Source organism: Pseudopodoces humilis, chromosome 1 (genome assembly GCF_049639895.1).
Source record: "Pseudopodoces humilis isolate 2021_Gansu_Grassland_sample_001 chromosome 1, ASM4963989v1, whole genome shotgun sequence".
In the NCBI taxonomy this organism is placed as follows: domain Eukaryota; kingdom Metazoa; phylum Chordata; class Aves; order Passeriformes; family Paridae; genus Pseudopodoces; species Pseudopodoces humilis.
This window is the reverse complement of record NC_142200.1, coordinates 3,531,064-3,602,632: the sequence shown is the minus strand read 5'-3', so window position 1 is coordinate 3,602,632 and position 71,569 is coordinate 3,531,064. Positions and strand designations below refer to the sequence as shown.

The 71,569-nt window shown below is 46.1% G+C and overlaps 1 protein-coding gene across 4 annotated transcripts; it reads right to left on the bottom strand.

Annotated features, from left to right (window-relative positions):
- Positions 1-29,373: 29,373 nt before the first annotated feature.
- GPR20 (G protein-coupled receptor 20) lies at positions 29,374-52,629 on the bottom strand. 4 transcript variants are annotated; one of them, XM_088061056.1, is made up of 3 exons: positions 39,901-40,013; positions 38,739-38,936; positions 29,374-30,588 (listed from the first exon to the last, which is right to left on the bottom strand). In XM_088061056.1, exon 3 carries the CDS (start codon positions 30,566-30,568, stop codon positions 29,507-29,509), a length of 1,062 nt encoding a protein of 353 aa, XP_087917182.1. In that variant the 5' UTR covers positions 30,569-30,588; positions 38,739-38,936; positions 39,901-40,013; the 3' UTR covers positions 29,374-29,506. The 4 variants fall into 4 exon arrangements, with proteins under 4 accessions (XP_087917182.1, XP_087917186.1, XP_087917196.1 ...); XM_088061060.1 differs by having other exon boundaries at positions 38,879-38,936; XM_088061070.1 differs by lacking the exons at positions 38,739-38,936; positions 39,901-40,013 and adding an exon at positions 52,552-52,629.
- Between the last annotated feature and the right edge of the window lie 18,940 nt (positions 52,630-71,569).

Below are 71,569 nucleotides of genomic sequence, written 5' to 3'. Positions count from 1 at the left end.
GACACCAAATCATCTTCAGCTATGTTTGCTCTGGCAGGTACCAAAACTGTTGTTAAAATTTGTGAAAAAATTCTCTTTGATTTTGTTTTTTTTTCCCTTCCCCTTTGGCAAACTGGATGTTTCTGGGGTGTATGTTGTAATGCTATTACAGTATAGGAGAGCATCTGTGTTAAAAGCCTGGTTTTCAGCCTCCTTTTGTTCATGGCTCCTCATGTTTTCCAGCAGAGGTGCAGCCCATTCATGGTTTCAGGCAGCTGAAATTGCTTCCTGCCTCTGCCTCTGCATGAGCCCCAGCAACCCAGCAAAAGGACTTTGATACCCACAGCCTTTGTTGGAGCCTTTGTCACATCCCATCTTCAGACTGTTCTTGACCAGAGACCTGGACCCACAATAACCAGTTTTGGCAGCTCAAGATGTATTTTAAGGCAGTAAAGTTCAAACCTTGAGGCTGTAAGTGCCATTAAAATGCACTTTTAAAAACACCCTTTAAAAAAAACCCTTTTGTGTGTACTTGGAATCATGTGCTCACACGAGTGTCAGATACAGTGTTGTACACAAATAATGATCCTCTTGCCACTCTCCTGACTGCAGTCGGATGCTGGCCTAATCTACCAAATGTTGACCTTTCCTAGGAAGACCAGCTCTGTGATTCCCACTCTTCTCCATACCCAGTAAAATAAAAAAGCAAGGCTTGCTACAAGTTAAAAGGAGATACCTGGTATCCTTTGGAAATCTGGTCAAAGTTCCTGCCCATAGGTACACAATACTCCAGGCTTATTTACTGCTTTTCAGCAGATGTTTGTGAATCATCAATCACCAGCCAAAGGTTTCCCTCCCCACTTCCTTCCTATCCAGTAACACAGCAATGGATCCACTAGTTCTGACCATTCCTCCTTTTACAGGTAGGGAAACTGAGGCAGGGACTTGGCAGAGCTGGAGGCAACAAATGTTGTGGGCAGGTTAAACTGAGAGCTCTCAGAACTGGTTCAGGCACTCTTGATCTTGCCTTGGGGCAGAGGGAAGGACAGGGTCACCTCCTCATGTCCTTCCCAATCCCACTCTCAGTGGTTTGAAATCCACCCAGTTACTTTGTAAACAAGGCTCTCCCATCAGTGACACACAGGTTTCTTACAATCTTCTTGTTTATGTCCTACCGATGTTCTTGTTCCCACAGTGTTTGCAGTGCTTGAGGCTCTGGGGCTGTGAGTGGAGGATTCAGGGAATGACATGCACAGAGATCCTTGAGCAAGGCACTCACCCACCAGGAATGTGAATACTCCCAATGCACAACAGTGGAGAAGGGAATTGCAGAGATGCTCTTGACTCTAAGGAAGGTACTGGGATGCCCACTGGCACATTTTGGGGCTCAGAGTGAGAGTCAGCATTGTGGGCAAAGATTGTGTCACCAGGAATGGCCAGGGATCCCTGGGTGTGAAACGGAGTCTTGCTGTGGGTGGAAAGAAGTTAATTTCTTCTTGGGTGGGGAGGGTGAAGAACTGGGTGTGGGTCAAGTAGGCACATAGTGTGAAGCAAAAGAATGGCATTACTTTGGAGATCTGCGGCTGTATGTAGAGTAAACAGTGTTTTGAAACCCCTTTGAAATAACTCAGCCTTCCCAGAGAGCTCAACCACAGCAGGGGAGGAGTCCCTGGGTCAGCCTCATGTGGGGCTGCAGGAGTAGGACGGGCAGGCTTGGAGACTCTCCAGTGTGACACCTCCCCAGGCACTGAGAGCACTGGGAACGTGCCTACCCCACCTTTGCCCTGCTGTAAATAATTAAACAGGGTGCTGAGTAACAGAGTCCGTCCCATGGCCCTGGGCCAGGAGGAGGAAATCACAAGCTCCATCCAACAACCATCACCAATGTTAATTCCTGGGATGGGGATCCAGACTGGATGTGTAGCCATAGCTCAAGGCTCAAAGTCACCAGCTTAATGAAGAACATAAGGAAAGACAGCTGAAATACAATTGATAGAGTCATATACATTGGAAAATACTCTAAAATCATTGAGTCCAACCATTAACCTAACACCTAACTCCACCACTAAATCATCTCCCCAAGTGCCATGTCTACATGTCCTTTGAATCCCTTTAGGGATGGTGACTCCATCACTTCCCTGAGTGGCCTGTTCCAATGCCTGACTATCCCTTCCAGAAGAATTTTTGCATAATATCTAATTGAAATTTCCCCTGATGCATCTTGAGGCCATTTCCTCTTGTCCTGTCACATGTTACGTGGGAGAAGAGACCCTGGCTACACCTGGCTACATCCTCCTTTCAGGGAGTTGTAGAGACTGAGATCACCCTTGAACCTCCTTTTCTCCAGACTGAGCACCTCCAGCTCCCTCAACTGTTCCTCAGGCTTATACTCTACACCCGTCTCCAGTTCTGTTGCCCTTCTCTGGGCGTGGGTTAACTGCTATTTATCTGTCTGACTCACAAATAAATACTGATCATGGGTCTTGTTGCCAAAAACCCTGTTCAGAAGCAGGAAGGTCAATCACCTCCTGGAGGGGGTCCAAAAACAATGCTCTGGCCTTGCTGTGCTGTTGCTCAGCACTGGACAGAGGCAGGGATGTGCCCCAGCCATGCTGCCTTGGCAGCCTCTCCACAGCCAGGTCTGTGCAGGGTAACCTGAGGTTTGCTGTCAGGACAGAGCCCCCCAGGTCTCCTGGCACACAGGAGATATGAGAGAAGGACAAATGGTACAACTAGTGTTATTCCAGAAGCAACAAAAAACTGCCTTAAGGAACCCTACCTGACATGAAGCCACACTGGTGAGCGCAATATTCACATCGCGCATCCATGCTTTGTTGCAGGGGTCTGTCGTTGCAGGATAATTCAGGTTGGAGTGGACACTGGAAGGTCTCTACTACAACCTGTGGCACATCTAGGGAAAGGACAAGTGTCGCCCTGAAAACTCAGCTTCTGAGCTTGCTAACATAGTTTTCTAAGGACTTTCCCAGGAGAGTAACTGTAAACATAGATATGTGTACATTCTGTTACACGTCTTGTGATGGGCATCTCTCATGGCCAGTGCAGTGAGAAAGTGTTATCCTGACCATCCAATCCCTGGCTGTGGTAAGAAGCCTATAAATCCTGGGAGGAAAAATAAACTCTGCTCTTTCTTTTCACCACACCTCGACCTGTGTGCGTGTCATCTATTCATCTTCAGCGGTAACAGACAAGGACTTCCATTTGTCATGTGTCACTCCTGGGGAGCAGAGGATGGCAGGCAGGACCAACGCTGGTTTCTGCAACATTCCTGATTGGAACAGTGAAGCACTGTTAACAATGTGGTCAGCATATGTAGCTGGGCTTGTCTTCTCATTCACAAATGTTATAAGCTTCCAGGATGGGTTGAAGTATGTAAATATATTCAAAATATAGATGTAGTTTTTGGCTCATCTTGAGACTTCCATGCAGATGTGAGATTCATATAGAAGCTCAGAACTGAGTTAATCAGGTTCTGAGCATTGTGGCCTTGCCACAAAGTAGAACCCTTGCGCTGTTACTGATATAATGGATACCTCTCAGCTGAACACAGAGCCCTGTGCTCCTCTTACTCTTGGGGAGTGGGATGTCAGAACATTCAGCTGTAGAGAAGCGAGCTGTAACATCTCCAGGTAACTGATGGGGAGCTGCACCATGAAGAGATTCAGTGGGTTTCAGTCAGACATACATCCAAGCATCTCAAATAACGTGTGGTGCTTATGTTTAGGCAAATGGGTTAGCTGTACTTTCACGCAGTTAAATTGCTAATTAGTCTGTGCTGACAGTGCTGATGAGCTCCTTGGAGGCTGTAATGTGAGATTGGGCATTAACACACAAGGACACACCTGCAATTAAGCATTGTAAGCTGCATCTGCCTCCTCTCTCCAGTGACTTTCCAAATACCTCCTTGGAGGTCATGCAGGAAGGTTGTGGTGGAGATGGGGAATAATTCTGGATCTCTTGACTCGACTTGCACACTTTCACCATGCCAGGGTGCTGACATGTCTCATGTCCCCACTTCTTCATCTCCCTCCAGCATCTCCCCAGGCAGCCTCTTGGCTTGTGCTTTGAGGCTCAGGCCACCATGGCTGGCTCAGAGAAAGCCTGGAACAGGGGTGTCCTTACCCATGACGAGCAGTCTGAGGTGCTACAGGGTTGCAGGTCAATGACAACAGCATATAATATCTGCAATAACTCTTATTCTTCTAATTGACAGAGGAATAACAATTACTATAATTAATATTAATAACAATGGAAGTAAAATTAAGTGTTAATATCTACTGTTAATTACCATTACTGTGAGAACTCATGAAGTTCAACAAGACAAGTGCACACTTCTGTACATCCTTGGGGCATTCCCAAACACAAATACAGACTGGGCATAGGATGGATTGAGAGCAGCCTTGGTGGTGGTACTAGTGGATGAGAAGCTGGACATGAGCTGTCAATGGGCACTAGCAGCCCAGAAATCTAATTGTGTCCTAGACAGCTACAAAAGCAGAGAGGGCAGCAGGCGGGGGACGGGATTTTGTCCTGTGCTCTGCTCTGGTGAGATTCCACCTGGAGTGCTGCATCCACCCCTGGTGTTCCCAACAATAGAAGGATATGGACCTGTTGCAGTGAGTCCAGAGGAGGCCATGAAGAAATGAAGATGCTCAGAGGACTGGAGTATCTCTCATATGGAGACAGACTGAGAGAGTTGGGGTTTTTCAGCCTGGAGAAGGGTGACCTTACAGCAGCCTGCCAGTATCCAAAGGGGCTAGAGAGCTGGAGAGGGATCTTTGACAAAGGCAGTGATAAAACAAGAGGGAATGGCTTTAAGATGAAAGATTATATATTAGGAAGAAATTCTTTACTGTGAGGGTGGTGAGGTCCTGCCACAGGTTGCCCAGGGAATCTATTCCCTGCTGCTCATTCCTGGAAATGTTCAAGGCCAGGCTGCATGGGGTTTTGAACAACATGGTCTGACCAAGGTGGTCAGGCATCAGAACAGGCTGCCCCTGAAGTTGTGAAGTCATCATACCTGGAAGTATTTAAAAGATGTGTAGATGTGGCACTTAGAGACATGGTTTAATGATGGACTTGGCAGTGCTGGGTTAATTCCTGTAAATGATTGCAGATGTCATTTTCAACCAAAATGATTCTGTGATTCAATGATTCTCTGTGCAGGGGTAGCAGGGATGTGGTAACAGGGACAACTTTACCCACAGTAGGGTGCAAGGCTTCTCTTGGTCTCCATTAGCAGATGCGTCCTGCAGGTGCAGGAGAGTCACTTCTGTGGCCATATCCCACCCTGACTGATGTTCTGTTACCAGTAATTCATATTCTGGGTACACTGGAAACTGAGCACTGAAGATCCATTTTTAATTGTTTGGGGATTGTGCCAACTCTGGGATTGTATCTGAAGCTCAGCAATGTTGCAGCTTGCAAGCTGCACTACTGACATCTGCCGCTTGCTGCTTTGTTTCCTGAATGGGCTTTGGACAGTGCTGCAGAAAGGGCTGGATGTGAAGGGAAATAGCCTCAATTCTCAACTCCCTGATGGAGCTTGAGCACTCAGTTCTGCCAGGCTGGTTGCTCACTCTGGATAATTTATTGCTACAGCATAAGGATGCCCTTGACCATGCTCCCACTCCACAAATTGCCCAGCAGTGCCATGTGCTGTGAAACTGGTGGACATGGAGCATGTTACAGACCTCCCCAGGATGTGGCAGAGAGAGCTTCTGCTCTGTGGAATGGTGCTGGAAGGGAGGAAGGCTGGGTTACTGTTGTCTTAGCCATCTCTGGGATAAAGTCACACCACATTCTGCCAGCAAAGAGAAACGTTCCTCTAGGGACAACTTGGTGTGAACATGCAAGCCTTGGCTCAGAGTGTTTCTTGGCTGATTACACCAGAGTGGTTAAAAGTTTACAGTTGTTCCTAGCAAAGAGATTTGAAGAGCAGTAGCCCGAATTTGTTGATCCTGCAGTATCTCCTACAGAACCTGGGACAGTGTTTGAAATGTCTCAGATGATGAAGTCTGTGTGTGTAGATCCTGTGTGGCAGCAGCTTGTCCCATCATGAAGGTGTTAGGCTGTCAGCAGGAGAAGGGATTTTGTGTGTGTTGGGGAATTATAATGGAAATGCTGGGAGTGGAAAGAATGGAAATTGGATGAGGATTGGTGTAGAAGCACTAGAAGGGACAAACAGCAGAGGGCTGCAAAAATGGCAGGTGTAGAAGGCCACTAGATGAGCAAATCAGCAAGACCCCAGCACAGCTACATGCAATGTCTCAGAACACCCAGACTGGGAAAGAAAAGCCAGTTAGTAAATCCTGGTGACTCACAAAGGTAGTTCAGGTTGGAGAGATCATTCACTGGCAGCTCCTTCAGGGATAAGTAGGTACATCCAAACCCAGCACATTGTCACCAGCCTGGGAGAAACCCAAGAAGTGTGCTGAGGGCTTGACAGTCATTGCCCCCAGTGCCTGGAGCAGAGAAATACTGAAGGGTGATGGATACTCATGGCTTAGGATGTGACAAGATCCCAAGAGGGTGCTGCAGTGGGAGTAAGCCTCATCCATTCATATTTCTGTAACCAGTGAAGAGCTGTCCTTGGATATAAAATTGGATGTGAAATTGCCTTTGCCTCTGAGTCATTCTTGAAATGTCTCCCCATTGCTATTTGTCAGATGCAATCACTCCACAAATAGCAAGTAGTGGCAGAAGCAGCAGCTGTGGCCCAGGGAATACACTGCAGACTTCAGAAAAATGGTGTCTGTAATGTGCCCAGCTGATGCAGAATTAATCAGGTTTGAAAAAAGATCACAGCTCCCGCACCCTGGGGGACTGTACCTAAAAATTCCTGCCTATGCGGATCTTCCCATCGTGCTCCTTGACACAACTTCTAAGAGAAATAAATGAGTTTATCTCCTACATTGCCTGCAAACCTTTCACATGGAAATAGTGGATTAAGGAGATTAAGATTTAGCTTCAACTTGGATAAAGAACAACAAAGAATGATTAACACTTGAAATGGCTCACAGTCATTAGATCTGAACTCCAGTCTCCCTGTATTTCCTCCAGTGAAGAAATTTTCTGTTGTGTTCACTGCTGTCACATCTGATCCCATAAGACAGCAGGAGTAAACCAAATTGTTCCCTAGGTTGGGATGGGCTGGCACTAAAACCCCCAAGGTCTGGGCCATGGAAGATGTAGAAGACATGAAAGAAAAAGAAGACTGGTGAGGTTTATGGGATGGATGGATGGAGGGAAGGCTGCTCTGGAAAAAGACCAGGAACCAGGGAGAACAGAGTCAAGGAAGTGGAGAGTAGAGTCCAAGTGTTGGATTCTTGGTTTCAGGTGAGTGAGAAGAAGAAGGTGGGAGGACATAGGTTTGGAGGGGATCAGAGTGATTGCTTGGAATTTTGCCATTCAGAGGAGATCCTACTCCTGCAGGATTCAAACTTTCCTACATAATCCAGGCTTCCTTCCTGAGCAGCCGGCTGCTTACAAATGGTGATGCTCAGTATCTTAACTGGATGCAGCATGTGAGGTGAGGAAAGGGCATGGGATCCCCATTCCAGGCCTTGCACATCCTCATACATTTAATAGTGTTCTGGAGACTGCAGAGCAGTGCAGACAAGCTTAAAGCCTTCCTTGTCTTGGCCTGATCATCAGGTTTCTTTATAGAATAACTTGGTCCCTTTTTGTGTTGCCCCATATGTTAGATGAGACACAGATATTTGCTCTGACAACAAGTCATTACCACAGCTGTAGCTGTCAAGAAAGCTGGTATTTTTTGCATCTGGATCAGGGAAAGTCAAAGCCTTTAGCATACTTCAAACTACAGAAATTAATGTGCTTTTAGGGAGTCTGGGATCAGACAGACAGATCAGTCCCATGAAGGGAATCTCTCTCTTTGACTAGTGAAATACTAAATTTAAAGTGAAGTGGCTTCAAATCCCTTCTCCCCCTGCCCAGGTCTGTCTGGACTGTGCCCTCTCTGCACTGCCAGTTTATCCTACCTGGGGTCAGGGATTTACCTCTTCTCCATAGGACAGTACAGCAGGGCCTTGCTGGCATCTGAGGTCTTCAAGTGTCACTGCAATGGCAGTTCTAGGGTCACCCCATGTTGTATTTTGTATTGGTGTGTGAGTTGTATTTTCAAACACATGGGGAAAAGGGATTCAGATTCTTCCTAGAAAAACAATTTGTGCTAATGGCTTTTATGATACAGCGACTTATCTGCAGGACCTGACCTTCAAAAAGGTCGATGGATATACCTCTTTCTCACTGTCAACCCAGCTGGAATCTGTCTACTCTTATACTCACTGTAGTTCTGTAATTTACAACTGTTTGTCAAAACCAAATAACATTTATAGACTATCAGAAATAATTCATGAGCTTTTAAGTCAGTGCAGAGTGGCAATCTCTGCATTTGCCACTCGGAACTAGAACCAGGTGAAAGCAGTGACAGACAGCATGGGAAGAAATGCAAAATGGTAGGACAAAGCAGAAAAATTAGATCTCTTGAGCAGAAGTAATTTTCCTGGTCCATTGCTGTCATGCTGTCTAGGCAGTGCAGATGTGTTTTCTCTTAGGGAAGAAATGCAGCTCCTCAAACACTTCCTTTTCATTACAAAGAAAGTAAAAAAGAGCCTCTGGGACTTTCAGGGTGTTTCATTTAGAGGAACAACATAGGACACAAGCCATGTCACTGCTCTCTTACATGGGTGTGCACTGACAGCTCCCACCTTCATGCAAGTATTAAAAGCCCTAAAGTAAGAGGATAAGTCTGAGGATGTTGGAAAAAAGAAAGGGAAAAATATTGAGTTAAAGCTGTGTACATGTAAATAGGAATCAGAGAAGTGAGGGGGAGTGACTTCTTGACCTCATAAGGAAGACATGGAGATCTCCAGGGTGAAAGCAAGGGAAAACTGTACATGCCCCAAGGGAGATTTGTAGTTGGCTCTCCTGGAGAAATAGCCACTGTAAATCTAAAGAAGGGAAGTTATCCATAACCTAGAAAATACAGGGAAATATTTTCCATGCCACTCTGGGAGACCAGGAAGTTATTTTTGGTTTCTGTAGCACAGTGAGTGTCGTTGGGAGCATGTGTAACAACAGAGTTTTCAGCGGCTCCCATTGTAACTGCTCCCATTGACCTTATCACTAATAAGTGCAGGATGTGAATTATAACTGCAAAGATGTAATCAGAGAGGCCTGGAGACAGCTCGTCTGCAAGGGACGAGCAGTTGCCATGACAGAGCCTCTCACACTGCTCCTTCTCAAGTGAAACATCAGGTAAAGCAAGGACTCTGCCGCTTCTGTTGATTTCCTTATAGTTTAGGGGATAAGCGCCTTCACTGTTTCCCTGGGTGTGGGAGACAAAGACATTTTCATGATCGTGAAGGACAGAATAAAGTCATGTTGTTGCACTCCTGGTGAATTACTTTGATATTATGTACAGCACTCAGGCTGGGAGGCTAAATGTTATTCTTATTATTGCTTATAAAGTCACGGCACAGGCAGGGATGCACCAGAGGCAAAGGATCCAGATCCTTCCTGATTTACAGCAGCTTAAACACCTTTGATGGTGCTATAGCCATTTATACCAGCTCAGAGTCTAGGACAAAGTTTCCATGAGGTGTAGTACCAGGGGTTTAGGAGGGAAAACCAGGCAGCCTCTGATCCAGCACCTTCCCTGTGCTGAGAAATGCAGTCAAATGAGTGAGGAGTGCCTGACAATGACATCCTTTCTTATAAACAGGCTGAGGCAAAAAGATTTGGAGTTATGCAATGTGTGCTTTATGTCTGCTAGAAGAGCAGTATGTCCATTCAGTCCCTCATTGCCCAAGGTGTGATGAGAATGCTCAGCCAGGAAGAGATGTTCCACAGGGTTTCTGAAGGGCTTGGAGGCACAGGTGTCTTCCAGATGCCTCTGCTTTGTCCTAATGGCATGGAAGCTGTTAGGGAAAGGAGTTTCTAGAAATTTCTGTGGGCATCTTCCTTCCTCCTGTTTTGTCTCTGCTGTAAAAGCATCTTTGAAACAACAGAAGCTGCCACTCTTATGGCTGTGGAGCCATAGGGCAGGCTAAAGGCTGGTGAGAACCTGCAGTCTCTGGAGAGTACTGAGAAAGATGGTCTGAAATTTAGCAGCAGTGATGGATGTAGATATTTTTCCAGGGCATAATGGTCTGAAAGGAAAGAAGAGGTAGAAAACATTCCTTGCAATGATTCATATGGGTACCTGGTTGACTCTGGGGGGATTTATCAGAAAATAGGAAAACAGGATTATAATTTGCAGGTGTTCATGTGTGCAGAAAGACTGTGGGAAAGTGGACAGATTGAAGTGGGATGGGGTCAGCAGGCAGTAATATTGTAACTGCCAAATATATCAATGCCAGCGTTTCTTGTTTTAAAAGCAAGGGAAATATTGTTGTTTTAAGAGGACAGATTGTTATTCGTTGACAGCATCTGATTCACGTCACAGCACCTAAATCCAAAAGAGAAGGTTTTCTGATGGAAATGAAAAATCAGCACAAAGGAAGTACTAAACAAACAGAAATGAGAGAGTCTGGGGATTTCAGACCTTGTGCACTTGGAACAAAAAATGCCTAGCCTCTCCTTTTGATCTGAGAAATGCTGTTGAACTAGGTAAACAAGTCCCAGGCATCTGTGTCTTTTACCAAGGCCCTACAATATTTCAGAAACATCAAAAGATCTTGGAGTTTATCTGACTGTGGTTTTGTAAGGAAAGAGACAAATAGGATTTTGTCTAACTGGTGTCTAAGCAGACATGTGCTGTAGCTCAGCCTGTGCTCTCCTTTGAGACAGATTTCTGCCACCTCCTCCAGCCATCATTCAGTTTGTATCATTTTTATGGACTGCTCAAATTTGCTGAGTGGGTGTTATCCCCAAAAGAGGAGAATGAAGGCTGGTATCTCTCAGCAGAACTTGTGTTCCATGTAGGCCACCTTCTACTTCTGGCCTGTGTCTGCACTCCTTTAGCCAGATCCCAGGGAGACTTGTCACTGGCTGAAGTTTTGTAGCACATCTGTGGTGATTGCTGTGGTGAAGCACAGGGTGTCGTGCTGAACAACATCCTGAAGATCTGGGAAGGCACAGGGCACACCGTTTTTCTTGTCTGCATCAAGTAATTTTCTCAGTGTGTCTTCTTACATCTCAGCAAGGTATTGTTGCCAGTTTTAGGGCAGCTATAGAGATGTGGCCATGATACACCCATAGCTTTATTTTACAAGAATGAAGATTTGTTGACATTGTTATAAGCAAACTGCATCACCAGCTCCTGCACCTGGTTGCAATGAACCAAACTCCCAGGTTCTCCAGAGCACCACTGACTCTTCCAACTGCCTGTGTCTCTCACTGGGGAACGCAGTGAGACTCAGTGGGTGAAACTAAATCTCTTAAGGCAGTCCCAGTGACCTCTGGCCATAGAATGCTGGGAATGATGGGTATGAAGGGGATGATTTGCAAGCATTCTAGTTCTTCACCTGTAGTAACCACGTGTCATATGTGAATACAATCTCTCTGCACAGTGAAGTCTTGTGCAGTGCGTGGAGGGGCTTGCATTGAATCATAAAATAATTTGGGTCAGAAGGGACTTCTAAAGGTCATGATTTAATGTAGGCTGAATCTGAGCTTTACAGCTCAATAGCAGGTTCTTATTTTTATTCCTATAGCCTTAGTAGTCTATAAATACCATGCCTATTTATTTTGACCATTTGGGCTTTAAAAGCCTGTCGGAAACACTCCTTGCCAATTTGCTGTGGAAATAAGAAGAAGGAAGGGAAGCTGATGGTAAGTGCTCATATATGCCTGTTGTCTGCATAAATGTTATGTGAAGTATGAGCTAAAACTCAAATGCAAATCCATGGTGCTTGATCCGGTGCCAAAGGAAAGCTTGAGTTCAATTGCTTCAAGGCACGTCTGTGTAGACAGAGGCAATTTGAGGTTAACTGAGATGAAGCCACTGCTAATTTCACATATTGGTTATAACCCTGGGCAGACTTGAACCTTGTCCCAGAACCAGAATGTCAGCTGAAACACTGTGGCTGCCTGTACTGCAGAAGAAGGGTGAAGTCTTGGAGCAGTTTGTCTCAGCTGGGGGTGGTTTTGGAGAAGTTTGTGTCTGGAGTGCACAAAGGCTTCCTTCAAATGATACATTTCCTTGATTTGAGGAAGACTAAGCTTTAATGGAGATACAGATCAGTTTGGACATTCATGAGAATGCAGTTTCTAATCTGTAGAGAATATGATGTACAAACAGAGGCATATTTTAAACTTTTAAAAATCCAGTACTTCATCTCATCTCACTGTGAGTTTTCCTCTGCATGCTTAATAACCCTCATGAAGACACCCATCATGTTCTCTGTCTTGGCAGGATCTACATGCAACACAGGCTGGAAGCTGGCAAATGTTGTCCCAGTTTTCAAGAAGAGCAAGAGGAATGACCCTAATAACAAAATCAGGAGGAGCTGTTGATTCCCTCAAAACCAGAGAGATTTTGGTGAAATAGAGGGCTGGAAAAACACCAATCATATGAAGTTCAACAACAGCAAGTTCTGCACATGGGATGGGAGAACCCTGGATGTATGGACAGCCTGGGACCAGTGCTGCAGAAAGGGACCTATGGGTCCTGATTGATGGAAAGCTGAATGTGAGTCAGCAGTGCTCTGGCAGCCCTAGGAAGGTTATCCCTGTCCTGGGGCCATCAGGTACAGCATCACCAGCCGGGCAAGGGAGGGGATTGTCCTACTCTGCTCAGTACTGGGGCAGCCTCACCTTGAATAATGTGTGCACTTTTTTTTTAGGCACCACAATTCAAGAAAGATATTAAGCTGTTAGAGAGCATCCAAAGGATGGTGAAGCATCTGTAGGGGAAGTATTAACTAGGACTAGTTGAAGTCACTTGGCTTATTCAGCTTGGAGAAGAGGAGACTGGGGATAGTCCTCATCACAAACTACAGCTTTCTCAAAAGGGGAAATGGAGGGACGGAACCAGTGCATTTCTTCTGGTGACCAGTTACAGGATTCAAGGGAATTACATGAGGCCAACTCAGGATATTCTATGATTCTGTGAATCTAAGCTTTGCTGGCTCCTGTACTCTCAGAAAGGAAGATTATTTGGGGTGCAGCAGGGCTTCTTCATGAAAGTCACTAATGCCTTTTCTTCTTCCTTGTCTCTGGCTGGGACCACCCTCTACTGGTGAGTGTGACTCGGGTGTTGTGTCCTCAGGGAGGGAAGGAGGAGCCCTTCCCACCACATTTCCCTACGTGCAAAGGATAGACTCAGAGTTTTGGGTGAGTCTGACCAGAGCACTCTATCTATTGCTCTCTAAGCTGTTAGCACTCTCCTCTTCCCTTCAACAACCATGGCTTCAGACTTTACAGCAGCCCCCTAGTTTCAGAGGGACACCTGCTCTACCCAACACCCCTGCCCCATTCATTCTGCTTCTGCTGGCTTATGCCAGCTCCTCTCCCTGGATGGCTGTAGCTGTATTTGCCTTGCTCTCCATGTCTCCCTGCCTTCCCACACTATAGCTTTGGTATCAACTCAGATCTAAAGGGTTGGGTTCAGCTCACCAGATGGATGTGAGTGGGAAGAGGATTAGGTGGGTCCTGTGTGAGCAAATGCAGGGGCGAATAAATACAGTCAAACATGTATGTTGAAATTGTCTCAGCTAGGATGTAGATAGCACCCTAAAAATACTAGCCAGGTTTCCAGAGCTTCCACTTCCAGAACCAGGCTAAATTAAAGCACAGGGAAAGAAGCTTGTGATGTGTAGCACAGTACAAGGCAGTAGCACAGAGCAGTTAGGCGTGAGGTCATCTCTGGAGAGACATCTTTGCATTTTAAATTGACTGCCCAAGGGGTGAATTGAAAGAGCATGCATTAAACCAGGACAAAGTGAATGAAACTGTTTAGAAATAAAGTTACTTTAGCTCTCACAGTGCAGACACAGAAACTTAATGTGTATAGATTCACTGTCAGTATACTGAGAAAACCATAATATCTACCAGGGTAGGTTAATGTTTTAGGGTAGAGGGTATAGAAGACCTCAGAGCTCTATGGACAACAGTGCCAGGGTGGTAAAGATTAAATTTCTCCACATGGATATTTAGCCAGATCTACCCTCTCACTGCACTTCCTCCATGGTTTCTACGTTTCATCTGCAAGGCTGGGGACCCCTCTGCCTCTGAAATAACAGCCTATGTTGACCCATGGGACACAACTCTGCAGAAAAGAGGGGAAGAGGCAGGTTTTGGAGTTGCCTGGCTGCTGCACACAAATCTGACGCATGCATCGCCACGTTCTTCTGCATTGACTCGTTACTCTGAAACAGATCAAATCCCCAGCCAGGTGAGCTACCCCCCATCCTTAGGCTGGGTTGTAAAAGAGGTTGCTTATGTCAGATGGGTGCTGTTTTGGACTTGTGTGAATTGCTGTGTCACTGTTTCACTGTGGATCTGTGTGGAAACAACTCTGCAGCTGCCTCTCCTTCTCCTGTTTTACTTGGAGCGAAGCAGCTGAATGCTGTCCTGAGCCGTTTTCAGTGTTCTTCCTTTGTGGCACTTTGCCTGAGAACGAGATGAGTCACAGGCAGGTTACATGCCCTGTCCTCGTGCGTGTGATTTAGAGGGAAAGGCTCCGGGATTACTGGTGATTGTCTCCCTGAGCACCCCACCAATTTATGCATTTCACAGGGCTGGAGGCTGATGTGGCCTCCTGGTCCTTTGGGTCCTGCTTAAAATGGGATGAGCTCTTCTGTTCTGCTCTGCCAGCTGGGAGAAAAACCTGTTAGGTCTGCCTGACCTGTCAAATTGTAAGGGGTTCAAATGGATTAGGAAAGGAACGTCAAAAAATGTTCCCAGCATATGGATGTCTCATGGCTTTGCAGCAAGGCTGTGTGTCACGGACAGAGCTATGTGCAATAAGGGACAGAAGTGGGATAAGGGAGATATTGTCTCCCTTGATGAATTTTGAACCATAGACGTTTCCACTCTTAAGGAAAAACAAGGAGGAATTAAGCACCGAGAGTTACAAGCAGGTCCACAGAGTGCAGCACAGTCTCAGGAAATTCAGACTATGCTTGGATAAGGGAAAAAAAGATGTATTTTTTGGTACAAGCATCTGAATCACTTAGTCAACCAAAGCTGAAAGATGCTGTTTGTAAGCAAAGCAAAAGAAGTCTGGATGAAAAAGAAGTATCTATATTAAGTATACTGTGGTAAAAGAGGTATTTATGTTAAAAGGTAGAAACAGTAGAGGATCAAGTGGGAATAAATTGGACATGGATATCTTCAGCTTGGGAAGGAGAATAGTGTTTCTAAGCCTCTGAGACTTTTTAGGAAACCTTTCCAAAGAAAGTCATCAAGCCTCTTTCAGTGTGCAAGAGGCAAAGTTGAGGAAAGGAGTGCACAGGGACTGCCAGAATGAGGGTGTGGAATTTATCTATATTCTGAGGAAGGTGTTGGAAGGAGATAATCATTGCTATTCTCAGTTTGTTATGTGCCATTTTGACTGGGTTTAATTATTTCCATGTTTCAGGGTTTCTGCCAGGGGGAATGTAGAACTTTGCTTCAGGTTCAGTTTGTTCCTGGGATTTTTTTCTCTCCTTTACCAGTTAGCATTGGATGGACCCACGTCAAAGTTAGCTTGAGGCAAAGTTGAGCACTCCACTTGTGCTTTTAGAAGAAGAAAGAAATGTTTCGAATGTCCAGCTCATTCTCACACCCAGAAATGGTCCCAGAGTCAGACCTAACGTCAGATAGGAACTGGGCTGGGTCCTTCCTTCTCTGTAATGCAGAGGGTGGGTGACATCATTTGACATGGATCCATGACCTTGGCAACATACTTGCTGTCTCTTGCCTTTTTGCAATGGCACATTGTGCTTGGAGGCTTTTAAGTTCTTTAAATTTCAACTATTTTTTTGACTGTGAACTGCTGGGGATGCCCATGAAGGGCTGTACTTGAGCGAGACCCTGAACAGAGCTTTTTGGGAGCTTTTTCAGACATGCAGTTACTGCCTGGGGACAATGCACAAGGTGACCATGGTGATCTGTTTTGGAGCTCTGTCCTCTAAGGCAAGTGGTTCCCAGGATTGGTGTGTGGTGACTTATTTCCATCAGAACCTTTTCCTTCCGTAGTGACTTGGTAACCCAAAGGAAATTTCTGATGCAGGCATTGCCTAACCGGGAGCATTTTGTGTTTGAGAATGGAAATGATAAGTCATAGCATTTTTCCCCCTCTGATTTGCTAGCAACTCAAGAAAATGACAGATGAAACAGTTTCAGACAGGAAACTGTCAGAGTCTAGTGCAGTGTGTAACTGTATTTGAGATGAAAAAATATTCCCATACATACTCCAGTGATGTGACTGACCCAGAGGTTTTCTCAGTCATGGATCCAGCAGTGCATCCATGCTGGATAACCACAGTTCTCTTGGAGGCCTGGGCTTGAACCAGCTGTCCCTGGAGTGGATGTGTTCCAGGCCATAACAGCAGTTCTAGCTGGGTGTTTCTGGGACACTGAACACAGCTCAGCAAAGAAGTCAAGACATAGATAGTGACCTCCTTGGGTGGCTACAGGATGAAAGGGGTCATTTAGACCAACCCAGGGCTTCAGCAAACACAGAGGAAAGATTTGTAGTGGGAAAGGTTATCCCAGGTCTATCCTGTGGCATTTACACAAGCATTTACCAAGACAAGAATGGAGGAACTCTTCTTGTAAAGTCACCCATACAGGAGAAGGGTCTGTAGCTGCCTGACATCCCTTCCAGTGCTTGGCCACAGGAGCTACCCCTGCACAGCATCATCCAAAGCCAACTCCCAGCTGTGGCCATGACCAAAGACAATTCCTAGCCCTGACTATGTCCCATGCCTGACTGCTGCTGGTTTTGGGAGCACATAGGCTGTTCTACACTCAGAGCAGCTGAGTGATGGGGCCACAACTCAGCTGTGTTACATATGGGGGTGGGCAAAGAAAGGAGAATATCCTCTTTCCTGTTTCTTGGAAGCAGGGTTGCCCAGAGCATCTATGGGCTCCCTCTGTTGCTGAGCCTGTGCTTCTTACTATGGCCATGGTCACAGTGGTTTTTGCCTTGGCCAGAGCTGTCAATACCTGGTCTGGGTCCTGCTTCTGACCTCAGGCAGGTGGAGGAATGTCCAGAGAGCTCCAACACCCTGTGTCTGGTCGAGGGGACAGAGTTGGGGTCTTACCTCTGGGGGGGAGAGGTCTGAGCACTCCAGCGAGGGATGGAGCAGGGGTCCTGCCCCTGAGGGGATGTGGTCTGAGGTCCACCACAGGGCAGGGTGCTCCTGTCTCTTAGGGGACACAGTGTGAGGACTCCACTGAGGGTCTGTGGGTTCTGGTTTTGAGGGGTCAAGGTCTGAGCCCCACCACAGAGGTCCTGACTAATGTGTGTCTTGAGCCCTGCTGCAGAGCAGAGGTATCCCGTCTCTGAGGGCACATGATCTGAGCCCCCCCAGCCAAGGGACAGAGTTAGTGTTCTGCCTCAGAGGACTAGTCTGAGCCCCTACAGTGAAGGAAAGTACTGCCACTAAAGAGACGGGGGTCCCATCACTGAGAGGACGAGGTGTGATACTCAACACTGAGGGAATGAGGATCCGGTCACTGAGAAAACGTTGTGCCCCACACCAAGGGACCGGGGGTCCTGTTACAGAGGGGACAGGATAGAGGAGATCCTGTCTCTGGAGGACGAGGTCTGGGCCCTAGAGGGTCCCGTCCCTGAGGGGCCGCTGCTCTCCCGCCTCGGCCTCTCCCTCAGCGCCATCTCGCGGGGGCCGCCGGGCCCGTCCCGCTTCGCTCTCCTCCGCCCGGCCAGGCCCCGGGTGCAGGCGGCAGCCAGCGCCGAGCTCCGGCTGGGGCTGAGCGGAGGAGAACGAGGAGCGGGGACGGCCCAGCCCATGTGTGGAACCTGTCAGACTGCGGAGGGACCCCAGGGGGGACATGCCCTGCAGCTGCCCCCGTCCCTGACAAGGCTGAGTATCAACCCCCTCCCACTGCTGTGCCCGAAAGATGTTTGTTTGTCCAACACCAGGCTGCCCCAGGCCCTGTCCAGCCTGGCCTGGAACACTTTCTCGGATGGGGCAGCCACAGATTCTCTGGGCAATCTGTTCCAGGCCCCCCCCACTCTCTGTCTTCACCTAAATGCAGCTCTGGTGACCATTTCCAGCCATGTCGGAGGTCCCAAAGCAGAGACTGCTCTGGGATAGTGGTGACTGACCCTCGAGTATTTGGGGACAGCTCTGAGGGGGATAAGCTCTGAGGGGAACAGGAAATCACATAATCATAGAATCATTTATGTGGAAAAAGACCTTTAAGATCATTAAGTTCAACCATTAACCCAGCACTATCAAGTCCCCCATTAAACCATGTCCCTAAGTGCCACATTTACATGTCTTTTAAATGCCTCCAAGTTTGTGAATCCTTCACTTCCCTGGGCAGTTTGTTCCAATGCTTGACCATCCTTTACATGAAGACATTTTCCCTAGTATCCAACCAAAACCTATTCTAGCACAACTTGAGCCCATTTCTTCTTGTTCACTCTCCTGTTACTTGGGAGAAGATATTGACCTTTACCTGGCTACAACTTTCTGTCAGAGTTGTAGAGAGTGATAAGGTCCCCTCTGAACGTCCTTTTCTCCAGGCTGAGCCCCCTGGCTCCCTCAGCCACTCCTCGTGGGACTTGTGCTCCAGCCCCTTCCTCAGCTCCATTGCCCTTCTCTGGACTTGCTCCAGCACCTCAATGTCTTTCACGTCATGAGGCACCCAAAACCAAGCAGAGAATTTGGGGTACAGTCTCCCCAGTACTTACTGTCCAGTAGCTGTGGGTTACACAGTGCTTATTGTCCATGAACAAACAATGCTCTCTGTTGCCAGCAGTGACCTGGAGACCCTATCAGGGATTTCTGTGGGGTCCAGAATACCAAGGTGTGCTTGAGGAAACACCCAGGGGTCCTTGAGCTCTTGTAGTGAGGGAAACTGAACCCAAACTGAGTTAGTTAACAGAGTGATTAATATTTTGAGGTTGAGGGAGATACTTAAATGAACTGTAAAGATGCATCACTGCAGCAGGAATACAACATGGAAGCCATTAAATACAGGATTTTGGCAGCTGACCTGAAGGAAAGATCCATGATCTAAAGAAATAGCTTGAGTTTTTTCCATCCTCACAGCAAAATAGGATTTTGACCATAATTTTCTGGACCACTGGGAGCTCCGTGGGGATTCCAGGCTGCATTCAGCAGAGGGCAGTGGTTGGTTTGGTCACTACTTGGCTGGCAGCATCAGACCTCTTAAAGCACTGCCATGCTATTTGTGGAAATAATTCTGCTGCAGAATATCCAAAAAAACTGTAGAAAAGAATGGTGCAAGCAGATCCTCCCTGCCTTGCATCGGTGTAATGCAGAGGTAATGGTGGGTCACTGAAGTCTCTTGGGGAAATTCATCAAACTTCCCTCTTCCTATCTCGTATGAGCTTACAAATCTAAAAGAGGGTTTTGAAGGAAAAAGATTATGTTTCCTTGACCTTGTTTAAATCTTTATATTTTGTTTTTTGGGAAGTTTGGCATTTTGTTATCTATAAGTACTTAATTAAAATAAATAAAAAGAAAGCTTAAACCTGCTGTATGTGTTTATAAAATTTCCCTAAACAGTAATTGTAACCACCAATGTTCATATGAGTGAAGGATACAATGCAGTGCCTTGTCATTGGGGCATCCTGTTCCCATGGGAAGGGAAGAGATGCGGGAAAAAGAAAATATTCCTTCAACACAGGGATACCAGCCACCTGGACCAAGCAATGTGTCCTAAGTAGTCCAGGGAAAGTTACTTAAACGTAGCAAAATCGGTGTAGAGGTGCTCTGAGCTGCTCCAGAAAGCCAGGGGAGGGGAGGCTGAGGGACAACTGTGATGGTCTCCCTGTGGAAGCTGGCATAGCAGATGCTGCTGCAGGAGGGAAGCCAAGGCTGGGGATTCCTGGCTGGTTGCTGTGTACAGGGCTGGTGGCAGCTGACATGATATTGAACTTACTGGCTCAGAGCAGCCTTGGAGTTGCTGGAGTAGCCCAGTTTTAGGATCCCACCTCTGTACAGGAAGAGTGGGGTTCCAGTTGACTGGATGCACTCGTATGAATGAGGATGAGTGAGAGGAGGGGATGACTGTAACACGGGTATAAGCGCAGAGCAGAGCTTGTGAGGAATTGGAGAGTGGGAGCACTGGAAGTGAAGTTAAAAAAAAAATAAATCAAGCACTTAGCCATGATTTGCTTGCCCACCTGGAGCCCTTTATTCCTCTGTATGCCTGCCATAGTCCTGTGCCCCTCCCCACACAGGTGTATGGGGGTTTTAAAAGTGAAACCTAGGTCAAAATCCTGTTCAGGAAAAATTAACTTTACATGTTAATCAAAATCAATATATTCTATAGGTTCCAGCTGAAAAACATTGAAAGATGAAAGGACATGGGCCAAATGGAACATCTGTTCTGGTGCAATACTCAGGACAGCTGTAATACCAGTTCTGGTCCTGCTGCAGGCAAAAGGGATGAGACTTCACAGCATGAAGCCCAAGTCTAAAAAGAACCAATGGAATATTTACACCTGTGTCCCAGCAGCTTTATCTTTTCTCCAGTTGCTGAGGAAAGGCCTCAGGCAGGCTGTTTCCTGTGATTTTATGCACTTTGAGCTGGACAAAGAGGATCCCCTGGAGAGCTATTAGAACATACTTCATCTGTGAAAGATTTTTGCTGATGGCAGGGAAAAAAATGTACCTTGCCATGTACGGGAAAGAAATTTTGTCCTTGAGGGGAACTGGAGGAAGAATGAAGGGCTCTCCTTCCCCACTGAGGTCGCATTAAGACTCTCCCTCCCACACAAAAGATATCTTGTGGTTTTGACCTGCTCATATCATCTGCTGGTGCCAATGCTGCTGTCTGCTCTTACACCACAGACACTCCTGGCAAGGGAGAAGTTCCTCAGACCCCTTTAGGACACCCTTGGTTGTGGTGTAGAGAAACCCCTGACATCTTTCACTAGAACCTGAATGCAAAGACTTTGCCTTAATTTCCTTCTCGCTTTCACCCCACACCTCAACATACCTGTGTCCTGCCTCTCATCTCCCTGGTCTCTTCAGGGTTTGTGCCTTCATGTTGAGTGTCTCTGAATCCTCTCCCCAGTCACATTGAATAATTTCTTTCACTACATGCACACACACATTGTTGCACAAACTTGTTCCTTTTGGATTTATTGTGAATTTGTTTTCCTGCTTTTTTAGGTGTTTGTGTCCTCAGGTGTTCAGGCTGGTGCTGGGGTCCTCAGGCAGGGCATTTTGCAAAGTCCCCAACTGCATCATGCCACTGGAACAACAAGTGAGAAGGACTTCCAGGAATAGCCCAAACAGACACTAGACACTCCTCTGAAATCTTCCCTGGCTGCTAGTGGGTGCTGGATTGGGGTCTGGGTGATGTCTTATCTGCATCACATAGCAGGAATTTGAAGCTATATTAAACAACCCACAGGCCCCTGCTGCCTGCCACAGAAGAAAGGACCTCTCTGCAACTGCCTCTTCCAGCTCCTTTCCCTGTTTGTCCATCACACAGTTACTACTGCAAACACACACATTTGCCACCCTTGCCTGCACAGCTATGTTCTGTGTCCTACCCTCCTCTGTGCATCCCTCCTTTGGGATTCTGCTGCTCCCTTGCTCAGCATTGCTGACAGATAACCCTGCAGGATACTCATGGCAGAACCAATTGATTTTTCTTGCCTCTCAGCATCTTGCAGCACAAACAGCTGCGCTATTGTTCATGAAAGTTAAGTTACAAATGGCACATCCATGTCCAGTGTACTGGCAGCTGCTGCTGATGGCATTAGACAAGGCAGCTGTAGAGACAGCATACAGAGAACACCCTCCCGCCCACTTCTCCAGTCTCTCTGGGCTTGGGAGGGCTTTCACACGTGGCTGCCAAGTGCAGAGTATATGGGCTTTGCTGGGTAGGTCTGTCAAAGGAAGCAAAAAATGTTAAGGATGCTCATTGATGCTGGCAGATCTGGAGCTCGGGGTGGTGGGTATGGAAGCACTGTGCTCCTGTGTCCTGGAACATTAGCTGTGTTCCTCAGTCCATTTATATGACCCCACTTCTGCCCCAGTGGAAAGAAGAGGTTTAACCTAGTTTAAATCAACTGGTGGACGAACTCCCCTCTGTTCCCCATTCCCATCTTTCTCTCATGCCTCGACCTGGAAAAGGCAGCTGAAACATCTGAAGAAGCTCAGCAAATAACCACCAGAAAGCCTGAGCCTGGAAACACGCCTCATAGGAAGAGACAGAGTAATTTAATTTTTTTTGGAATGCAGGAATAGAGAGTTGTTTACAAATACCTTTGCTGGAAAAAAAAAAAAAAGTCTGGCATCTCAGGGTGTAGTTATCTGTAAGACAAAGAGAAAATATCTGTAGCTTTGGAATGTAACATTGCAAAGACAAAGAAGGAGATGCATCTTCTCTAAACCTCAGAGAAATTAGAGCAGAACAGCAGGCTTTCTGAAAAAGGGGCTCCAGTTTAAATGGGTTGATGCTGGGATGACTGGGAGAGGCTTTCTCACCTCCATAAGGCAATCAGTAACCTTAGAATGAAGTCCTGCTGGCTTCCAAGTCCTTTCAGCCTTGAGAAACAGCAGGGTCATGCCTGTTTTGATATTCCATTGGTTAATACACCCTACAGTGACTTAGTGAAACCTCTGCAGGTCAGGTATAGTATTAGCACTGGCAGAACTGTTAGGATTATATGGATAAACCATCAAATCGTTTGCTTTAATTATGACAATACAAATCTGTTTGCTTTATGCAGTGTTTGTCCTAAGATGAATCATGGTTACCAAAATTATTATACTGTGTATAATAGCAGGCCAAGAGGTTATAAGAGGAAGGGTTTCCGGATTGGGTAGGAGGCACAAAGTAAAGCTACCAAATAAACAAGCCATAACTTCTGTCAAGAACCTATCAACAGATTCCCACCACATGCTCTGCAAATGGGCAGCTGTGCAGAGAAGTCCGTCTGAACCGGCGTCTTGAGCGCACCGTGTTTTCCAAGCAATGCGGGCAGGGCGGCATTTCCAGCTCTAAATACAATCAATCAAGAGAGGCCTTCCCTGGGAAGACAGGATTTGGGCAGTCTCCAAGCTATCCAAAACATCAAGGGGCTGGATACTGGGCTTTGGTCTAAGCTCCTGTCTAATGAACTTCAGGAATTAATTTATAAGGATCCTTCTCTGGAGAGATGCTGACTATGGGATCAAAGGACGGATGAGCCAACGGCTGGGCTCTGGCCCAAGACTTTCATGCCATGCCCTGCTCCCATATGGACTTCCCCATGGCAAGTCTCTTGGGGGAATAGGCTTAACTGATCTGCAGCAATTTCCACTTTTCTCCATCTGTAGAGACAAACAAGCACTTCTAGGCCTGTTTTAGAGTCCTCTTTTGGAAGAGATAGAAGTAAAACTGCTCTAAACAAAAACCTTCTATTTTGAGGTCTAAACAAAAACTGCTATTTTGCTCCTGGGTACTTGAACCACATAGAAGGAAATTTGCTTTAAGGTCAAGTCAGGAAGGTCTTATTAAGGTCTAGTGAGGGATCAAAGAGAAGCCAAGGGGTCTCCTGCAAGGCCTTCAAGACATCCCAAGAATGCCTTTTTTGGGGCTGGAGTTCAGACTAGTCCTTGCTTCCTTGGCTTTTCCTACTGAAAAAATCACAGGTGATGTGCTTGGACGAGATATATTTGGATCAGAGTTCTTGGCACATGGTGTGTTACTCTTGGGGATGTGCAGGGATGGCCCTGTGCAGGGCCAGGAGCTAGGTTCAATGATTCTAGTGGGTCACTTCCAACTCAGGGTATTTTATGATTCCATTATTCTACTTATCTTCTCATTGGGATGGCAGAAGCTCCTCTCTGTGAGCTTTCCCTGAGATTGTTGTGGAGTGAACAAGGACTTTCTTCTCCACGTAAACTTGGCTTTATTTCATCTAACAGGCTCTTTATTGTTGCATAGCAGCTGGAAAGAGGAACCTCAGTCCTGAGCTGGGCTGTTAGCTCTGCATATAGCCATGAAGAAAAAGGAAAATCCCTTGTGTTAGAATTCAGACCCATACCTCCATACCTAAATTAATCTGATCTCTGATACTATTGTCAAGAGTCATGAAGAAGAATAGTTTCATGAATGAAGACCTTGATATCCTGCCAGCATTGGCTGCTTATAAGAATGCTTAGAGAAACTCACATCTCTGCCAGGGAAGTTTGGGTGCTTTTTTACTCATTTGGAGAAGAAGGAATCTGAAAGATGGGAAGTGTGTGAGTCATCATCCCATGACATATTTGAAAGATGTGTAGATGTGACACATAGGGACATAGTGGTGGCTTTGACATAGCCAGGGGAAGGGTTGGACTTGATGAGACTTTATAGGTCCTTTCCAATCAAATGATCCTGTGATTCTGCAGTTGCAGTGGATATTCTCCTTGGCGTCCCCAATAGGCCACAATAGCCGAAGAGGGCCCACCACGAAGCACTGAAATATTACAGTGAAGTGATCAATTATTTCTTGTGCTAGGGGACATGCTACAATCCTAGTTTGCCCTGCCTGTGATGCCCTGCAGAGCATGGGACATGTGCTGTGGTGTGACATTGATGTCATGATGTGACATTTCAGGAGGCAGCATCAGCATAAGCCTCACCCAGCACTTCCCATGACAATCCTGCTCATCATGTAGCCAGCATTTACAATGGATGCTGATATAAGTCCATGAACACCCACACCATACCAGATCCCCTCCTGTATCCCCAGCACCCTCTTCCCAAGGGTGTAGGCATAAAGACCCTCTTCCTCTTTCCCAGAACACTGGAGACCTTCCTGTCTTCTACTGCAGGACCACAAAAGTTCAGATGAATGTGGGGAGATCACCCTTGTCCCTTTCTTGGGCCTCACCATGGGAATGCCATAAAGTGCTCTGTTTTAAAGCTTTTTCTTCCTAAAATGGGAGTCTTCCAGCTCTGATCCAAGCACTGGCACCCTCCCCAGAGCTCCTGTTCTGGGACTAATTGTGTCCAGAAGGGGAGAAGCAAGCCATCTCTCACTTGTTTTCCTATGTCATCTTTTGTGGGATGTCCCTGTGTTCCCTGTCTGTTTTCCCTTGTCCTACCTTCCTCATTCTTGTTTTTACTAGCCCTGCCCTTCACGGAACTCAGCTTGTTGTTTAACCTGTTGGGTCCCTCTCCTTCCCTTCCTCCTTTATTACTCTGTGGCTTGGGTTCCTCTGCAATGTCTTCCTCATCTTCCTCTGTTTCAGAATAGCTGTGGAGCTCAGATCTGGCTTCTCACAAATGCTTACCCAGAGCCACTCCTGCTCTTACACTTGGAAGACAGGCACGGAAGAGGCAGAGTGACCTCTGCTCATATTCCTAACATGGCAATTCCACTTTCCTCAGCCTTTCTGCCCACCTGCTAGCAATGCTTACTAACGTTGATTAGCTGACTAATGAGACTCTTGTGCACACATCTTAGAGAGACCAAACCCCAGCGGGACAAGGAAGGAAGAAATTGCCCTTGCATGTGGCTGTGTTGTTTCCTCTTGGCAGTTACCAAGAGGTTGTGGAGGGAGGGCAGTGCTTGCTCAGAGCCCAGGAGGAAGCTAGGCTGGCAGATAAACCCACCTGGGGGGTCAGGGGCTCACTTTCTGGTGCAGAATTCAAGGTCTTCAGCTTTGCTGGGCCCTGATATGTTTGCAGTGTGACTGAGGGTTGGCTATTGTGCAGCTTTGCCTTGCTACAGGTTTCTGGGCTGTAACAGGAAAATCCTTGCAAAGACAGAAGTTATTTGAACTGTGGGCTGTGCTGACACAATGCAGGTGAGACACACAGTAGGGAGAGAAAAGCACTGTTTCTGGATATCCATGCCTTGGCATGTCAACAGACTGCAGATATCTGTGTGTTGTGACTCAGGTTTATGGTTATCAGAGATTTTGTGTCCCAGGAATGACCGAGATCCCAAGAAATCACCATCTTTCACCATCTTTCTTTGCTGGCCTCTGGGCAACTGGTAGAAGAGGATATTTCTAATTCTCTTTATAGGATTTTAGATGCACAAGAGAAGCACAGCACATCAAAGAGGAATGAATGCTGTAATTCCCTGAAATGTCAGGGCTTTTTACAGGGCTCTTTATTGCTGTTAAGCTCTTTAGGGAATGCATTCTGTCTACCACAGAGTCAGTGGTGGTAGTATGACATGCAATGCCCATCCATCCCAATTACTATTTCAGCCTCTAGGGAATGATCCAGATCCTCAAAGACTGCTAAGTACTGGATTTAATTCGAAATCATCAGGAATTTGGCATCTAAATCTTTAAATACTCTGCATGAAGGACTGCCCTGCAAAAGCTGACTTGTGTATGCTTTACCTTGGCAGTCTCTGCATGTATTTAGTGATGCATGGAATCACTCACATTGTCCTTGGAAGTGTCCCTATCTTGCTGTGTGTGGCTGTTCTCATTAGAGAAAGGGCAGGTTGGAGTAGGAACAGGACAATTCCAATCCCTGTTTGTGATCAGTAACAGGCAACCCAAGGAGACACCCTGAGCTGAGGGATGGTGTAGATCAGGGGGTGAGAGACCTTGCCCCAGTCTCCAGAAACACAGAGGGATGCTTCAGCAGCAATGGGAATTAGCAGATGGAAGGTGCCACCCAGAACCGTGCTGTTTGGGAAAATATTTCTGATGATAGCTGAATTTTTGTTTCTGGTTTTCAGCTTTGTGCCCTGAGCACATATGGGTGATTTTAAATAGGACAGAAGTTTAGCAACTACTGCACCCCAAGGAAAAGCAAGATGTGTAAACAGTATGGATTAAATAGAAAGCTCAAAAAGTAACAAAAAAGTAGGTTTGTTTGTAAAAAAATTGACCTCTTTCCAGTTTTCAGACTGTGTCCTTGATAAGGGACCAGACCCTGTTTTGGAGCTGGTATAAAATTAAGAAGAACCACTGAAAGCTCTGGATAAGGCAATAGGCATAAAAATAAAGATAATTTATCCAGTCTCAGGAGGCTTTTATGGGGAGTGAATAATACACTGACAGTAAGGAGAATTCAGACTACCACAAGTTAAGTTTACAGCAGACAGACAGAGCTTTGACTGAGATGCTGCTTAGGAACTTAAAAAAAATCTAAGCAAATCATAGAAATTTTATACTGACCTCAAATGAACAGCTGAAGTGAGAAAGATGTTAAGACATTTCTGTATATGGCAAAAATACTGTTGATAGCAAGAGAATGGGAGGTGTGAATCTGTGGGTTGTTGGAACAAAGAAGCTAAAATAAGCAATGCACAGGGCCTGAACATTTCCTCCTATTTCTCTGAGTAGCCTTGGCAAAACAGTGCAGTTAACAGCTCTGTATACGTGACACACATTTTCATTACAAGCAGCTTGAGAGGCATGGAAATGTATGGTGGGTTGTTGGGCTTGAGTTTTTGGGAGTTTGCAGGGAAGTACAGACTTCTAAGCCACAAAATTACTTTCTCCAAGGAGGGACTAGCAGAAAATGGTGGCAGAAATTTGAAGTGGCTGGCCTGGCTGAGAAGTTAGAGCCTGACTCATGTGTGCTGATGCATCACTTGACAAATGCTGGCTGTGAGGTGCCTGTGTCAGTGATTGACAAGAATAAAGAAGCAGATGAGGCAGAAGGAAACCATGGTACAATTGGGCCCTGGGAAGTGAAACCATGAACAGGACAAGAGTCTTACCTCCTGTGACATAGTGCCATAATGCTGGTGGCCCTCATCACCACCTCCTGGAGGGAAGATTCTCTTCAAAGGAGTAGAGGTCCCAGCAGAAAGGCATTGACTCAGCTGCATTGCTTGGGAAAGAGCTCACATGCCTGGAAATGGCAATTACTGGCAATTATAGACTCCACTGTCTGGAACAGGTACTGGAACACCCAGTTCCCTGTATTGCAGTGATATTGATGGTTTAAATTTTATACCCATTGGGTTGGTCAGGGAAACAGGTTAGGTGAAACATGTATGTGTTGCAAGAGGCAAACTCTTGCAAACCCTGTTGCAAGAGGCAGTATGAGGCATTGTTTATGTTGTGTTCCTGTGAAATGGAGATGGCTGTACCACCGTCAGATCTCAGGGAAGCAGAGTACTCCAGGATGCTCTAGCTTGGATCAATGCCTGCTCTTCTGACAGGTAACACTAGTGAGTGCTAGGAAAAGCTGATCACTAGACTTGATGAATTCATAGTAGCTTTCCAGATGGAGTGGCCATAGATGTGAGTGAGGAAATGTGGAGTAATAATAACAGTTATTGCTGTTCATGCCACAGGTTTTGAAGTTTTCCTAGGATAATTTTTTTTGTTTCTTTTGCATTTGCATTGTTTCACTGATAAAATGTCATCTAAAACATTTCCCCACCATTAGGGCTAGAATTTTGCAGCATCCTTTGCCTCTTTTAGCCTTTAAGAGCCTTTAAACATGGGTCTTTAAAACATCCTAGTGAGTTTGTCCTGGGTGGATTTCAACCTAGATGCCCGAGATGCATTCTTTTTCTGTGCTTGGAAGTATTGGCTTTGAGTGACTGAGTGGATGGACTGCTGGTGGAATTGGGACAGCAAGCCCTGATGTTACAACATGCGAGGAAGAAAAACCAAACCAGAGTAGTATAGCATCATAATCTGGTTCTGGTTTTCATCTTGGCTGTTCCTCAGGGAGACAGAGCAGAACAGCAGAGTTTGCTGGGACTCATGTTCATTTTCACAGATTTTTGTATACTCATCTGCAATTCAGGGGACTTAGTGATCCAAATACAGAATGGAACATATCCTTAACCTCTCCCCAACACAGACAATGTGTATGAAAATATATACATTGACACGTATTTTTGCTTACAGCCAAGAGTAGACTTCACTGCTTGACTTCATCTCTTCCCTGAGAAGGTTCAGACTTTTTCAGGAACAAATAAGTAGGCACTAGTGACATGTGGGTTAGAATACTTTCTTTCCCATTCCATTGGCATGTAAAATCTTTGTAATGGATAGTTCTGGAAACATCCTTCTTGTCCTTTATTCTTAAGCATATGCCCAAGGCACAAAATACTTTCAGTACAAACCAGAGCTATCCTGCTTTCTAAGTCATCCTAGAAGTATTGCATTATGATGACAAACATGAAAAGAAAACCACAGTAAAGAGTTTGTTGCTAGCAAAATGTCTGTATTAAAATACAAAGAAAACTTCCCTGCTGGGAACAGTAATTAATAGACTCTCTTTTGTATGGTACTAACAGCATTGTAGGTTCCATCTCCAAACAGATCACAATGTTCTTGGGGGATAAATTCCACCACTGTCAGTCTGAACCTCAGCCTAAACCACAAAGAGTTCAATAACTATAGTATTGTGCATCCTATCAATATTCCAGCATCACTGGCTTACTGCAACGTGTCCCATCAGATGTGGGTTATATCTGGACACTGCTTGGTGATGGCAAGCTCAGAGGGCTTGCTATTGTGTTTGAGAAGGCGATGATTGCGTTGGAGCCCTTGGAGTTCTTGTTCATACCCAGGATGTCTGCATTAGTTTGCTCTGGCTCGGTTTTCCTGAAGATGTTTTTCATGGTTGACTGGAAGTTATTGGTGACAAAGCAATAGACAATGGGGTCCATGCAGCTATTGAGGCTACTCAGAGTCACTGTCACGTGGTAGACGAGGAGGCTGACGTTGTGGGGCATGTCTGGGTTGATGGAGATTGCGACCTGTAGCACGTGGAAAGGAGTGAAGCAGATCATGAAGATGATGAGGACGGTGATAAGGAGCTGCACAGCCCTCATTCTCCTCTCCCGACTCTGGTGCATGAGGCTGGGTTTGGACAGGGCACACATAATCCTGGTGGTGAAGAAGATGATTATGATGAGGGGGAAGAAGTACTCACAGACCATCAGGACCAGGATCTTGGAGAGGCAGCACTCGGCAAACCTTATCGCCATGGTCAGGATGGAGAAAGTCACCACAGTGGCAAAGATCCAAATGAAGATGCAGATCCCCTTGGCACAGGTGGGGTTCCTCCATTTACGTGAGGCTTCCACCTGCACTATTGCCAGGTAGCGGTCAACACAGATGCACGTCAGGAAAAGGATGCTGCAGTACATATTGACAAAGTAGCCAAAGATGTGAACCAAGGAACAATTCTTGCAATCCCCTGCACTGTAGAACATGATGATCCGGACAGGCAAGGAAAAGCCCACCAGGAGATCAGTTACAATCAAGTTAATGGTGTAAATAACAGAGGTGGTTTTTGTCTTGGTACGGAAGCAGAAGACGTACAGTGCCAAGCTGTTCAGCACAACACCCACCAGGAAAATGATGGCATTGACTACCATCAGGACAATCCACAGGCTATAAAAATCTGTGAATAGCTGTTCGTCTGAGTGGATGAACTTGGAGAACAAGTTGATGTTGGAGTTAGGTTGCTCGGTGGAGTTGATAGAGTCAAGGGCTGGCAGTTGAGTGGAGGAGGTCGGCATGGTCACTGACTTCCAACAATCTGGAAGAAAAAAAACAGAGGTATAGTGATGAATTCCTTAGGGCTCCAAATCTTGTCACTTAAAAACATTTTAACCAAGATATTTGCACATCCTGAGTAGTAGATCCCTGTCTACCAATATGGGATTACTAATATTCACAAGGAAAATACCTGGGCTTATAATTGGTGTATTCCTGTGGTTCCAGATGCATGTTTTAGGGAAGACACACACTTCAAGTTTCTCTTCCTCTTCCTTGTACAAAAATGGTTTTAAGGCCAGAAGACTTTTGCATAACTATAACCCCAGCATTTTATTCCTAAAATATAATATCCCTTGCCTTAGGCAGGTGATCTCACTAGAGTTACATGCAGCAGTGTTTTCAGAAGCTGTAAGATTTCCATGAAATCAGAGAAAGGCTGAATTTTCGGAGAAAGCAGAAGCAGGTTGTGTGGCATCTTCTAGAGATCTGTGTTCACAGCAACAGCAGCCGGAAGATTTCAAACTAAGAGCGTCAGCCACTAGTCCTGCCAGGGTCTGACAGTTTAATTTGCAAATCATTCCTGACTTATACACTATTTTAAACTGATTTGTATATTAAAATGATTTTAAAAAAAAGACCCAGTATATACAGAGACTTGGCTGGTTTCAATAAAAATAAATGGTTGAAAAACGTCTGGAATATCTCAAAGTGGCTGGGCAGGGCTTTGAGGTTAAAAAAAATCAGCTTGGATCAGCAGAGAATGATGCTGAAAGACTTGATTTATGAGGGTTTGAAATCCCTGCTACCAATGAGCCAAATGCAGAAGGACTGGGAGACAAGGAGCTGCAAACACATCTCCCAGTGCTCACAGAACTGCAGTATGCCTGGGCTGGGAAGTCTGGAATTGCTGAGGGAGTCTGGATGTCCAGCTCCAAGCATACCCCATCCTCTGTCAGCTTCTTTTTCCTCTCCTCTAATACTTTTTGCTTATGGGGATCGGGAAGAGGGACCTGTGAGATGCTTCAAGCTGTTGGTGGCTGTGTACAAAATGGAGGAGGAAGCTACTTAGGACAAAAGTGAAAAGTGGATTCTGAGGAGAGTCCCTGCTGGCCAAAAGAAAATGTTTTGCAGGGAGAATACTAACTGGGTCCAGAGAACACCACAGCAGCTCTGAGCCTGCCTTATGAGTGCCAAAGACTTCCTCTGCCTGCCCACCATGTCTCTGCATTTCCTGCAACACTCCTAATGTGTCTCACCAGTGTTTGGCCAATAGTCAATATTCAAGAACAAGAGTTCTCATGGGATGATACAGACTAGTTGTGATTACTCCGCTTGGTTCATTCAAGCCAGGTGTGAGTGAAGCAGAACATTTGTTGAGAAAAAGCAGAGATTAGGACTGAGGATTTAGAAGACCAGGTGTGAAAATTCTTGGGGAAGTGACTTTGCCATCATGATGGATCTTGGGTTTGTTGGCCTGGAATCTGGGGATTGCTCTAGTTTCTTCTTGCCTCTCAGTCTGTGGAAGTGATTCGAAGGAAAAAGCTGGTTTTAAATGTCCTTGAGCTCAGAAGGCTATTTCCAATCAAATGGCAATTTGTTTTATTTAGGTAGCCACTGAAGCCCAAGGAGTTGAATTGTCCATTGGAATGGCTGGTGCTCAAACATAAAGCCCTCCTGATATCCAACCCAGTGCCAGAATACACTGCAGGACCGAAATACTGAAGCCTAGGGTCAGGCCACCTGTAATGCCCCAAAGAACTACTGGGCAAAGAGGAACAATGCTAATTTCTGTCTCCTTTTATCTCTAGACCATCTAGAGCAGAAACCAGACATTGGAACATCATCTGTTTTGGGAATGACCAGATTACCTCACCCTGCACTGAGCTCTGGTGGCAGCCAAAGTAGCACACATGTTCATGGCATTTTGTCTGGGTCTGACTGAGCCTGCAGACTCCTGAGGGAGAGTCTTGTCTCTTTACATTTTGTGCCAAGCACACTGTCAGAGAAAACCAGGAAAAACTGGCCCCAAAATAGGCTGAAGGTAATGGAGTTGCAAAGTCTGGCACCTGAGAAATATGCATGGGGAGAATGCAGAACCCTGGCCTGTTTTCTGCTGATTTCCTAAAATTGTCACCATCTTCTCTGTTTGTTTGTTTCACTCTTTAATTACGAAAACAAACTGAAATGAACAGATGCCTGGATCTGCTCCCAGCTTTCTCTTTGCAGATGCTATCAAGAGGAGCGCTGTGGAAGCCAAGGAATAAAGAAAGACTTTGATGCCTCTGGAGTGCAGTGTGAGCTTGTTTATCTGTGTTCAGACGCATAGCTGAGCAAGGGGAGAAGACAAAATCACCCATCCCATCCTTGAGCTTGCACTAAACTGTATTAATTGCACCTGCATTTGTCTTCTCATTGTAATTCCTTGGCACTGGCTGTTTGCTATGATTTTGCATCTTGTTTGTAGCTTGCCTCCTCTGGGAGATTTTTCTTCAGTCTGAGATCCTTTATCACAAACACCTGATATTCATCTTATTTTGCCTTTCTTGTCTCAATGAAATCAGCAATTCCAAATACATTCAATACATTCCTCATCCTCACAATGCTTTTGAGGGATGTAGAGCATGTTACAGACAAATAGAAAATTAAAATAATCAGCATATACAATGTTCTGGCTTACATAGTCACCTTTTCTATGATGCCACATGTGCAAGGAAATAAACTCCAGATACTGTAAACTGCTGAAAAACAACAGGTAACATTGTGTTTGCCAAATTGAATAAGCAAAGAAGTGCTGCATTAAAGCTTTCTCAGTCCATTGCTGCCCTATCTGAACTCAAAATCCAAACAACTACATGAGAGAAGTCCCGGCAAATTCAATTAATCCTGAAGATTTCCTCCCTGACAGTCTGTGGAAAAGCTGCCTCTTGTGCTGTGGTGGGAAAAATCTTCCTCTAATCAAATTGTTACTGATGGATGTTTGGGTGAATGGCCTCTTCCTTTCTTTGTGGGACTGCTCTCATCTCATGGCTCACAAGCAGAAAGGATGGAGAACTGGACTAGCAATGCAACAGAATTTGTCTTAGTGCTTTTAATGAGATGGAGCTGGACCAAACCCCCAGTTTACAGCTGCTAAGGATTTTTCCATTGTGGGACTCCAAGCCTGTGAGAAAGGTACACTGCCCCATTTTGCAGCGCAGAAAGGCAACCTGACCTTGTGTCTGAGCAAAGCTAAACATTTCCAAAGATTTTGAATTCTTCCTCTCTCTGAGTCCAAATATTATCTCAACCAGTTCTCTTTCTCTACCATCAGACATACTCATGCAGGTGTTAAAGTGAGTCTATTCAGCTACCTATCACCATGACGTGATGGTATATGGAAGTCAGTGAGGGGCATAGTTAAATTAATGAGAAGCTCTGCAGCCTCTGCAAACCTTTATTCTGCTGTGTTTTGCACTATTTATTACTTGTGGCTATGGCATGAGCTCATGCAGAACTGCAAGAACCACCTTTACTTACAGAGCAAATAAACTTCGGGTTAACCCCCTTCCTAAAATCTTCAAAGAGCTTGGAGCTTAGCCTACTTCATACCTAACTGAGCTCTCAGCCCCCCAGATTTCCAAGCAATCCCTGTTTCTTGGAGCTGGCAGTCTGCGAAGCCCAGGATGGGTAAACACACATCCTTCTGAGTGCTGTCTGACCGTGCCAGTTGGTCTATGCTGTTATATTATACCTCTCAGGCTGGATTTTGTCTGTCTGGATGGGAGACTGTGGGTAGAATTTCCTTAAAAGTACAGCAGGCATCTGGATAGAAATAGGATAAAGGGAGGGACAGAGGATGGAAGTTGACCTGCTTTCCCTTGTTCTGATAAAGGTCCCTGCTCAGCACTGGGAGAGGGGAACCTGCTCTGAAAGACTTTCCCATTGTTGTGTGATGCAATCAGTTCCATCATTCTTGGGCCAAATAGGAAACAGATGGTCACTGAAAACAGGCCCTGTGGATTCTTCCCTCTCTCACTCACTGCTTGGCATCACACTTGTTAACTTAGCATGGGCAGCTCAGTGTTATGTCTGCTCCGGGAGGAGATCCTTGATCATCCTGTATTCCACTTCACCGAGCTGTGTGTTTGGTGACAGCCTTTAGCCTCACCCTGACCTTGCTGAAATTAGTGGGGTTCACTTCCTTAGCCCAGGGGACTTTTGTATCTGGCTCAGCAATTCAAGTAATGGAATACAAAAGAAAAGGCAGGTCAGACAACTGAGCTTTGTCCTAACTGCATGCCAGAAGGAATATTTATTGGTGTGCAGAAAGGATCTCTGTGTGCAGACCCAGAGAACACCAGAGCCACACACTGGGACTGGAAAGCTGAAAAGGACGTTAACAAGCACGAGTGTAATTTAGTATAAACAGCTTCAGATTTTCTCATCTCCCTGTCCTGAACTGGAACATCTGATATGGCAACCTGGCTCCTCTATCATCCTCCCTGTTCCACTCACCCTGTCCTGCCTGCTGGTGTTATTCTGCTGCCTGGGGTGGCAGCAGTGCGTGTTTAGCTTTGCAGCCTTCCCGTGTTTAAAGTTCCCTGGGTGATTTATCATCATATTTATAAATGAAGGGTTAAACTCACTCTCTTTCAATTTAAATTGTATGGTTCTCCTTCTGGCAAGCTCTCACTCAACTCTGGCTCAAATTGGCCAAATATGGTGTTTTTGTGCATGTCGACCTTGCCCTATACGTGGTAGGGCTTGTTCTGTGTCTCTTGCTCAGCCTGGGGAGGGTGGGTTTGCTGACAGGGGGAACAGAGAGAGAAAGAGAGAGAAAGGGAATGAATCCAGCTGCTGAAAGGAAAAAGCTGGTGCCCATCTGGCCCTTGAGGAGGGAGATAATTATGGGGGAGACAGATTCTACTCTGAGGCAGCAATGGGGCTAGGTAAGATCCCATTTTTGTGGGCATCAGATCTCTGCTCTCACTTGATTCCTGGGCATTGAGGTCTCCTTTAAACCTCCAAGTCTGAGGGTGGCTGGAACAAGTGTGTGAAACATTCACCTTCTGGGGAATTGCAGTAGGAAATAGCCAAATCCAGAGCAGAGCTGGATTATTCCTTCCCCTCCAATGCTATGGACATAAAAGGGACTTTGGAGACACAAAACACATAGTTTTATGAGTGCCAGATTAAATGACACCTGATTTCTTGCAGTCTCATGTCTCACAGTGGCTTGCAGGGCTGAGGGAATGCTTTGCCCTGCTTGAGATGCTTATTATAACTTTTTCCCATGTGGACACTTGGCTGCCTTAATGAGCACTCACATTCCAGCTCTTCCCTTGGCTCTGACACTTGTTTGAGTTTCTCCTTTCTTTGCTGCCTAATTTCCTGAAAATTGAGGTGATCTTTCCCTTCTGCCAAATTCTAGTTGAAATTAGGCAGCAGATTGAAAAACATTAGGAGGATGGAGGAAATCAGAGCTGACAACCACACAAACAGGCACTGAGAGTGATCCTTGTTTCCTCTAATGGGAACCTGCAATGCATTTGTTAACACTCTCTGCCACACATCCTTTCATTTAGATCTTGTTCTCTGCAAATTCACAATTGCTTTGGCATTGAAACACAGCAAACAGGGCTGGATGCTTTCTGTGAAAAAAGGAGTATTGCCTGCTTCTTGTTGTTTTCCTGAAGAGAAATAATTTATGCCAAACCATGGGAGAACCAGCCTGACTGGGACAGATGATAGCTAATCACTGGGTGTTGGCACTATTTAGCCATGGCCTGCTTGCCCATGTGTCATGAAGAGTGTGATGGCCAGCAATTCCTACTTTGTCTGGTGGTTTCAATGGTGATGTGCTGAATTACAGCTTTTGTCTGGAATCACAGAATCATAGAATATCCTGAGTTGGAGGGGACCCAGAAAGATCATAGGGGCCACTCCTATGATCATCACTCCTGCCACTGGACCATCCCCAAGAGCCTTGTCCAAATGCTCCTTGAGCTTTATCAGGTTTGGTGCTGTGACCACTTTCCTGGGGAGCCTGTTCCAGTGCCCAACCACCCTCTGGGTGAAAACCTTTTCCTAATATCCAATCTAAGCCCACCTGGACACCACTTCAGGCCATTACTTCGCGTCACCACTGAGAAGAGATCCGTGCCTGCCCCTCCTCTCATAAAGAAGTTGTAAATTCAATCAGGTTTCCCCTCAGTCTCCTCCAGGCTGAACTGACCAAGTGACCTCACCTGTTCCTCATACAGCTTCCTCTCAAGGCCAAGAGAGATTAACCCCCCCACACTGACTTTTGAATCTATAATGTTGGCCATGAGAATCGGATTTCCCATCTGGCAAGAGGGAAAACTTGTATGTCTCATCTCAGGCATAGGGGTAATCCTTCATGACCTGTAAGCAATCACAGACTGAGGACGTGTGGAGGCTGATGCAATGCTGGTTGTTGGGCTGATGTTGCTGATGTGCTGTTGAGCTGTTTCCTGCCTGAGATTCCCAGTTTGCCTCTCTGTGCTCCTTCATCTCCAAGGCCCTGCTGTGGATGAGCAATGGATGTTGCTCTGTGCTGTGATCTGAGCTCCACCCACCACACTGAGTTCAACGCTGTGTGTACACATGGGTGGATCCTGTGCTTTCCATGGGCCCAAGGCCAAAATCACATCCTTTGAAGGTGAGGAACCTCACCTTCAAAGCATCCCGAGCTCATTTTGGGACAATAAATAGTCTGTGGGTGCCCAAGCAATGATTTAGTCCAGCAGGTCACCCTGGGCCATGAGGGATCACTGCCAGTTAGACGAGGGAGAGCACAACTCTCCAAAGTGCATTCCTCTTCTCCACAGAGCAAAGTGACCCAGATGGGACTGATGCCACTTGGCTTGGACCAAATGCCAACTCTCTGCATCCAGGCTTGAACCTGCTGCTTAAAACCAGGTGACAGATCACAGTCCTGGACACCCCAGAGACAATCTATTTAAAAATTGGAAAGGTCTGCATGGTTTTTCCTTCAGCCCTTGTCCTGAGCATGCATGAAAAGAACTGAAATGAAGCTCCCAGATATACAGAGGAGGAAATTCACATACTGGCAGATTTCTTATGAATTTACACCTTCCCTATGGCCATTTGCAGCAGCAATGCCTCAGCCTTTGAAGGAAAGAGCCCAGATGTGCATGTGCAAGAAAAAGGAGAAGTGGGATTGTACACTTTGCCTCTCCAGACCTACAAATATCCACCAGCAGTGGTGGGCACCTAGAGGTCCCCAGCACATTTCTGATGAGGCTTGCTAGTACTGGTCACCTATAATAAAGGTAATAATAAAGGGGATTTGCCTCCTTTTGCTTGTTTATACCACACCTGAAACATTTGGATGTCTGTGAGGCCTTATCAATACCACTATCTTTCATGTCCCTTTTTTCTGTGTTATCAGATCTTGGCCTTGGAGTGACAGAAATGCTAAGTGTCTTGGTGAATGCTTTATCAATCATGCTGCTAGCATTTAAAAGACCAATATCTCATATCCTGTCAGGGCTCATACCAAGTGCCATCTGTCACAAGGGAGCATGGAGTGACATCTCTGCAGTAGGTGCTGTGTGTTTCCAGCTCTGTTACTTTCAGAGAAATCAGAGCATGACTTCCTGAGTGTGTCCCTCTCTGTCCCTTGTGGACCATTATATGTGAGGGGAAAACATATTTTTGGCTGATTTTTTTTCCAGTATGATTAACTTTCTTAAAAAAAAAATCTTACATCTTAAACAAAATGTACAGATTTGGACTCTTATGGGTCCAGCCAGTAAAGATGGATTTGAGCCTGTCTTCTTGGGAGGTTGTAACAGTAAAAGAAAAATGTGTTTGATTTTATAGGGATTACAGTAATCCATCGAGCGTTTCCAGGGTGCCTGAGACAAAGTGCTAGAAATGTCAGTTTGGAATAACAGCTATTGTGGCTGTGTGCAAGGAGAACCGTGCAGTGAAAATTACCATATAGGCACATGCAGGAACTTCACAGGCAAGTGCAAAAACAGTATCTGGCATGTGTACTGCTGCTTGCTTTGAAGAAGGAAATTTTTAATTGCAAATTTAGCACACTTTGAGCACTTTCTCCTCTTTCTGCCTTCAGCTGCCTGCTTGCTCTGCCCTTTGGCAAGAAGCTGAGAAGCGCAGTAAAAGAAGAACAACAGCAGAGTTCTACTGCTGGTGAAATACCTGGGCTTCTGCACAGCCAGGGAATGCAGAACTAGTGAAACAATGCTCACACGCCAGGGAGCACAGGGCACCAGTGCAGGTAGGGATGCAGGGGTGATGCAGAGGGTTCAGGTCTACCAGCTCTGCCTCCCAGCACTCACTTCAAGCTCTCTTGGCTGCAGGAAGAAACTGAGGCACAGAGCCATGTGTGGTCTTGGCCTGGGGAATGCAGAGAGATAGGAGACCCAGTTAGGGAGCAGACAGTTTTTGAGGCATCCCAGGATGGACAACCATGTCTTAACCCTTTGGAAGACCGGTTTCTGTAGTTTCCTTAGCAAGGCACATATGACAATGCTGTGCAGACCCCACAGTGCCTTCAGGGTTTCACAAATTTTGAATTCACTGGGTTAAATTAGAAAAACTTTGTGCTGTCAGTGAATGTGTTGCTGTGAAAACAGGGAGCATTTCTGAAAGGGTCTGCTTTCTCCTTCTACTGAGCCAACAAGTGGGTTTAGAAAGGGAAGACAGCATCTTTCCTAGAGCTGAGCTTGCACCCTGCTGGCGAGCCAAACAGGTAAAACACCCCCACTTGCAGCTGACTCCATTCCAGGTAGTGCATCATCTCTTCTCGCTTCCAAAACCTTCCTGAATGCATTTCACCAAAATTTAATTATGCCTGGGAGTACACATGTACAAACGACATCATCCCCCTCTTCACAAGAGCTGTCACAGTACTTTTCAAGAAGGAAAAGCCTGCAAGTCTGCACACTTCCCATAACTCTCCATCTCCTTGAAGAGCAACCAAATATCCTTATACTGCTCCAAATCCCAAGAGCAAAGAAAGTCACAAGGGAGAAGCTCCTTGCAGCCTCTGCTAGCTGCTGGCACAGCCTGGCTTTTCAGGTCAGGCACTTCACAAGGGATTTCCACACCTGCTGCATGGGCAGATCCAGAGACTTCCTGAGCTGCTCATCCACGTGTTCAGTGCAGGACCCTTTCCTCTCCCACCCCATCCAGGGCTCTGTGGTGCCATAGCCAGGACTTGGAGTCCTATGTCCAGCAAATCTTTCCTGGCCCCCTCTTGTCTCCGATCCCATGCCCCCCTCTTTGTCTCTGACCAATATCCCAAAGCATTCCCTGCAATGGTCCCTGCAGAGTATTCCTGCATGACCGACTGACTTACCTCTGTCCCGATCTCCCTTCTATGTTAGCGAAGCTGCCAGTAAGAAAGTTTCCTTGTGGACCTGACTGCTATCAGCCCAGGAAAGAGACATCTGTTCCTACAAGCAGAACAACTGGAGTGACTACAGAATATGAAGAAATGCCTAATCTCTCTCTTGCGTTCTCTCTCTCTCCCCCCCCCCCCGCCTCTTCTAAATATAGCCTTGCAACTAATGGGAAAAAATATACACTACCAAAAAAAAAAAAAATTTCCACTTGTCTGTAGTGTTCAGAATTTCTCCCCAAACATCTGGCTCCTTGCCCTAAGTCTCTCTGAAATTTATGAAGTGCTGTAAATGCTGAAGAGGGCTCCAGCCGTACTCATGGTGCTAATGCCTGAACTTCTCTAGTAAACTAAAATTGATGTTGCGGCCCCCAGGTCAATTTTCCTGTGTCTCTGTGGGAACAAAATCTCCTTGCTGGGAACTTGCCAGCTCAAGGCTACTGCAATGTCACCACCATGTGTGACATGAGGAAAAGACCCCTCTTTTCATCTTCCTGATGTGAATTTGGATTAGAGAGAAGCATCCCTGGCAGCTGTAAGAAGGTGCTGAACCAAATGCCACAAAGCCTGTGATATACTTTGAATCAACCCAGCTGTCCAGACCCTGAGAAAACCCCTGGCACAGGGAATCAAAGGATGACCCTGCACACTTTGGTAGTGCTGCCTGCAGTCATTTGGGAGAGGAGATAATGAGATCTGTCCAGGGAGCCCTCCAACATGTTCTTCCATCCTCATACAGCCCTTCCCTACTGGTGGTAGAGTCATTGTGGGTGTCAGGTCTCTCTTAGAGTGGGGATTTAAGTATCTCTACACCTTTGGCTACATGAGAAGAAACTGACATTGGACAAAGCATAATGAATTATCCCATTACTCAGATGGGTTCAAATCACATAGCCAAAGAGAAGCTTTCAAGACATCTCTGCTTATTGATGCCCTAAGGACTCAAAATCCCCCAAGTTCCATCTCAAGTCCCACTTCTTGCTCTAAACTGGGTACCAAAACCCAATCTTTTTTGGGGTTTGCACAGATGTTCTCCCTAGGAACTTTTCAGTAGCTTTAGAGATTTATTTTGGGAGAAAAGGCAGAAAAAATGTGAGAGCTTACATCAAATTTAGTTGTTTAGAAATACGGAGAGGATGGATGCTGGATTTTAGTATCAGCCCTGGCCTGCATCACACTTTAGATAAAGACAACACTGGTGCCAATGCAATAAACACGCGGGATATGGCCTGTCACAACACGACAGGATCAACTGAGAGGCATTGAATTCCAGGTCAAGAGGCCAAATCCATAAATAGAGGAGAGGTAAACTCCACACATGCATGTCTCACTGGAGCACAAACAGTAGCTATGGTTATTAGAGAAGGTTGACCTCATTTTCTGGAATTACTTTTTCACCCTTGGATCTTTCCCAGGAAGACTGAGCTGATCCTTTTTGTCTGGTTATTTTATTGATTTTCTATTTTGAGTTTCCTCACATTGAGGAGCAGATTGTTCCTCTGTTTCAGGAACATCCTTCTTGGTTGTATGAGCCCCTTAATCCAGGCATCCAGCCTTCCACAACTGCCCTCTATCTCAGGCATATGACTGAACTTTCATTTGTTTCTCACTTCCTTATGCTTGAGAGGCAAGTGTGGCAGGAAAATCTTCATGAGCACCACTGTTTGGGTGATCATTGTGCCTTCAGTTCCCTCCATCCTGGAAGTTTAACAGGGGTAAGAACAAAGAGAAGAAACCAACCCATGGTCTAATGTTGGGCAGGGTGGGTGAACATGGACCCTACTGAGGCTCTGGCAAAGGTTGCCTGGAGGAAGCTGTGGCTGCCTCATCCCTGGAAGGGTTCAAGGCCAGGCTGGATAGGACCTGGAGCAACCTGGTCTAGTGGAAAGTGTCCCTGCCATGGCAGGGGCTTGGAGCTAGATGGTCTTTAATGTCTCTTCCAACCCAGATCATTATAGACTTCTATGACTATCAATCTCAGTGCCTATGGTGGCAAATGCTTAAGTTTCCCCCAGCCTGCCAAAAAATTTTTATATTTAAGGAATCGCTCTCTGGAGTTAGAATTGTGAGACTGTAAGAAAGAAAATACTTCTCTCCAGGATGAGCTGTTGGTACCTGCACTCTATCCACCTTCTCTGGGACTGTCTGGTCCTTCCTATGTGAGGACTGGTTTGGTTTTATGCTTCCACATGATACATGAGAGCTGTGTTCCCATCCCTGTGCATGGGATAATCAGTGCCCTGCACTCCCCCACTATCCCAGCCTCTCCCTCCTAGCTGGATTTAGAGCTAGGCTCTGAGTGGCAACAGCTGCAAAGTTTCAAGTTGTGCCTGAGATAGTGCAGAACATGCCATATTGGGAAGCAGATGCTGCTGTTAAGGTGGAGAAGGCGCATCCGGGCTTTGGGCCATGCTTTATCCCAGACCCGGTTCCCACACTCAACCTCAGGAGGAGTTGCAACCATAGCTGATAAATGAAGAGCTTCTATCATCTCTTGATTTTCAGTCATTTCTCACCCTCCCAGAGGGAGCAAAAGAGGCAGAAAAAAAAAATAGTAAAGCTTTAGTAAGTGGAAAATTTTCAAGCTTGTTCATTGAATATACAACAGTATTAAATATTGGAGTGAGATTGTAGATGGAAGAAGGTATTGCCTCAGTCAAAATCATCATGTAGAAGGACTAATAATTATGACATGGAAGGATGCTACTAGCCCATGGTAATTCCTAGCAATCCCTTAACCTTGCCATGTAGAATAGGGTTCTGGTTAATAGTCTTCTGTGGCACAGTGCAGAAAAGCAGGAGGCCAGACAGCTCTTGAGGAAGGCGGAGAGAAAGCTGATACCACACATCCTTCTGGGGAGGTGTGTCCTGTTTTTGCCAGGAGAAGGGTATACTCTTCCAGTCCTATTCAAAAAGAGGAATTGAGCATCCTTTGATCCCCTGCTGTGGGAGAAGAGATTAAGATTGGGCACTGCATAATGAGCTTTAACAGAGCTGAGATGGGCTCAAGGCACGTGGCCAGATCAGTTTTCAAGGTGTCTCTGTTGACCAGCTCTACAATGACCCAAATCCAGTGTCCAAACATGCCTGGGTGTTTTTAGGAAGCTGAATATAGGCTCTGTTACACTGAACAGACCCTCACAAATGAGTTATATTCTTCAGCAGTGGAGGAGAATTCTTACCCAAGAAGGTGTTGGATATTGACAAAACAGAGTTCAGAAAACTGAGGTCCATACCCAAGGTCATGGCTGTATGGAGGTCACCAAAGAGTGGGATCCTCACTGCATGGAAGACACTGAAGGGTGGGATCTTCACTGTCTTGTCTGGAAAACCTCTTTTTAGCATCAGGCTTGATGGAGAGGCAATAATGTGAGCTTGCCAGGTGAGTAACCCTTTACCATGGCAGATAAATTTAATGGCATTCAGGAGAGTTTACATCCATTTTACCCTCTCCAATTATTCTTCCTTCGGGTAAATCTACCCTAGAAGATCCTCAGAGTTTAAAAAGTGCTGGAAAACATTAGTGTATGTCTCAATGATATGCTTTGCCCATGAGCCATAAAATCTTGATTGCCTGTGGTCTCCAAGGCTATTATGGGATGCTGTGAATCAGAACTGACCCAGAGAACCATGTAGGTTCTCACATGTGGACCAGGGGCAGAGAAATTTCTGCACTGGACCACCCTCCAGGAGACACCTTTGATTTAGGGGAGAATATGTGGGCAACAGGGCTCTCCCCAAATATGTAGGAACTTTCCACCTAGGTCAGGTGTTCTTCAACCCCACCACACTTCCTTGTCATAAAGAAGTGACATGTGTATTCCCTTGGAGAGCAGTGTGGGAACACTCCTCTTTGGTGACTCCTGAGCTGGTACTTTGTGGAAGTGGGCAGATCCAGGGTTTTTCTGGTGCTTTTGATAGAACCCAAGGGAAGTCCAGTTGAAAGAACCTTGAAGATTGAGGCTGGCTGTCTCCAGCCTGGCTTTCAGCTTGTGGCCCTTGCTCATTTGGAGCCAAAGACAGCAACATGTGGCTTCATCTGCTGGGCTATTGAGAGGTCATTCTTTGCTGTCCTTTTGGTGATCCAGGTGTGCCATGCACATGTGGGACATCCTGGGACTGCTTTGGGATCTGAACCCTGAGACATTCATGCTGGTTATATCTCAGGTGTAGCTGGAAGGATTGGAGGAAAAGATCAACGCTCTCTCTATTAATTCTTAGAATTTGTTTTAAGGGATGATTTTCGTTCCTTCCCTGCAATGATGGGATAGAAATATCAAATAGACAAAGAAATGTCAACTACTTATCTCTGGAGAAGGAGGGCTGGGATTGCCCCCCAAGTGATATTCAGTGCCCCCAGGGCATTTTACCTGTCAGCATGGGCAACAGAGACTGTGGGTAGCCACAAAAGATGGTCAAGCTGGCTCTTTTGATGGCACCTCAGCAGGGTCTAGAGGCTGTGGTACCTACCTGATATCAGCAGCTCTGCAGGGCATGGTCTGTGTCCTCTGCCAACTGCTCAGGATCACAGGCACTTCCCAACACTCACTGGGCTGTCACTTGCTGTCCTCAGAGGACTGCAAGGGCTGGATACCATCACAATTTTGTATCCTTGCCTCTGAACTGACTCCCCATCTGTGTGTTTGTTCAAGGAGGGAGATCAGACTCTCACCATATGAGGCTTCTGCTGATGGAATCCAGCTGTGATTCATCTGTTTGATGAGGGACAGGGAAAGACAAGTGATGCCCTAAAATGATGGTCGTGGCTCCTGTTGGGTGAGTCAGGCATGGGGGAGGAAGCAGGAGCTAGTTTCCTGCCTGCCTGCTGCATATTTGGGAGTTGGCTTTGCTGACCACTGGCTTTCCCTCCATTTTTCTCCCTAGACTGTGGCATTTTTGCTGATGTTGAGCAAAAGAAAATTTGTTGTTGAGCTGAAAGAAAAATTAAGGTGTCTGCAGTGCACAAAGAGTGCTCCTCTGGGCAACCCTGAGGTCTTTCCTGAGTGACTGCTTTGGAGCACATTGGTCCTGCCTATCTCCAGTTCTTGCATGACAAGGGGTATGAAGTCCCTCACCTGTTATAAATGCACCCTGTGAGGGTGAGCCAGGATCCCTCTCTCCATCCCAGTCTGCCCAGTTTACCTTAGGTCTCACAGATGTGAGGGTTCTGATGAGGCTCCTCAATTCAAGGCACCAGCAAATTGAGCTACCAAGAGTCTTTGGCCACTCAACAAATGTCATGTCTCAGCTGCCCCTACTGATCTAAACCTCATTGGGATCCTTTGCAGGGTCCCACTGTGACCTTTCTGGCCCCCAATCCAGGTACAGCCAGTCACCTCTTGTACTTTCTTTTTTTCCCTATTTTTTTCAAAGATTCAGAAGCTAATTGCCAAGAACTCAATGTCCAGTGTCATAACCTCACTGCAGAACTCCCCCTATTTGCAGCAAAGTATTTCCTGTTGGCTTTGTTTGTCACTGGGCACACAGGAATACTGGTGCTTGAAGGGGAAAGCTGCATAAGCTTTGGGCTTTGGCATTACTTGGGCACCATGCCCTGAGAGGTCAGTGCTGGGTGGAGTGGTTCTTGCCCAGCTCTGGTTTGAAGGCTGCAGAGCAGGAATTGGCAGGATTCTTGGTCCTGGATTATTGAAGATCCCCCAGAGAGCTCTCAGCACTCTGCTCCTGTGTTTGTGGCAGTGGGAAGCGCAGTGTGGCAGGGCTGAGCCAGAAAACCTTGAACTCAAGATGTGATGTGCCCTGCAAGTATGCAGAGGCCAGAGGAAAATTTGAAAACCCATGGCAATGAAATGGTGGGAAGCTTTGAGACCCAGTCTGGTATCTCCACCTGCTCTGATTTTGCAGTGACCACAAACTTGGAAAGGGGCAGCAGGAGGCTCCCAAGGCCATCTGTTCAACTTTTGGGGTTTTTTGCTATGTGAATAACCTAGCCCAGGAGGAAGGACACCTGCAACTTGGAAAATCTGATACTTTGACCCACAAACCTAAAAAGGGGTTTAGAGAAAGACATCCTCTCCCTGCTTGCTCCCTACAAACATGTTAATCCTCCTCTCCCATTCCCTTTGTTTGCCTGGTTTGGAGAGATTTGGAAGGGCTCAGGGCAGGGCTGTCTTTTGTTAGATGTGCACAGAGCTCAGCAATGCTCTGATCTGGAACAGGGCAGCATAAATCTGGGGGATTATCATAGGAAATGCCACAGTGATGAAAAGCCCTATAGGAATGGGAAGAAAAGAAAGGGCCCCATTTGGGAAGAAAAAAACCCCAACAACCGCCCTGCTGCTTGCTTACAAGTGATTCCTAAAACTGTTGCCTCTGGAAGAAGCTGGTGCATTTTCTGATTTTATTTTCTTTTTTTTTTCTCCTTTTATTTTGGAAGGGGTGTGTTCCTTTGTGTTCTCAGCTGTTTAGAATTACAGATCCTGTCCTTGCAGCAAGTTCTGTGTGAGGGGCCAAAAAACAAAAAAACCCCACATTTTCTGGGGAGATGCCTCAGTTTCCTTATGGTTGAAACCATCCCTCTAAGCACAATGTGCAGAAGTGCTCTGGAAAATTTCAGGAAGGGAAGGAGGGAATCACATGTGTGATTTACTGGAAACTGCAATGCTAAAATAATCAATTTTCTCCTAAAAACAAATGTAACAGGGTGATGGGCAGCAGAATCCAGCTGGTACTTATGTGGTGGTATGTTTTGCCATGGGGTCATGGACCCTTTTGTCTCCCACTTGAAGCAGAGAAAACCTGCTGAGACCTGAGCCAGGTGGAAACATGACAGTTCAGAAATCCTGGGATGTGATTATAGACAGCACCAGATTGTCCCTGCTGGTGAGGTCTTGAACTCACTGAGGTGTGGGCAGTGGATGGCATGATAGAGGGAAGACCAAGGCCCTACTCCAGTTTGTGTTTAAGATCTCAAAGCACATTTTTTTATCAGGTGCAAAAGCTCAACCTGTCACTGCTGAATCATTCCTTTCCGTAACTTCATCTTAGCACTGAAAGCTTCAATCTTTGTTATGTTGGGAGTACTTCAAGGTGCTGTTTGATGTGCCTTTCATGTCACCTGGAGGGATTAATTTCTACAAAAGCACTATTACATGTAATAAATAGTGTTAAATTGACTAATGAAAGGGGGATGTGTTTCTGCCTTGGAAAACATCCAAACCAAACCAATTGGAATGACCTGAGGGCCAGCAAACGTGACCCATCAGGGCAGACCAGCAGAACTGGTCTTGTTTAATCTACAGAAGAGACAACAGAAGGCAAATTGATAACAGCTGTGGAGATGTCTGTGGCAGCTTCCCCGGGAATGGTGCAAGGTGGGCTTGTCTCACACGGTTTAGTTCATTAACACCAGTCTGCACCACATGACCAGCCCAGTTTATGATTGTGTCAGCACAGAGGCTTCCTTTGGGTGAGAGGAGTCCTATTGCTTGTGTCTCCTAGGGCAGGATGTGCAATCAGCATCCCTGTCCTGTGTGATTCAGACTTAGAGCCACAGCAGCAGCCAGAGTGCTGGAGCCACAGGTTAATCCCATGACTGCAACACAACCTCAGATTGCACCTTCTTTTGGGCAAATTCTGCTGGCTTCTTTAAAACAAATATCCAGCCTGCTGTGATTGCTAAACTGGGCTCTGCTTCTTTGGGTGTCTTTCCATTTTCCAAGAAAAATAAACTGCAGGCTCTGTATTTTTAGATATGCTATCTGATCATAGCTAGTCATGTATCAGTCCCAATACTGTGAGGGAAGATGCTGAGCTCCACTGCTGGACTCCCTTGGGAAAGAACCAGTGGCTTGAGCCATTCTGGGTGTAGTAATAAACCAGAGTGTTTAAAATAATCTTACACTTCCTTAGGTAAGCTGCTCACAAAGAATAATACAGTTGGGAATTGCTAATGCCAGCGTCTTAGCAGTTCTGATTCTCTGGGTGAACTTGATACTGTTGTGAGTGAGAGAGGAACAGCCCTGGTATGAGACAGATCTAAACTAGGCAGGAGACAGAGGCAGCACGACTCCTCTTCCTTTTCCTCTCCTGCCAGTGACTCTGATTCCTGACATCTTCCCCTTGCTATTTCAGTCCTGGGTATCCTCCGAGGCGGCTGCTGGTCGGAGTAAGCTTTATGGTGGCCCCTTCAAAAAGCATCTGAGCAACCTGCCTTGCACAATAGTGCTCAAATGTGGAGTAATTAGTGTATTTTAAGCCTCTTGCTGGTTTGCCTCAGCCTCCACAAGTCTGTGTCTCTAACATCACTGCAGCCTGCAGACAATTTTCTGTGTGTTTGATCAAAGCAGCGGGAAGCCTCAAAGTCAGTGTGTGAAAAATGCCTGGTTCCTGAAAGTGCGTTTGTTGTGCTGCTTTATCACTCTAACGACAATCAATTCATCCACATAATTGGTAGCTGGAGACAGCATAACACAGCCTGGCAGCCTGGATTTTTCTCAGAGATCTATTGCTTGGCATATTCAACCCAGGCAAAAGGAGCCAGCCTGGCTGCCGGGGAACTGCAGCTCTGTGAGTGCCAAGCAGGTGAAACCCAGCATGACAACTCAGATTTCTGACTCCATCCTGCCAGAAAAAGACTTTGGGGATAAAGGTGAAATTGCACCTGGCTGAATGTCTCGCTTAAAGTCCCTTCCAATCTGAGCTGCTCTATAATTCTCTACCTTTTGAACACAGAGATACTGATAGGACAAGGGGGAATGGTTCTAAATGGGAAGAAATTTAGATTAGATATGAGGAAGAAATTCACTGTGAAGGTGAGGAGAGTCTGGACCATCTCCCTGGAAGTGTTCGAGGCCAGGTTGGACAGGGCTTGGAGCAGCCTGGGATTGTGGGAGGCGTCTCTGCTCATGGCAACAGGGTTGGAAGTAAGTGATCGTTAAGGTTCCTCCCAACCCAGATTATTCCGTGTTTTTGTGATCCTGATAAGCCTGATAATGCATTAACCTCTCTGTTGAGATGGGTGCAGGAAAAGGTTTTCTCTGCCTATTCACTTTCCTCTGCTCTGGATCAGCTGCTAGAGCATGGCCAGACCAGCAAGAGAGTGACCATACATCCCACTAGGAGGAGAGGCTAGTTGCTAGTGGCCCTGTGTGGTGTGGTGACCTCCAGCAATCTCCTGTCCTCTGCACTTGTGTGCTAGAAACCTCCTCCATGTCATGCAAGAAGCTGGTTTTCCTCCTGAGTCCGTCTCTGTGCCCTGTTCTGCTGTGCCCAGGTACTCACTTTACTGAATCTGTTTGAGCTACCACTCTGAGAAGACCCTGGTGGGTTTAAATGCCTGTGCTGCTCTTTGTGTGAGTCGGTGTGCTCAGAGCTCAGTGCCATTTCACTTTGCTAATGCCTACCTGCAGCAAACAACCTACTCTGATGTAGGTCTTTGCAGTTGTTGGGAGCTCTGAATGAAACAAAATTTTGGCAAGCCTCCACAGGCATCCCTGCCCTCATCCAGGGGGCCAAAGATTACTTGTGATAGCCTCACAATAGGGCGGCCCCAAAAAGTGGCCCAAATCCATCTCTCCAGGTGTGCCATAGACAGGGTGACAAATTCAGAACATTCAAAAATGGGAAGCTATCTGCTGGACCACCACACTGGAAGCCATACCCTACATTTTTATCTTTAGGGGCATTTCCCAGAGCCTCATCTTTTTGGCAGGTATTTGTAGAGAAGGTGGCTGGAGCCATGAAGAGGAAGGGACATTTGACAGTAAATCTTTTTTACATCAGTGTGGAAGAAGCCATCCTTTCTGTTGTGTGATAATGGCTGTAGTGGTGCTTTTCAGACTGTGATAGATGACATGTACATCTTTTATGGATTATGTGTAAGAGGTAATAAAGAATTCAGTTCTTCTGTGTCTATACACTAATGGTGTATCGATCCCAGTAAATATCATGCTGAGACTGAAGAGCAGCATCCCTGGTTAGTGTCATCCTGCTGGGTGACATCATTTCTTTGGCTGTCACAGCCAGCTTAGCCTAATCCCATCTGACCCCCACAGCTTTACTGATTCGTTGCTCTGGCTCTGGGCTTCACTTTTCTATTCCCCTGATTCATCCTTCACCTCAGCACAACTACTTCTGTCTCTGGACTTTGTCATGCTCAGCTGGACTCTGCTGTGCCTCTCTGGGATTTACTGGATGGGAAGTGTTTCCCTGCAAAGCCATCAGTAGGATTTGCTCAGTTATTTGTGATCTGCAAAAAATGTACAGCTAAAAGAAACTAATTAAAATGCAAGGACAAAAAATGGATGAAAGGCAAAAGAGAGCAGGAAGAGTCCTTACAGCCTTTACAGATGAGCTGGCTGAGAAGTAGCAGACATTCCTCAGAAGGGGCTGTGGATTTTACCATAGATGTCATGGGATGATCACTAGCATGTACTTTTATGTAATAAGTAATCTCACCTCCTCCTAAACCTGGTCACTGGACATTTATAGAAACCTGCTATAACAGTGAGGGTGGAAAGGGAAATCACAGAATCATCAAACCACAGCATGGCTTGGGTAGTTGCAAGAAACCTTAGAGATCATCTAGTTCCAAGCCCCCTTCCGTGGCAGGGATATCTTCCACTAGACCAGGTTGTTCAAAGCTCCATCCAACCTGGATTTGAAGTTCAAAAAATGTGCACTTTGAATGTTCCTCCCATGAAGAATTTTTGTCTCATATTTTAAAAAGAGCTCAGGGACTTGTATGCTCCTGATTTTAGGCATCAAAATTCACATCTCCTAAATGGGTGAGGTTTCTCTGAATATAATGACCACCTGCCTGCTAAACATACCCTTTTACTTGTCTCCAGCCCCTTAAAATGTGGACTGCCAAAATCCTGCAGCCCTTCTGACAAGTTGGAATGCAGAGTTTGGTTTTCCCCCTCTGAAGGGGATGTAGGGCCTGAACAGTCTGCAGGTTCCCTGTGAGAATCACATCATCCCAAGGGCATGATGCACTTAAGGGGGAGCAGAGCTGTGGTGGTGTTGTACGTGTGTATGGTGGGATTTATTGCTGTGTTCAGCAGTCTCTTCTGTTCTGCTTGCTCTGCCTCAGGGGGAACGTGCTGTGAGAGATGTTTCACGTGCAATTCCTTCCTTGGACTTTGTCTTCTGCTTCAAAATGGGGGAAGAAAGACTTTTAGGTGCTTTTGACACCTTTAGGCTCTATGGGGAGGGAAGAAATGGCTTTGTGTCTGTGTTTTATCTCAGAGCACTGGAGATGTGGGGAAGGAGGCTTGAGCAGGGTGAGGGAAAATGCTCTGAAATAGATTAATAAAGTAGCTGCTCAATTGCATTGCTAAGTTGCCATGTGTCCTTGTAAGAAAGGATGGGGGGAAGATGGGGATTTTCCTTCTAACTGTGGGTTGACAGAGATATCTGTGCACAAAGGAAATGGAAAATTTCTTAGTAAAGAAGTTTCTGCCAAAGGGGGGCTTCTGCCCTTGCTTGTGCTACAACAGGAAGGTGGTGGGCATTTCTGCCTCTTTTTCCATGGCTGCTCAGGGAGATATTTACAGGGTGAGCTGAGATGCAGCATTGCATCTAATTGTGTGTGACAGAGGTATTTGCCCTGGTGGTTTTCAATTGGGACCGTCACGCACAAGTAATAGGGATTAAACTTGTATGCCCACTGTTTTATTTCTGAATGGGGGAGTTTTAGCTTTGCAGAAGGAGCTGTCATTTCAGGGAAAGGGCTGGCTTTTTGCTGAAGAAGACCAATTGTCCCTGGCATGTGAGAAATGTTAGAGGAAAAGGCGCCTCCTGTCACCAAAACACAGCTGAAATGAGTCCGAAGAGCCACGTTGCCAATTCATCACACTGCCACTGAGTGTGGGTTGCGTAAACACTGGGAGATGCTCTCTCCATGCTGTACTGTGGCCAGACATGTCCCAGTTGGCAGAGACTTGCTGATGGACCTAGTCAGGCCATTCATCCCTTTCAGCCATCCCAGCTCTGGCCCAGCCACTTCCCCCACCCACACAGCAATCAGAGTAAGGACATTTCCATATCATTTCCCTGGGGAAAGTTTTCTGCTTCCTAACCTTAAAATATAAAGTTCATTTTGAGCCTTCTCAGATCACTTTTTCATGGCTTGAGTCTAAAACTCCTGTGTCTAGCTCTGCACCTCTATACACGGACACTTGTAGGATGCACAGGTGTATGTGTAGCTGGACTTGACACAAATAATCTGTATATGGAAGTTTACCAGAAATACTCATATTTTCATGCAGAATCCCTCACAAGGCTCTTTACCATCCAAATAGATCAGTTCAGTTTATAGAAAACCGAGCATTTCCCTCGATGAGATGCTCTTTTCCTTTGCACCAGCTCTGATCTCCCCAACCCTCCTGTATCCCTCCAGCACCCGGTGTAGAACACTCTCCATCCTCTTCAGTGCTGTTCCCACTCACGTGAAGCCAACCCGCACCCAAACCCACGTGCTCCGCTCCCGACACAGCTTGCAAGGACTCCCATCTCCATCTGGATGCCTCCAAACTCTCAGCCCAGCCGGGATCGGAACACGCTGCCTTCCGAAGCTGCAGCCGGTGAATCTCCCTCCCTCCCTCCCTCTCCCCCCTCGCTCCCAGCCCGAAACACGCCAGTACTCACACGGCCGGAATGAGAAAGCTCAGCTGCTGCGCTCTGAGCCCGCTCCAGATTCCTCGAGCGAGTGGCCGTGGGCTCGTTCCCCGGCGCTCAGCGCGGGGATGATACAGGAACCAGACCTCTTTGGTTTACTTTTACGTTGACGTCAGTGTTTTTTCGAGCCTCCACGGCTCGTTTTGGTAAAAAGGATGTCTTCAGGGGAGAGGGGAGGGGTCGGGAAGGGAGAGTAGTGAGGATGAGCTGTAGATAACTTTTATGATGTGAGCAGGCAGTGGTGGGAGGTTTTAGGGGCTCATGCTGAAAGAAGAGGTGCTTATGGAGACCTCACCCTCACGCAGAACTTATAGAAATCTTAGAGTGGATTGGGTTGGAAGAAACCTTAAAGACCATCTAGTTTTAACCCCCTACCATGGGCAGGGACACCTTCCACAAGACCAGGAGGCTCAGAGTCCCATCCAACCTAGTCTTGAACACTTCCAGGGATGGGGCAGCCACAGCTTCTCTGGGCAGCCTGGTTCAGTACCTCACTACCTTCTACATAAAAAATTTCCTTCCCCTGTGCATCCACTGTGCAGCTAAAGTATGCATGGACATTTTTGGCAGGTGTGGAAAGGGCTGGGGGAGATTTGGACAACACCATCAGGAAGTGGAACCTGCAAGTGCTATCGCTAATGCCAAATTATTCACAGCAGATTAATCACACCTATGTTTAAGGTTTCTTTTGGCCATGAGCAAAGCCAGATGCCTTTGCATGACCACATAACATAATTCTTCCAGGAATTCCAGACTCTGGGTTTCATGCTCTAAATACTGGGGTTTTTTTAGATTTTTGAGTTGAGTAGCATGATGTGAACCATTGAGCACTTGGATCTTAGAGCCTCAGGTAAGTCAAATACAGAATTTGCCCCAATGCTGCTGACCAACTGTAATGAAACAATTAAACCTGTGCTCTCTTTGGATCATGGATCACTTTTCCAGCTCTTAACACAACTGGTCTATCATCCATTATTAGACCATCTGTACCTTGATACAAATAATTTATTGTGAACTTTTAGGACCAGGAACTGAGATTGGTCTCAGGTACCAGACTCATAAAGAGCACCAACGACCTGATGACATGGATGTATTTGGTTTGGAGGACACTTTGCTTTGCCAAAAAACCCTGCAAGGAGCAGGGATTATGGACAAGGAGGCATCATCTGGTGCTGCCAGGATGCTTTGGCTGTACTGGTTTATTTAGAAAACAGTACTGAGAAAATATGGTTTTACTCTGATGTACCATCACTGCAGAGAAGAAGAGACATAGAAAGGGAAAGCTCTTGTTCAGTACATCCATGGCAGAGCCGAGTAATAAGTCTAGTTTCTTATCCATTGGATCACACACTCCCAGTCATAAATAATTCTGCTCTCAAAAGTTCCTGGTGTCCTTGTCAGAACCAATACACTGTTCATGGCTGAAGAAAGACAGAGTCTTATAAAGACCAGAAAAAGAGTTCCTTGTAAATCACCACATCTATACTTAGAAATGTGTTAGACTTTTCTATGCTCCAGTTCAGAGCATATAAAGTGGTTTTTTTTTCTTTTTCCGAGTTGAAAAATCCATCCAAAGGTCAGTCAGAAGGAGGAATAAAACTGTCTTTCTAATCTCAAACTGCTGTAATAGCATTTTTGGCAGTGAATGATAAACTTGAGCAGTTGAGGTTTACATGACAGATGAAGTGAACATGTCTTTGTCTATACATTAAATGACCCAGCACTGGCAGTTTTTCATCTCTTCTTTCAACCTATCAGACTATTTATAGATTTTTACTACAAATGGACCTCCTGAACAGAGGAAGGCAGATCAGCTAGGTCTGAAGAAAGCATCACGGTGGAGCTGTGCCCATAAAGCCATCATTCCTGGGCAGGAGTCCCATTTTAGTGATAACCTCCCAGGAATATTAACTCTTCATTAACCTGACAGGGATATTTACAGTCTTTCACACATTTTAGCGAGTGTGAAGGGTTGTTCAGGGAGATCTTATGGTCATGTATGTATTAGATTGAAAACAAAGTACCATATAGTGAGAGAGGGAGAGTGTAGATTTAGCCTGGCACATATCTGAGGAGTTTTTGAGGATGGAAGAAAATATTTCCTGCAGTTCCTAATGCTGGGAGCAAAGGTGGCCCTTGGAGCCTGCAGGAGCTTGGCTCTGTACTTTGAAGATGTGAAAATCCAAGGTATCCTGGGGAGAGAGCAGAGAATGGGCTCTGTCTGCTCCAACAGCTGCTTCCAAACCACTTCTGCATCAAATCTGCATCATTCCAGAAAGAGTAGAGGCTTCTCCAAAAGTGAACATGCAGAGGTGGAGTAAAACAAGAGTTCAGACCTTCATGCTGCCAAAAAAATGCCTCTCACCCAGTAGAGGACAGCACACCACTCCTGGAATCCTTGTGAGCACAGTGGGAACTCTTTGCTTCAGTAGCATTTGCAAAAAGCATCCCTTTCCCAGCCATCCTGCTGTGTCCTTCTTCAGAGCCAGGCTGGGCTGTGAGAGGTATCAGAGCTGTCAGTGGCACACAGAACCTGTGGCCACATCCCTATGGCTGGTTCCCAGGGCTGCATGTCAGCAGCCAGCCCAGCCTGGCATCCTGAGCTCTGCATGTCCGTGCATTTCATGGCATCGGCCAGCATGGCTTGGCTTAGAGGAAGAAGCAGAGAAGACAGGCTTGGGGCTGGACTCTGTCTGTGTGGAGGTACCTGGTCCCACCTGAGATACTGGAAAGCCACAGGTCTTCAGCAGGATTTGTGCCTTGTTTCATAGCCCTGTGAGGAGTGTAGGTTTTAGTAAAAGATCTCAGGCATCACCAGACATCAGAGCACAGAGAGCTGGATTCAGTCTGGTGTGAAGAATCCTAAGTGTTGGTGTTTTCCTGTCCTCTGGGTGTCCAGATTCCTGCTCCAGTCACTGGACATCCAGTCAACACAGTCAGGTAGTCTAGACAGATACTCAGGCACAAGCCAGGAGGGTCCCCAGTCTGTTGCCTACATGTAGATGCCATTTTAGAGGTACTAACTTTACCTGTGTTTGCTCTTCTCTAATTGCATGGGTTTCCACCTGCCATAACTGATTGCCAAGGGACATCTCCAAGGACTCAAGGTGCCACCAGGTACAAAACCAAATTGAGCCCCAACATCCTCTCCCAAGCTTAGTGGGCTGTGGTCTTGTCACTTGGCCAACTGATCAATTGAGGGATGAAAAAGAACAGATTTCAGCTTACTTTGTCTTCATTTAAATCCTTGAGAAGTGCTTGAGCCATGTGATCAACATGGGCTATGTTGGTGGGATGGAAAGCAAGAGGAACTGCTAGAGGTGCTGTAGCCAGACTTTAGCTCCAAAGGGAAAACTCCACTGCAAAGTTTACAGGCATAAGGGACAGAAGCAGACAGCAAGAAGGTTTGTCCATGAAGGCATTTCAACTCTGTCTGGGGTAAATAACAGCTGGATTCTCACAGTGCTCCCATGCTACCCTGACCACACAGGGACTTGCTTCTGTGTTTCCTAATGTGTTTCTTCCTCTTGCCTCACAAAAGCAGCTTTTTGTGAATGAGAGAAGGTCCATCAATGGGAAACAATGGCTCATAAAGACATAATGATTCATTTGGAGCCCTGCCAGGGGTTATTGTTTCTCCCAGTGAGCTTTTGCCTGAGCTGGAGGTTGCATTCAGAACCTGCAGTTTCCTTGTTTTGCTGCTCTGTAAAAGGAGCTTCAGTGTGAGGATTCTGGGAACTTGGCTGAGCTCATTTTGCTATGGACTTTTCCTTTTATTACTTTCCCATATTACACAAACTTAGGTATGAGACCAGACCCAGGGAAACATGAAACTGTATCCAAGGACTTTCCTTACCACATGGACATGTAGATATTTTTTCCCACAGTGACCAAGTGAAGAAGCAGATTGAAACCAATCTGCGTCTTCTCTTTTCCTCTTCCTCTCCTGTGACGTGAGCAAATCTTCAAGAGTCTTTAGTCAATATCTACAAAAACATTTGAACATACAGTACTGCAGTGCCACTGTGATAAGCATATGTGGTGGAGCAGCCTGGTTCCATGAGCTGTCTGGCTGTGTGATGGCACATCTCCTCCTTTCTGTTGTGTAGGAACACATGTTCCCTTCCTTCTAGGCTTGCCACAGTAAATACAGCCCTGAGAAATCATTCTTCTAACACCAATAAAATCTGTCATTTCAAATTTTTTAAAGCAGTCTGTTTTGTAGCTATTTTTGGGAGCTCTGCCCTGTGTAAAATTCCATGCCTATTTCAAATACACTTACTACATTTCTTCCATCCTCTTGCTCTGCCATTCTGGCTAAAATTAAGATTAAAAATAAAAATAAAAGCCCAACAGTGATGTTCTGTACAGCCCAAAGTGTCTCAGACAAACTGGCAAGGCACAGTGATTTTGAGGCTCAGTGGCCCAACCTTCAGAGACCTTAAGGCTTGACTTTCCATTAGTCAACGACACAGCTCATATGGGTCCTAGTTCAGCTGGTCAGAGAAGGACATGCAAGACTGATTTTTAATGGCAGATCATCTGGCACATGGGAATTTTCCACAGTTTAACTTTTGATGGAGGAGGTTGGGTGGAACCACCTGCTCCCATCCCTGCTGTGCAATGGTGCCCTGCAGCATAGCAGCAATGCCAGCACCAGCTGGGTCGGTTCCCAACATTGACAAGGGCTACTACAAGCTGGGTATCAGAAAAATGCTAGTTCAGTGCAAAGATGCCCCTTTGTGCTCTTGCATCTTGGCTATTTTAAGTGACTTTGACAGGCAACATGCAATTCTTCCCTGAAAGGAATATTAAGTGTTGGAATGGGCTGCCCAGGGAAATGGTGGACACACCATCCCTGGAAGTTAAAGAAACAGCTAGATGTGGCACTTAGTGCTGGTTTACTTGACGTGGTGGTGTTTGATCAATGATCTTGGTGGTCCCAATGATCTTGGAGGTCTTTTTATACTTGATGATTCTCTGATTCTGTGGTTTAATTTCATATGTGGGTATGTAATCAGTGACCATCTCTGATAATACATGAGCTTCGATTTTAGAGGAATTGATCTATCCTAGAGTAGAAAAAAGGAGGGGAAAATCCTTTCCCTTTAGTTTCCTTCATGGACTCATATTCTTCCTGCCCTACTCTTGTTAAGTGTCCTTGCTGTCTCTCAGCCAGTTTGCTGTGAATGTGTAGCAAACTCAAAGATCTGTGGCAGGGATGAGGTGAGATGTTTGGAAAGGAAATAACACTCTTGTTTTATGTAGATCAGCACAGCCAGTGGGGGAATTGCCAGAACTTTATTGTGCCAAAGTCAGCTGGCAGGAATTAGGTGGACTCCTTGGCAATCCAGTCAGGTTGATGAGTAAGTGTCAAGAATCTGAACATTACTGATGCAATCAAGTGGGTTAATCTTTTGCAGCTAAGTCTCCTGTTGAAACAGGTGGATAGGGACTTTTGACCAGGGCATGTAGTGATAGACCAAAAGGGAATGGCTTTAAACTGACAGAGGGCAGGTTTAGATTGGATATGGGGAAGAAATTATTTTCAGTGAGGGTGGTGAGCCTCTGGCACAGGTTGCCCAGAGAAGCTGTGGATGTCCCATCCCTGAAAGTTTTCAAGGCCAGGCTGAGCAGGGCTCTGAGAAATCTGGTCTAATGGGACTTGTCCCTGCCCCTGGCAGCAGGGTTGGAACAAGATGATCTTAAAGGTTTCTTCCAACCCAGACCATTCCATGATTCTTTGACTCTGTGAAATCAGTGTGAGTTTTCCTTTCTGTCCTTTGTCTTCTAGGCAGGATCTTCCACATGAATTATGGTAGGCCATGTGTCATGCACTGTGACATGGCTGCAAGGGCTGTCACAGGACTTTATGTGTCTTTACTTGAGATGTATTAGCTGTTCCTTGTCTTCTTCAGAACAGTCATTTCCAATAAAAGAGTTCCCCAAAGAAATTTGTTAAAAAACAACTAATCAAAATTTGAAATGGAGCTGAAATTATTTTAATTCCTCTTCTGTTTAAACTCTAGGTTGCTCATGGCTGAGTGCTCCTCTTCCTATGTGTATCTACTAAGTAGCCTCTCTACACCCAGAGAATGGGGTGACAGCAACCTGCCTTGGGAGGGAAGCTCTCTGGACTGTCCTTGAACTACAATTTAAAGTGGTCAAGCTCTTGTATGAATATGGCAATCCATCAATGTGCTCTGCGGTAGATGCAGGGATATGTTCCATAGACAAATCCAGTTGTGAGCCTGAGTCTGAAACATGCAATTCCTCTGATGATGCAAAGGAGCCCTAAAAGGATGCAAAAGTAGTATGGTTTTTGTTTTTTGTTGGTTTTTTTTTATTATTATTATTTTTTAATGTCTGCTCTGGCATGGAGGAAATAAAAATAGTAACAGAGAAGGTAAAAAGGGTCTATAAAGGGTAATAGTGACAAAGTTACCACTCTCAAGGGACTGTTCTCTAGGGCTGGAGGCCACATTCTGAAGTTGCCTCCCTGTCTGTGGGTGGACAGGAGTCATGCCTGAGGTTCTGTTTGTTTCCTCTGCTTTGGTCAGAGCTCTGCAGTGTTTGCACCCTCCTCTTCCACCCAACTGCACATTTCTCCTGCCCCATTTGCACTGGGAAAATGCTGGAGTCAGTTCCTAGGAACTGACTAAAGAGAATTGGACGTGAAAAGGTCTTGGAAAAATGAAACATTGCTTAATCCCATGTTGGACCAGTTCCTCAACCAGCCTTTCCTCAGAAAAGGAGCGTGGGAGCTCATGTGTGCTCCGGAGGTCATGGCGGGTAAAGCAGGACTGGCCTTTGCTGCAGCAGTTTGGAGATGACTGCAAGGCTACACTTGGGCAGATGCTGGTAAGGACAAAGTGCCATGGGTCATTAACCTTCTGAGCTCAGAAAATGCTTCTTTTCTGATGTGCTCTTGGCCTCTGACATCACCCTCTGCGCTGATGTACCAGCCTGTTGGAGGGGATGTGCCATGCAAACTTGGCCAATGTGCACTGAGGCATCGAGCTCTCTCCATCTGCTTACACAACTGGTGGTATCCATCAAACTGCCTTCAGCCAGAAGCCCGTCAAGAAGATGCATTGACACAAAAGACAGCACTAAAATATTTAAAGAATAGCTAGTCCGGTGGTATATTTTATATATTTTTAGTTTGCACTATATAAAGCCTTTCTGCGTGAATCCAAGCTTTTTCCTTTAGGAATTTACCAGAAACAGGTATGCATTTCATTCCTGGAAATTATTTTAGTCCTGTTATTGATTTGTTTCTATTGATGGCTTTGGGAGCTTTTGGCAAAAGACCATAGGTATAAAAATGGGAGAAATAAGTAGATCTCAGCAATATTGTTTTGATTCCATGTACCCAATGACATTGTGGCCTTAGATTAATGGGAAACTGGTGTTACTTATCTTTGTCTGCCAGCACAGCTGTGAGGCAAACCCATATCAAGCACTGAGAAACAAATGGGGGCTGTGTGGCTGCTCTGTGCTCTTGCCAGAATTGGCTTCTGCTTCTGAGGTCTTCCAAGGTCGCTTCTGACTGCTTTGGATGGGTCACAATGACATAAACATGACCTCCAATCTAGATTATATTTGTTATGACCTGCCTTTTAAGTCTTTGATCTAATTAGGGCTATTGTGATGTCCCATTATTTGTAAAGAGTATGTATTTGTAAATGATGTTCTTTGTTCTTAGTTTCAGTTCTGTTCTTTCACTTTTAGCACTACTGAAACTTTTGACTACTGAGTCAAAAGAACTCCTAAATCTCCTCCTAAGTTATCCTGGGTCTTACAAGTTCCCTGGTGTGCCTGCAGGGGCAGACGTGGGCTCAGTAGAAGAAGAGACAGTCTCCAAGACCAAGTGTAGAAGCTGGTGGTGCTGAGTGTGTTGCTGCAGAACCAGCTTACCCTAGTCCTTTCCAGGTATCCCTGCTGCTCTTTCCATCTCCCACCTGCTCTTCCTATCCCACTCCTATAGGTTCATAATAGTTATTTACCAGAAAACACTCTGACATGTCCAGTGAGGGAGATCCTACCCACCTGTGAGCATGAGGATGAGGAGTTTGTTTGCTCCAAGGGAGGAAGAAAGAAGCAGTGACTACCTGTGGCTTGATGCTGATCATATCCTCTCCTGGCTTTGGTGGTCCAGCACCAGGTTTCTCCAGAGCCTGGAAAATAGTGTGAACTTGGGGATGTCTGTGGAGAGTGTGTTGTTCCCAGTTCTGCTGGCACTGGACATGGTGTTTCTCTGACTGGGCTTTGTGCTCTGGCCAGTGACTTTACTGCAGAGTGCAGCTACAAGGGCGGCATACCAAGGGCTTGACTCAGCCCTTGCTTTGCTTTTTATGGGCTCTCAGTCCAGCAGAGCCAGGATGCTTGGCTAGCCCAGAGTAATCTCCTGAGGTACTCAGATACTGCAGAGAAATGCAAACCCCTTCATTTCACAGGTGGAAAGTGGATTTCTGTGAAGGTGAGTGAATAGCCAGTCCCAAATCACTCTGAAGGAGGCCAAGTGTGTTGCATGTTGCCTTCTGCCTCACCCATCAATCCTGCTCTGTCCTGATGCAAGAAGACCGATAACCTTTTTCAAAGTACTAAAGGGAACAATCTGAATCACTTGAGGATGAGTCAAGTTTGGATGAATTCCCCACAGGCAGGCTTGGCAGCTGGCCTAACACCCTTGCAAAAGGATTAACCTATTCTGTCCCATCACAGCAACTGGGGGAAGAGCTCTTCTCGGAGTGGCTTGTGTTTCCAGACTGGAGTCCACCATGCTCTGCACAGCTGAGGGTTTTTGGAGGAGGCACATCAGGTGCCAAGTGCAGTGTTCCTGGCAGCTGGGAACACAGATGGGGTTCATGTGCTTGAGGAGTAGGCTGAGGTGAAGGGGGCAATGACAGTGGTCTGGGAGAGCTTTAGCCAAGCTGTTTTCTGTGATTTCCCTCCTCATCACTTGTCTGTGCGCTTCCCACCACTGAGGGCTGTGACTTCTGGTTCTTCTCTCTCAGTTCAGTGAGAATTTTGCTATGGACATAAAGGGAAGAAATACCTGCCCATTTCAGGACTCTGATCAAGAGTCACAAGCTAAACCTCCAGATCTGGTAGAGGTACTGGGTTTGGGTGTATAAGAAGATAATAGGATATGCTAAGTTTGAAGGGACCCACCAGGATCATTAAGTCCAACTCCTGGCCCTGCGCAGGTCACTCCAAAGATCATACCATGTTCCTGGGAATATTGTCCAAATGCTCCCTGAAATCAAACTGTTCGAGTCACAGGGTAAGGGATGGTCAGGCTTCAGTTACCTCAACAGGGGCATTTAGTGTTATTTGAGATACCCTTGGAAATACTGGCTGATCAGTTGGTTGAGAAGGTCATGGATCTCTTGACGTTCTTGAGGGGACAAATCTTCCATCCCCAGGTGGATTTCCCAGACACTGGCATGAGACATTTTTGGAGCTTGGAGATTGCACAGGCTGTGGGATGGAGGGCAGTGGCTCTCATCCTTCTGAGGTTGGGTGTCCCAGTTTCTCAGCTTGCCTCTTCTGGTTACACCTTGTAGCTCTCTTAGGAAATTTGGAACAGGATACTCTAACTGTACATGGATAATGGTTCTGTTTGGGAAATAGAAGATGTGTCTCTTCAGCATGCAATGTATTCCAGCTTAACACCTCTCCTGGCTGGAAGGCAAGTACAGGTGCTCACATGGAGGGTCAGTATCTTCTCATTGGACTCCTTCTTTCTCACTTAAGCTCTTCCACCTTCCAAGGAGCTGAACCTTTGGGTTGAAAGATGAATTATCAGGAGCTGTGTCAGGTAGGACGTACAGCAAACCCAAGCTACAAAGTGTGTTCTTCCCCACTCAGCCCTTGCTGAGTAATTCTCATGGTACCTACACCCATAAAATCCTTTGGCCAGGTGAGTGGAAATTCATCTCACTGTCTCCAGGGTGGGATTCAGCTCTGGATGGAGACCCAGATGTGTGGGAGTCTCCATGTCCATGTATCCATATGTACTAGGTGTCTGAACTCCCATTATACCATGTGGAGAGAGAACAGCCAGAAAAGTCTTGATTCACTTGCAGATGTCTGGGCTCCTAGCACTGTGTGAGATGCTTTCCCAGCATCTCCCTTAGAATCCTGGGATGAAAGAATCATTAAGATTGGAAAAGATCATCAAATCCATCACAGCCTCCAGCTGCTCATAGGGATTGGGTTTTTCATATCCTGGCTGCTTGTTGTCCTAAACTTTCCGCCTCTCTAAAACATCCCCAAAGAACCAGGAAAACAACCCAGGTATCTCCCACTTTCCTCCAGTTTCTCAGAAGCAAAGGAACAGCACAGCCTGACCCACTTGTCCCCCTCCTTTCCCCAGCTTTTCCAAGGGAACTCTGTGGCCTGTCCTTCTGCAGTGCTTCGTGACACCAGTTTCTCTGAAGGCAACACAACCGCAGGGCAGAGGCGAGGCACATTCCTGATAGGACCAAGATAGCTTTTTCTCATAGCTCCCAGGCAGTGGGAACAGGGCACTTTTTCAAAGGACTGCTGTGCCTAAAGTTAAAATAACAGGAGGAACAGAGTGGGAGATCCAAACTGGATTAGAGTACTTGGGGCTCGATTCCTTCCAATCGAAGTAGGAGAGAGGATGACAAAAGGATGCACTTGGTGAGTTTCCAAAATACTTTTGTGACCACTTTGATATCTCTTTGGTCTCATATCACCACAGCAATAAATCTGCCTGGTTCCAGTTTGTGCATACAATCTGAACTGCAGCTTTGTTTTGTTAACAGGGATTACCCAGGCTTGTGGTTTTGTTGTTGTTTCCAAAAGATTTCTCCTGCTGTTGGGGTAGATGAGTCCCTCTTCCTACCCCCCCCCATGGAAGAACAATATTGATATAAAGTCTAAAACACTTAAAATCAGATGGGCTGAATGTTGTTTTACAGCCTGGAAGCCCCAAGCTGTCTTTGTCCCTCTGATTTTTCCACAAGTTTACAAGTAATGGAAAATCTTGTGTGTTTTCAACCTATAATTCTCCATTGGCTACAGAAATGCCTCTCATGAGAGAATAAATATATGGGTGCTCTGGGGTCACCATAGTGTTGTAGGTGACAGTCTTTGAAGCTTTCACAATGGAGCCTGCGAGAGCAAGGAAGGGGAAAATCTGCTCCTTGTTATTTTAAAGCTATATCTTGAAAAACAGGAACTTGTGCCAGGACAGTTTATTTTGGTTAAAGCCAAGTTGTGCAGCAATTCCCCCGAGGGAAGACTGAACTTGAGAGCAAAGAGCAGGAGAGAGACAAGCTTGTGGGGAGACTGAGTGCTTAATCAATGCTGAGTGATTGTTGATGTTTGGGAACATCAGCACCAGTTTTGGATCAGGTTCTCCACAGGTGTCTAGACAGCTGTAAGCCATGAAGAACACTGGGAATTTAAGTCACAGCTGAACTCACCTCATCCAACACCTCAGTGTCACTGCAGCTCAGCCTTTGCACTGTTTTGTCTTCATGTGTCCCACTGTGGCTGAAGCTGAGGGAATGCACAGGTTGTGCCTACAGCAGTAAATTACTCAGGAGCATCCCAGGAACATAAATATGATCTGTACAGTTAAACTGAATGGGCTACAAGGCAGGGGCTGGCTGAGCAAAACCCTCACACTGTATGAGATCAGGTTTGTGACAACCTGAGGATTTTGAACATGTATAAGTCTGTGAGACCTGACAAGAGGCATCTCAAAGCCCTGGGAGAATTGGCTGAGGCAGTTGCCAAGCCGCTCTCTAAGATATTTAAGAAGTCATGGCAGTCGGTGAGGTCTCCAGGGACTGGAAAAAGGAACCATTGAACTTATTTTTAATGACAATAAAAAGAGTGACCAGGAGGACCCTGGGAATGACTGACCTGTCAGCCTAACCTCTTCTAGCACCACAAAATCTTGTGATGAGGATTTTCATAGTATGACCACACATTACATGAAGAACTGACTTGCATATTGCCTTGAAGAGTCCTTGTTTTAGTTTAATTTTCCTAACTTTTGCATTAAAAGAGACAGTGAAAAAATCACTACCATTTATGTTCCTTTTGTGGTTTTATAATTCTCTGTCACACTTCCTATTGCTCTTTTTATTTTCTCAGTCTGAAAAATCCTGGCGTGCAATTCACTCCTAACTTTCAGTGTGCCGAAATCTGAGATGATGTTTTCATGGTGCTCCTAAACCAAGATCTTGTTCCAGCCCATCATTTCAATCTGTGTTTTGAAACCCCGCTTAATCCACTTCCGATCCTTCCCACATGGAACTAGCAGCACAGCTTGATCCTCAGAGCAACTAAATTTTCCATACAGAGAGCTGTGATCATTTCATGGAGAGACAGAGGGCATCTGAGATAAATGTCAGTGGAACATGTGGCTGCTAAATGTGAGCAGCAAAAGCAATAGTTGCCCATGACTATTGGGCTATATGACAAAGGCTCATGAGAGTGCGTGCCACCTCCTCCTTGTTCACCTGCCAGGGATGTGGAAAAGCAGCTGCAATTCAGGGAGGCAGCACGGACTGTGGGATTTGAAATCACACCCAGAGTCGTGGAGCCAAATCTCTGTGACTGCAAACTCCAGCTGAGTGTGTGAGAGCTGCAAACAGTGAGAGCTGCAAACCTGGCCACACCTCCCCACTCCTTCCAGGAGCACAACTGCAGCCAGGGCCCTGGGGACTTGTGCAGTGTCTTCCATCCATCTGAAGTCCTTTGGAGAACTGGGCAAGCTGGCTTTGCCTGGAAAGGGAGGAAGGGTTATCCTACTGGAAAGCAGCTGGAATGAGCACAGACCAAAGCTACCCTGAGACACAGCAGTGGAAAACATTGGAGGAGGAAATTGCAGAAAACTCATTCTACCCTTTGGATAAGACCCAGCAGGATCGATTCTGCCTGTTCCTCAGAGTTCTCTTTGCGATGGTTCTGGAGGGATTGTCACTGTGGGTGTTGTGTCTGTCACCAGGTGGGAGGGAGTGGATGAGAAGCAACTGTTCAGTGATCCTCTATCCTGCTGGGCTTGGCTACCCACTTGCTGTGTGCTTTTCTCCCATCCAACATGTTTAGAAAAACGAGTTTTTCCTCTTCCAGAATTTCTGACCAGCTCATTCCTACTCCACACTTGTTTGTCCCTTTGTGGACCCTTGTTTTATTTTTATATTCTGGAGAAGCAGATGTTTGGAGAGAGAGCTGGTGTGTCTGAAGTGCTGCATCATCTCACCTCCAAAGGATTTTCTGTCTCAGGAGAGTTTTCTTTTCCATCCTCTTGTCACCAGCCAGATTTTTTTCTGGGAATTGCCTTCCTGAATCTGCCAATCCCTTTTTGCCATATCTGCAAAAAGATAATTTACATTCCCTGGCTGCAAAAAGAGAATTTTCAAGCTGGTTACCATAGTAAGGATTGACAAACCCTTGTCTGGAAAGAAAGGGCTTCTGAGAAGGCAGATTGTCATTACAGACCAAAATATTCCCATTAAAGACTTTGGCAGTTAAAAACATGTTGTTTAATGGCTCTAAGAGTTAATGACTGCACTCCTGTGCTTTTATTTCACTTTATTGCACTTTATTGTGTTATATTTATTTTATTACTTACTTTAATTTTATTGCATTTTTGCTGCCTAAAAGAATCCTCAGCCTTTTCTTTTTTTTTTCAAATAGAAAAAAAATCTCACCTCAAAACATAAAAGCAAAAATCCTGATTTGGCTGCAATTAGATGAAAATTAAGATCTTAGTCAGGATTAAACAGAGAGAGGTTGCTGCACCACAGCCAGTTCCCATGTGTGGGTCGGCAGGGATGTGTTCCCTGCTGCACATGCACCATAATTTGGGGACGTGGGAATGACCAGGGGTTGCCCTGTGGGGAAGGGACCCATGCCTATGGATGTGGATGGCATCTGTGGGGTAGGGGATGGTGTGGGACAGGGACACCCCAAGGAACTGTTGTGTGGGGAGGACTGTGGTGTAGGCTGGGTCTGTGCCCAGCATGGGCAGGGGACCAGGGGAACAAACGTGGCAGGTGGCAGAGCAGAGAAAAAGACACTTTTTGGCATTGGCTTTCAAAGTGCAGGAAATGTGAAGTTCCAAGTCCCCATATAAGGAAGAGCAGGAGATGAGCTGTGAATCATGGCAGGACATGAGCTGGGGAAGGACTGCAGGGCATGAGCTGGGGAAGGACTGCAGGCCATGAGCTGGGGAAGGACTGCAGGGCATGAACTGGGGAAGGACTGCAGGCCACACATGCTGGGGAGGTTGAGCTGGGAGGACCCACAGCAAACCTGGAGTGCATGAGGTGCCTTTGTCCTCCTGCAGCCTGGGGGAGGCCCCAAGGACATGGGGACTGAGGGTGTGGGGAGAGAAAAGGCCCTTGAGCCCATTTGGGTGGGACCACAGGCTGTTCTTCTCCTGGGGAAGAACCAAGGAAAGCTTCTGGGCAGTGTCCAGCCTCAGCAAACATGGACTTGTGCCTCCTTCCTGGGCTGCCTCCTTTGTGGATGCTTTGAACAGGGTTACTCTGACACACCTGGGCCTGTGGAGGGGACCTGACCCCAGCCAAGCCAAGGTGAGGGATGAACAGGTTACAAGGACTTTGGAACAGGATCCCCAGGAATGTGGTCACAGCACCAAGCCTGACAGAGTTCAATAAATGTTTGAACAGCAATCTCAGGAGCTTGGGATTCTTGTGATTGTCCTGTGCAGGGCCAGGGGTTGGACTTGATGACCCCTGTGGGTCACTTCCAACTCAGGATATTCAATGATTCCATGATTCCATGGTTTGATCTCTCTCTTCCTATCAGGACTAAAACCAGACTGCAAATCTTCAGTCACTGGCAGCTCTCCTTCTGACTTCAGCAGTTTCAGGATTTTGCATCATTGCTGGGTACTTTGCCCAAAACAAGTTTGGGAGGAAGTATTGAGGAAAATGATCCAGTAGATGACCAGTGGCCAGCCATCACATATGAGTCTCTGGATGCTCTTATTCACCATCTGTATTAACTCCAGATGTGCACAGATTGAAAAATATATTTGGGGGACATCTACTGACGTGACAAAGTGAAATAATTTTCCCCAGACTTCCCATGTGAAATTATTTGTTCCTATCTTTCTGCTCCTTAGTAGCAGAACATGTGGGATTGCAGTTGGAAAGGAGGAGAGAGGGGGCAGCTTGATGGAATGCTGTGTATTAGCACTTTCTTCTATTCCAGAGTGCAGCTGACTGGAAAAATCACTCTCACCACTTTGAGGGCAGAAGCTCGTGAGAGAGCAGGAGCTCTTGGCAGTCCCCATCCAGTGCAATGGAAGGTGTGCCAGCACTGTGTGACATGGGAATGGCGTGGCAGCATGGACCGTGTCCTACACAGTACCTAAACCCAGCTCTGAGCATGGGACTGTGACACCAGACCCAGCCCTGGGACTGCACAAGGTCTGTGCCACCAACAGCTCTGTGCAGAGCGTGTTTGGGGGCACTGGCTTCATAAATCATAGAATCATTAAGGCTGGGGAAGATCTCTAAGATCCTCAAGTCCCAGCACTTAACTCAGCACTGCCAAGTCCAGCACTAAATCACATCCTTAAATGCCACATCCACCTTTTTTTTAACATTTCCAGGGATGGTGATTCTACCACTTCTTGGGGCAGCTTCTTCCAGTTCCTGACCACGCTTTCAGTGAAGAAATTTTTCCTATATCCAATCTAAACCTCCCCTGGCACAACTTGAGGCCATTTGCTTTCATTCTGTCATTTGTCACCTGGAAGAAGAGGCTGGCTCCAGTATCCTTTCAAAGAGTGATAAGGTTCCCCCTGAGCCTCCTCTTCTCTTGGGGCCTTGGGTTTGCACCGGGGGACAGTGGGATGTTCTTGGCAGGGGCACTGTACAACCAAAGGGTTGGATCCAGGGGGAAGCAGCAGCTGCTGGTTTGTGTTGGGACACAGGATGAATGCTGATTTGGGGCTGTGGGCTGTGCTTGGGCTTTGGGTTCTATTTAGTCATATCTGGTTTTCCTCTTAGCTTGTGGCAGGATGACTCTGCACTGGCTGCAAACCCATCTTTCCTGCATTGTAAAAACCCCAAATCTTCCACAGTTTGTGACAAAGGGGCTTTCAGAGAGCATCTCACTTGCCATAAGTTATGTTTCACTGGAAAAGTCTTTGGTTTTGATTTGAAGGATCAAGGACTGGCAAATCCACCCCTTCCCGTTACTGTCTTGTTTTAGTGTTTTATTATCCGTATTGTTTAAGCATGAGCTTAATTTTTCTTTTGAACTTGTTTGGTTTCCTAAACACAAGTTTGAGCCATGCTGTCAGACATTAAATCTTTCCTGCAGACACTCCAGAGGTCCGTGCTGACCTTACCTCACTCTTCCTTTGCCTGCAGACAGCCGACCACTGGGGCGGATCCTGATGTGAATCAAAGCACAAACATAGCCCCAGCCTATTTTTATTTGGCCAAGAGAGATTATTGAGTACGACTGTGATTACGGGAATGCAGTGGGTGACCCGTGTGAAATCTGGGCTGCTGAGAGGCACAGATAATCCTGCATGATGCTGTTAGGACTGTCACCAGCACAGCATGACCTATGGTGGGCACAAAGCCAGTGCAGGTACCAGGCAGGGTCAGTGTGTAAATGCACATGAGCACAGGGAGCTCTGGTATTCCCAGCTTTCTGTGCTGAACCCAGAAAAGTTTTGGATGGGGAAATAGAGTCACTGTCCACATTGACACGTTTGTTCCTCTTCTTTTGGACTTGTATCCCTGTACCTTGCACTCTCCCCAGGTCCATGTAGCTCAGTTTTGCCCTTCAGCAAGCTGTGTTCATTCCTCAAACTCCTCTTTATCAGCTGAGGAGCCAGGGAACATCCTGAATAAAAGCTAAGAGGAGGACACCTACCAGAGATTTGCAATTTTGCCTCAAGTAGGTGGGTATGAGCCAGACTTGCCCTGTGTTAAATCTTGATTTTCCATCGTACATTCAGCACCATCAGCTAACCCTTTTATTTTTTATTTCTTATTTTATTTATTGCTGTTTTGAAAACCTGAGACTACCCATGGTTCTGCTGTGGTTTTCTCCAACAGCACCTGCCACAGAGGGAATTGGCTGCCAAGAAGAACAAAAATACTGATCCCAAAGCCTCTAGCTGTGCTGCCTTTCCATCCTTGCCCTGCTGCAGCAAACATCTACCCCTTTGCAGTGCAGGAGAGATGGTTAAGAGGCAGCTATCTCTGGTTCCTGTAGCTCATGTGGAAAGCTTACTCTGCACCCATTCTTATCTAAACATGCCTAAGCCCCAGCATGCTGCCTCAGCTCCTCTGGCTTTACACTTCAGGCTGTTTTGAAAGTGAATTTGTAAAGCCATTAACATTATTTAAACAGTTTAGCCACAGAATTACCCGGTGGTGCAATCCAGCTGCCAGAAGCGGAGACACAGGGCTCCTTTGCGCTGCGGATCAAACAAAACTTGGCCAAAGCACGTGGGCCCTGGAGGATGCCAAAACCAGGGGTGATGGAGGGGAGTGAGAGCTCACTGGCTTTCCTCTTGGCAGGAAATCTCATCAAGTGTTGGGTTGTAATTTTTTTTTTTATGAGCTGGTTTGGTTCCAAATCAGACCAAAACCAGATTTGTTTCCCCTTGAATCTTCTGGAAGACTGGAAGGCATCAGGCTCCTGGTTGTCCTGATGCAGCTGGCTTCCTAGAGAGATCATTTCAGCTGGTGGGTCCAGGGCTTGGGTTAGGGACACATGGGGAGTTCAGGATTTACAGACAGGGCTTCCCACACCCTGAATCTCATGGCAGACCTCACCTCCTCTTGGGCAACATTCCCCCAGCTCCTGGTTTCCTCTATGCTCAGGCACAGTGCAGAAAGTAACCAGGGGAATATGGATAACATAAATAATCCATGCTCAAGAATTTGGGGAAAGACTCTGGAAACAGAGATTTTTCAGCCAGTTGCAGAGAATCAGTTCCTCCAAGCTGAACATGTGACAAGGGTGATGGGGGTGCTGAGGCCATGGCACAGGTTCCCCAGTGAATCTGTGGCTGCCCCATCCCTGGAAGTTTTCAAGACTAGGCTGGGTGGAACTCTGAGCAACCTGGTCTAGTAAAAGGTGTTCATGGCCATAGCAGGGGGTTGGAACTTGTTGATTTTTATGTTGCTTTCCAACCCAAATAATTCTCTACTCTGATTCTAGGACATGCTCTTTGTCCTAATGCAACTGTAATAAAATGGATAAAGCAGAGAGGAGTGGAGAAACTGAGGCACAGACACTTCAGATGACATCTCTGAGAATTAAAGTGGGTTTCCTACAAAAGTCAAGCTGTAGACCCCACTGTACATGACATTCAAGGCAAGATTTTTCATATTCTGTTAATACATAAGAGGGCAACTGGTTAAAAACAAGCCAAAGCCGAATTGTCAGTCCTGCTGAGGAGTCTGAATCAGGATTGTTTTTTCTTACTTGTCTTTTTTTCTTGGCTGCTGTCTTAGGACAAGCCCTGAAATTTATCTTAGTTCAGAATAAAACATTATCTTATTTACCAGTATTCTTCCTTTTGAGCACATTGCCTTTCTTGGTTATTTGATTTCATTCCTCTGAAACTTTTAGCCATACAGCTGGGAGAAACAACGGGTATTGTTTTATATTTAGACTGAGTGTTAAAAGCTGGAACAAGAAAAACGACAGCAGCTGCTGAAAGGGCTCAGACCATCAGCTCCCTCTGCTGACCCGTAGTGAAGTAGAGCAGACAAATTTTGGGATTTCAGGAAAAGTGAGGACTGAAAGGACATAGGGCAATATTACTCCAGCAGCACAAAGGTGGGGACTCAGGGATGACTCTCCACAGCCCCTGCCAATTCAAGAACTAGATGACACCAAGAGAAATTACTGAGAGTCACATTTGAGAAAAACGAGGTGGTTCACACACTGTGTTATAAAACCCATAGAGTGCTTTGCTGCAGGTGGC

Excerpts from the sequence above, each read along its gene's own strand:
- GPR20 (XM_088061070.1), bottom strand. The coding sequence starts at position 30,568 with ATGCCGACCTCCTCCACTCAACTGCCAGCCCTTGACTCTATCAACTCC.